Source organism: Calonectris borealis, chromosome 20, assembly GCF_964195595.1.
Source record: "Calonectris borealis chromosome 20, bCalBor7.hap1.2, whole genome shotgun sequence".
Lineage (NCBI taxonomy): Eukaryota > Metazoa > Chordata > Aves > Procellariiformes > Procellariidae > Calonectris > Calonectris borealis.
The window spans coordinates 4,806,628-4,878,273 of NC_134331.1; the positions used below are offsets into that span (position 1 = coordinate 4,806,628).

A 71,646-nucleotide genomic window follows, 5' to 3' on the forward strand; every position below is an offset into this window, starting at 1 on the left:
AACAAAGTTACAGCAATTTATATGTATCTTTTTAAGCACATTCACATGTGGAGGATCTCCTCCTATGATCTTCCTAAAAGCTGTTTCTAGCTTTTTCAATTTTAATTTCTTGAACACAGTTTAACAGAATCAGAAACAGTATTCCAGGCAAAGGCTGAACAGGATAATAGAGCTTATAACTATATTTTTACTATATACTTTGGATCATCTCTGCTTTTTTCATAATTATATAATCATGTTGATACACAACTACTTTACAACCATCTAGAACTTTCATATTCTTCTCCTCAGTCACTTACAACTGATACTCTCCCAGGACACAGGAGCATGTGGCTATGCAAGTGCATACAGTCACCTGCATTCACTGTATCACCCAGTGTTGATTCACCTCAGTCAACAATTTCTCTCTGCACAACACTTTCTCCTACGCTGACACACCCTCTTTCTTTCATCACTAAATTTAATCAGCATTCTCTTAAGGTATGTGTGTAAGATCACACTTACGAAAGCTCTGGGTTCCTCCTTCTTTCCCTGAAACATTCTGCTTCTGCAGTTTGTTCCTTTTGATTTGTCCAACTTGAATTTATTTCAGTAACAAACATTTAATTTGCCTGATTTTATAAGACAGAAACTCAGAAGCCATTGAAAGAGACAGCTGCCATGCCTACAGTAGTTAACATCTGCTTGTATTAACGATCTAGTGAGCCAAAGTTTTCCTAAACCGAGAGCTAAATTAAAACTTATGTCCATACATCCTGAAGAACAGTACTATTTCCTGTTCAATTTAATCCATTTTCAGAGGAACAGCCACTGACTGCACTTCAAATTGTGTTCCACCTTAATCCAGACCATTTTAAGTGAAGACAGGTCTTTCAGCCACTAAAACAATCCATACCTTCCCATCAAGTATTGTTTCCCATGTTGCTCTTTTCTTGCTAATGGGACACTCTTCCATTTCCTGCATGGCCACTTCGTATTCCCCATCCAGAAGTTGCAAGCGCCTATCAAGACAAAGTATGTATTATGAGTAAAGCCGCTCATTTTAATTGTTTTCCTATTAAAATGTAGAATATATTTCACAGTAACTAAGTTTCCATGAAACTAAAGGCAGATTTTCAGGCAAATTTATTTGGCAACTAAGTGTGAATCTTAGATAAACACCATCCATAACGGAAAAGCTGCCTAATGCCAAACATTAACGCAAAAGCCTCCATCCAAGCAACTCCAAGAGATGTAGGAAAGCTATAGTTAATACAAAATTAATACTATGATGGGAATCTTCCTGTGAAGAAACAAAAAACAAACTTAATGACACGCCCTCCAAATCATCTCTTATTTATTCCTGCTTTATTAATAACTACTCTGTTCTAGCAACCGAGTATGACCTCTAATCAGGCCTCCAAAACTAACGAATCCTATCTTCATATCAGAGCCATGACAGATGTAACTTTAAGAGGACTTCAACATAGTAAGTATGAAGTATGATGTTCTCAAAAAGCAAACAAAGAAAAATGCTTTACGTAGACTAGAATGGGTAATTCAAACATGTTAACCAACATGCTACATTTTCACTTTCCTCCCTATCTCACCCTGCTTCCTCCTATGTAGCAGTCTGTTCAGTGAGGCTTGAGAAATTCTGATTTCTACTTAAATAGTTTTATTTTGTTGCCACTTGCTGAACAGCACAGGAGAAGCAAAAAGAAAAAGCAGTGAATTAAAGGTATTAGGCTCGGGAAAGTGTTTCATGGACACATGTGTTTTAAAGATATCAACACAAATCAGCAAGTAATATCAATTCACAATACAAGCTCACTTTCCCAAGATTTTGTATTTTTTCTTTTGAGACATTACTTTCTGAAGCAATGGCATCAAATTCCTGACAACAGATCATAAGCTACAGAAGCATCATTCAAAATAAGTGAGTTGTTGCTAAGTAGATAAATTCCATGTGAATGTACGCAAACTGTTAAACAGTTTGAACTTGGGAATTATGTCTTGCAGAAAAAGGCTGTTTCTGTTTCTTGAGTATTCTACAGTGAGATATTGGAACAGGTGAACTACAGCCTATCTTTTTCTTTTACATGTAAACTATATTACAGCAGAAGTATCCCAGCAGAATAAAGTTATAAACACACCAAGTAAACCATCAGAGACCTTTTGTTCTATTTCTTGACAGCATGCAAACCACTAACTCCTTCATCATTTCCTCTATTTAGAACAGTAAGAGCTTCAAAAGGTAAAAAACCCCATATATAGATAGAGAAGATAATGGCCTTAAGACAATACTTTTCCTAGATTTGCATGATATGCATAATCTTTTTCCAGGCCTGGAGTCTGGGTAAAATAACTTTTTTTTCAATTTCTTCATCAGACAGAAGACTGTAACTTCAAGAGGTTGACATAAATCAATAGCTTATACTTTACAAAAATCCACAAATAATTAATCAAGTTAATAGCTTACATTTTGAAGATGGCTTTCCACATAAAGTGAAATTTTAAAGATTTTTTTTAAAAATACCAATTTTAATGCGTGATTTGGTTCTGCTGCAAATCAGGCAGTGTCACTTATACAGCAGCATGGCTGAAAATGTCCTAGCTTATGCATAATCATTACAAAACCACCTAATGGTTCATATCGTGCTTAGGATATTAAAGTTCTCCAGTGGAATTAAGTAATAGAAAAGAACAAAATATCGTCAAGACTGCCAAGAAGATATAGATTAGAGAAAGACATTTCTTAAAAAAACCCTACTCAAAATATAAGACTTCTAAAACCGTATTTGGATAAACGACCATTTTGTCAGAATCACTTGGAGCTATGTTTTAAGCAGCTTTTTCCTGAAGCTGTATATTATCTAGATACCTCCCTCCACCTGGGATCTACATTTGCCATGGATAGAACTCTTATTTTCATATACTTATTTTGGCTGTTGCTGGTATTATCATCTTCTGCAGGACAAACAACTACAATGTCCACTTACCGGTAAATGGTACGCTACTTATCTTCTGAACTATCTGGATTGCTCTGAGCTATAGCTACATGTGAGTTCACACCACTGCACCTTCTTTAAAATATATCAAGTAGTGTCAAGATAACAAATATTAAAATATTTCATCACACTTAAACAACATGACAGAGTAAGCCTATTATGATTTTAACTACTTGTTTGATTTCGCTGTAGTAATGGAGCGCTAATGTCTTCTTTAGGTGCTAGCAGGATAAGATCTGTGACTGCATCGGCAAGAGTCTGGGCATGGAGAAAATTATGCCACCAAACAGAATGTAAGCAGTAGCATATTTCAGAGACTTCTTGTTTGTTTGTTTGATTTACTTTTCAATTATGCTGTCACTGATCTTTAACAGAACCACAGAATTTACATCTGTCAAAAAATTGACAAGGAACAGACAAAACTGATGCATATTAACAGGACAATACTCGAGTTCATAAAAGGGAATAATTTACAATTGCCACTGAACAGGTCTCAGTATAAAATGTGCATTAAGAAACCTGAAGACCTTTTTTTTAAAAAAAGACAATAAGCCTAAGCTTTTATTGTAACTACAACTAAAAATGCAGCCAAAGACAGCCAACACTGAAAGTAAAGAAGAGATTTAAGTTTAATATTAAACAAATTTCTAACAAGTTACAGAAACAATATTTATTTTGGATAATAGTACCTGTTTTTATCAAATACAGTCATTTGTGCTACAAATGTCTTTTCCCCATCTTCACGATTTGACGAGTTTCTTTTTCTTCTAGCTGGAAGCTCCTCATTGACATCTGTACATAAAAAATATGGTATTCAATTATTATATAAGCACAAATTGAAAAGATCGAACACCTTCTATGCAATTGTAAAATATAACTGGCTGTTGATTATGTCAGATGTGTCATACAACAGAAAAGAACATAGTATTTAATGAACAGTTCAATGGCAATGGAAAGAGCACTTAGCTTAACAGTAATCATATTTTAGATATATTCACATATATTTATAGTTTAGTCATATTACTCTGTCAGCATAAAGGATTTGGGATTTGACCTTCCTCCTCTTGTAGCTATAAAACAGTGAGAAAGAAAGATTTTCATTCTACATGCACTCTTCAAAGCTGTAACATTTGTGATGTAACATAACATGTCTTGGTAAGATTAAGAAAATAGCTTTTAAAAATTTGTTATTAAGGTATTTTCTTTATTGGCTAGTCATTTAGTTTTGATGAAAGACCATGATAGCACCTACAGCTGAGTCAGTAGTGACCAGTGTTGCTGGAGGTTTAATGATAGTCACAGCGACCAACAGGGCGCTCTTACGTTATTCACCCCCCAACAGTGTTGCCTCACACCTTCACCATCATGTTAGTAAAAATTGGTGTTAAATTTACACAGAAATAGAAGAATAGTTTCTAGCTACCAACTGTATTTTAGCCCCAACGTGAAAGACTGAAAACAAATGAAAGCCAGTTCAGTCACTCATCTATTACTGGCCCTTCTCAGAGCATAACCTACACTGCAGATCAAGACAACTATATACGTGTCTACAAGATAAACCTTGTAAAAGCATATTTAAAGACTGAGGTTACCAATGTTTTCATTAGTTTCGCCATTGATCAGTCCATTAAACTCTCTTCTTCCTGGGCGAGTTACTCTGAATAACAATGAGTAAGACTTCACCATATGGCTGTTGCTTGGTTCAAACTCATTGCTGGAAACTGCAAGTGATGGGAAGTTGCCTGGTTTTATTTGGCTGAGGTCTGGGTTTAAAGGCACCTGCTTTTTACCTGTAGGAACCTGTCTTATCGGACAACTGACATCCTGTAGGAAAACAAGAAAGCTAAGTTTTAGGCTTTTAGAATACAAAGTAAAGACATTAAGTGTTAAAATTTGTATCATTTATGAACTGTACTTGTCCTGCCATCTTTTGAAAATAAGCCTTGTAACAGATGTAAATAAAAAAATCTGGAGTAACAAATCCAGGTTTTAAATGTAAAAACAGATATTTGAAAGTGTAAATAAAACCGGCATTTTATAACCACTTCTGGCAGCAGCCATCTTTCTCCAAGTAATTAAATTAACACTAACATGAGGCATTCAGAAGGATTGTAGAACAGTCATTAATAATAATTTAATTCTGTTTACCTAAAGAAATTAAATGTTTTGGTTATATATATATTTCAAGGGCTTCCTATCTTCTCTTTCCAATATTACAAAGTGCACTTTGTGCTATCTAGGAGATAAAGAACCACTTACCTAGGATTTATTATATTCAGTATTTCTCAAATAGATCATTGAGCACTGTGTAGTATTGGAAAAAAAAGGCAAGATGGCCTAAGTATGAAACTTGCAGCAAAACATTTCAAATAACCATCAGCACCTCCTGCTTTTACCGTATTTATCTATACTATAGCAAGTAACAAAATTGGCTAGAAACAATATTAACTCTTAAAAACATGTCAAAACAGCTTAACATTCTTAGGGAAAATATACAAAGTTCTGACTGCAAATCTTTCCCTTTTTGGTTAAAAATTACAGCATGCATTAGTGAGCCTCCCGTATTCCCATAGCTGTGAAGATAATCTACCAACTGGTGTGAAAAAAACATAGCTAAAACAGCAAGCAAATTCAAAGATGCTCTAAAAAAAAAAAAAAAAAAAGAGGTGAAAATTGTTTATGATTCATAGTAGCTAAAATCTGCAATAATTGAGATGATCAATGTAAAAAACATAGGTACAGAAAAAGCAAGGAAAGAGACAAGACTTGGCAGATGACTGGGGAATTCAAAACAATTACAACTTGTTTCTTTTTATTTCTAAACTCCTAAAGGCATAGACTATTTCATGATTTTGTGATTGCCTGGTTTACTTAAGCCTCTGGACATCACAACAGAAGTAATAGTTTCATGATATCGTACAAAAAAATCGTAAAAATAGAGGTGGCTGAAATTCACAATGAGTGAATCTGACTTATAAGCAAGCTAAATTCAATGAACAAAGCTGAATGTTTTTTAAAACTTCCAATTATTTCCCATGGAGCAGAGCAAAATCCATATATATATATATTTGCTTCTGAAGAATCTCTCACCCAGTCAATAGAAAACAACTTGCATAGATGAGTTCTTAAATTCAAAGACTAAATTAATCTCAACAGAAGCATCATTTCACCATTACCTTGTTGTATGGCAATGTTAAATAGATGTTCCAGAATCAGGTAAACATTTTGCTTTACTATATATTAATACTTTGTCAAATCATTTTTACCTTTCGTTTCTTGTGGCAAACTTTCACAAGCAGTACTTCCAGGGTTACAGAATTTTGTTCATTCTCTGAGTTTTGTGATGGCTTATCTAAACAGAAAAATATTTTAAGTTCTGAAAAAGTGAAGATCTATTCAATGGTGTAAATCCACTTGTAATTACTTTTTAACCATAGGTACCTCCAGGCACAAAGACCTCTAGTCAAATTCTAAGTTTCAAAGCTCCCAAAACTTACTAAAAATTCCCACTTGAGAACATATTCTAACTATTCTAATACTAGCAGATAAAAAGCATAGTTGATCTCCAATGTTTAAAAGAGTAAGCTTGCTACCTTTCGCATTGCCAAAACCTTTTTATAGCAGAGAAAAAGGATATAGATTTAAGGAAAGTCAGAATACGCTAATTACAGATAAGTCAAATTATTTCCTATAATTTTTTTTCTTTACAGTTTGCAAACCTCAAATTTGGTTTGCATCAAAACTTAAGATCCTGATGCTATCAGACAGGAAAACAAAACAAAATTTAAAAAACCCTTAAAGGTTATGGAAGGTTAAGTATATGCAGAACAGCTGTTAAAGGACTCTTGAAAGAACCTGAAAAAAGTCCTAGAAAAGAAGACTTGGCTTCACAGTCTCTGCACTATAAATTTCCTAGAGCCTGGAATCTTCAAGATGGCTACTACCAGCAGTATGATCAGCAATGCCAATTAAGAACTGCCTTACAAAATAAATTTCAGTGTATGGTAAGAGAACCTTTAATCATTTGAATTTATATTAATCTAGAAATGTGCCCTCATATGGAAAAAGAATAGAAAGATAAAATTTTATTATATATCTAGTTAAAAAACAGTTTGTGGAAGAAATTCTGAAAAACAATGATCAGTCAAAACTGAATGAATCCTATAAGAAGTTATTTCTGCTCTTTTAAAATCTTACAAATATCATTATAGGCTTAAGTTAAAAAGCTTCACTTTAGTCCATGTCACAAAGAATGTGACATTCAGTGAAATACTTTTTTATGCTCATCAGATATAAAGAGCAAAGCTTTAGCATAGTAAAGACAACATAACCTATGCCTCTTCACTTGCTTTCCTCCTGACACTATATCCACATTCAACAAGCTTACTGTGTTTCAGTTGAGAGTGAGTTCTGGTAACTCATCTAGAAACACTAGCAGTTTTATGAAACAAATGGATTTTTTAAATTGTAAACACAAGACATATTATAAAACTTCTTAGCAAATACAGAAACTCAGGGCAGGGGGGAACCCAAACAAAACTCCACCATGCTCTGTTTCAAGAGTTTCTAACATAATTTCTATCCAGACAAATAAGCATATTAATTGCACCAGCTTCATTAATTTAAATATCTTCTATATTTAATATTCACTATAGCATACATTACTTATGTTAGTGATATTCTTTTCTATTGTACAAATGACCATCAGGCTCTCACTGTATGTATTAGTCTCTTGAAGTGAAAGGTTTTTATAGTTAACAGTAGAGTCACGTAATCTAAACATTCAAAAACACATGGAAAGTCATCAAATTTATTAACATCTCAAAAAATCTACTATAGCCCATGTCTATGTAAGACCACACCATAATAGAAAAGCAGCAAGAAAAGCAAGGTCTGTCAGCAAAATCTATGGACCAACTCTCCTGTCCACTAGGTATTTTAAATTCCATACGTGAGGTTTACTACTATGTACTGTCCTGGAAGGATCAGATTTTGAAGTTACATATTTGAATTTAAGACACATCAGCATACCCTTTCCTTCACTTTTCTACACTTCTCTATTCTTATCAATAGCTGACCCAAAAGTCCTTCTCTCTTGCGGTTTCCCAGCTTAAATAGTGAATGCAACTGTGCTGGGTTTGGCTGGGATAATTTTCTTCATGGAAGCTAGTACAGGGCTATGTTTTGGATTTGTGCTGAAAACAGTGTTGATAACACAGGGATGTTTTAGTTACTGCTGAGCAGGGCTCACACAGAGTCAAGGCCTCTTCTGCTCCTCACCCCACCCCACCAGCGAGCAGGCTGGGGGTGCACAAGAAGCTGGGAGGGGACACAGCTGGGACAGCTGACCCCAACTCACCAAGGGGATATCCCACACCACATGACGTCATGCTCAGCACATAAAGCTGGGGGCAGAAGAAGGAAGGGAGGGACGTTCGGAGTGATGGCGTTTGTCTTCCAAAGTCACCGTTATGCGTGATGGAGCCCTGCTTTCCTGGAGATGGCTGAACACCTGCCTGCCGATGGGAAGCAGTGAACGAATTCCTTGTTTTGCTTTGCTTGTGTGCGCGGCTTTTGCTTTACCTATTAAACCGTCTTTATCTCAACCCATGAGTTTTCTCACTTTTACTCTTCCAACTCTCTCCCACACCCCACCGGGGGGGAGTGAGCGAGCGGCTGTGTGGTGCTTAGTTGCCAGCTGCGGTTAAGCCACGACAGGAACATATAACATGAAGTTCCTGAGAGCAGAAACAAAATGAATACTATCCATTGAGACCAGCATTATTTTGAAGTTCCAGAAGCAGAATATTCCTAATCTACAGATTTGAAGAACTTTCTCAGAATATTATTACAGTTTAATAAAGAAGTGATTCTGAAATCTACATATTTGCAACTTTAACTTTCAAACATCTTACTGAATAGATCTGGTTAAGCCTAAGATACTTTGAGGGAACATAACTTCCAGAAAAAGGGACAAAACCTGTTACATGAATTGTATTAGCTTTTACATCCAAAGACTAAGATGCCATTCAGAATATTTTTAACCGAAAAATTAGAAAAACCACTTTATTTTAATGGATAAACAGCTAATTTTTTTTCAGGGAAGTAAAAAGACAGTGAATTTACCCATGCCTATACAGCACAAAGCATGTCACTTCTGCTTTCGTTAAAGGAATAGAACCCTTCGTTCTGGTCTGGGAAGTCCAATATTCCGATTTTGAGAGGTAAAGCCTTATGTGCACAAAAGACACAATAGAATGACTGCAAGTCACTAAAACATGATTTCCATTGCTTTTATAATCACTGACATGGCCTTTGCCTCATTTCTAGGTTCTACTTGATAAAATTTATTCTCACACTTCTATTTTAAATTAAAAAACACTGAATCTTCTAACTATTTGAAGGCTGAGGTTTTTTTTAAAGCTACTTCAAATACCCCAAAGATACACTCCCATAAAATCACTTTATTCAGGAACTCCTCAAGGTCTATTTCAGTTTGAATGGGCGATGATTTGAAGCATTTCTCAAAATCACTGTTTTGACTAAAACCCTGGAAGGCTTATCTGCTTAACATTACAATTACACTACAACATATTTAAAGCGCTATTGAAAGTATTGTAACTAATGCGACAGTCTGAGCTTAAGTAAGTTAAAATCTGCATTCAAACAGCAGAGATTCAAAATATTCAAATATTCCCCTCACAGATCTATACTAATTTCAGAGGTGCTATACCAATTAACAGTATGATGAATGAATTAGCAAACATACCATTTTTATGGAAGAACCCAGTAAATGTAAGTTGCAAATGAGCAGACAAGCTAAACAGAAAAAAAAAGAAAGGAAACGTTAGAACAAATAAGTATTTACTTCTCACAGCAGCCACTCCACTCCATTCACTGATGTTCAGGACAGGCCTACGAAAGAGGCAGAACTATAACGAAGCAGTCCATCTTTCTAACTTGCAAACTGCCTGGATACAGCAGTTGCAATTGATGCAAAGTTGTAGACCAGTTTTCTCTTTACAGACCGATTCTCTCTATGTATTGTATGACTTGACACATAAAAAAAAAAAGCAGCGGTTTAAACACTACAGTAGAAGGGCATTGCCTGAAGACATGAGATCTTGCCTTCACAGGCAGGCAAACACATTTCCTAGACGTTCATCAGCAACAGACATGAGTTTTGGTGGAAATTTTCTAGAACATCACCCTGAACCATGCACTTGGTATCGTGGTTTTTTTTTTTTTTTTTTAAGATAAGTATTTTAAGTTTAGTAAGAAGAATCTTTACAATGGGGAAGCTACAGCCTTAGAAATAAAGATTATCAGTCATATCAAGTCCATATTATCCATAACATATGCAATCAAAATAATAGTCGCATCTATTTTGTGGCAGAGCACTGCAGCTCATAGCCTAGACTATTCTGCTGACTATAGACCCATTTTATTTCAAATTGTTAAATTCGGAATACATTTCAGCTTAAAGCAATTATTCATAAACCTAGATTAAAATGGGTCTCAAAACCACTTAGTATTTCTGAAGTACATAGTATTGAACAAAATATCACCTCTTACACTAGATACAATTTTCAGCACCTTCACTGACTTCTCAGGAAGACACAATCTGACATTCAATGCCTATTTTTAAAACACAAACACTCTTGAGAGCACTGAGATGATTAGTGAAAGTGCCCAACAGCTTGAGCATTTAAAAGACTGCTCAACTCGCATCATTCATCCGTGTCACTTTTCCAGACCAGTTCTCGACTAACGTACATTTTCTGATAGTTTTGAAAGCACAAAAAACAACACACACAAATCAATATTCCATTTTGTTTCAACATGAGCCTTATCCTTAAAAAGAGAGTATTTACCTAGCAAGTGTCCACAATATACGGAGCAAAAGATAATTAAGAAAAATAATATATAGCAAATCTATAAAACCTCTTAGAACACAAGTTTGTTTCAGACTAAATTGTATCTAGCATGGTTGCCTCTGAAGTAGTCTAATTATTTGCAAATGCTATGGAAAAACAACAGCTGGTTAAAAACCAAGCAAGCACCACAAAAAAACCCATCTCAACACGTCTTCACACATTCCAGCAACTAGTCTTAGTTAGTCTTTAAGTTGTCTAGTTTTGGTTTAAAATTTCCACAATGCTTTGCATTTCATGATTTATCAGTACATAAAATAGAAGCGTTTTGGCAAATTATCTACAGTCTTTCTAGCAAAAAAGAACAGAAAGCCAACCTGCAGGACTAAAGCAGATCTTTGACTGAATTGTATAGATTAGAACAAAATTATTCTGGAAGTCTTACGATGGATTGGTTAATTTTCATCATCTATACTTTCACAAAAAGCTTGGATGTTTAATTCATACATAAAGAATATAATAAAAAAAAGTTATGGTCATCACCTATCACACTCAAATATCACAAACACATTGTATGCTACATCACCTCTCAGTGAACAAGCTTTTTATACCATTTTATTTCAGCACTAGGAAACTCATCAAGAAACAACAGACCAGGCATATTTGCTATGCCTTCTTTTTGCCATCATTACAAAGACAGGCTAGGATGAAAATGAACTGAAACACATCAGTCCCAAGTTTCACATCTCTGCTGAACTTTGACTTTTGACAAATACAGTATGGCAAATTCAGCAAGAGTTCAGTATTTTTTTCTGAAGCAGAGTAGTAAGACCTGATAAAATATGAGTTTCATCCAACATTTAAGTGTGTTACATAATTTAAAGTAAACTCTTGTGGAAAAAAAAAAATTAACATGACAAAACCAATAGGTACACCAGTATAAAGGTAATTACTATTTCAAAATTATAATTCACACGCTAAGCCCCGTGCCAAGTGACAATTCCATATGGAATTAAGACTTGAAATTATCTATTTGTTAAAGAGGGTTAAACGACGACACACTGTTATTCAGATAGAACTATGCAAAGGTTCAACATGAGATATATGTGGGGTCAGACCACAAGAAAAATCTCAGACTAAGCAATATTTCTCACAAGAAAATTCGAAGGGAAAATTGTAAGTTTTACAGCCTTTAATGAAAACATTTTGTAACTAGTTACCTGATTATGGCTTGAGATGGGTAAGATCTTTTAAATACTGTTAAAAGTGTCTGGGTTTTTTGTTTTGTTTTGGGTTTGTTTTTTTTTTTTTACATAACTATGAATGTAAGGTTAAAAATAGCAAGTATACAACCATAAAAACCCAAATACTGTAACTTCATGGTATTTTTTAATTCTTCCAGCAGTTTAGTTATTTCCACAGATTAGTTACTGACACAACTGACAGTCTTAAAAAAAAAGTTAAGGCAAATAGCTGTTTGAGGCTTCTATACACATTTCAAGAAACAGCATGACAAATACTGAAAGCTTATCCTGATACTGCTTTTCTGCAAGTTTTTAACTGACCAGCACACACACACATTTTAAAATTTTGGAAGCAACATTTCAAACAGTAAGTACCTTGCTTCTAATAGTTACTTTTTACCACTTCCATTTTATCAATCAAAAAGACTTTTGATTTAGTGCACGCATGTGCTCATTTGTACATATGCACACAAATATATATGCAGGGCAGTACCTGTGAGATTCTTGTTCTCCCTTCATTTTCTCTACTTTTGATAACATGTCATCTACTTTGAATGTTTTCCTGTGAAGAAAAAGCAGAAAGAATAGTTTCACATAGCCACTATTCCCATAATATGAAACAAGAAAATTTATTCAGCCTAAACTTTGACTTGGTTTTCAATCTAAAACTGTCTACATATACAATTTTAGCCTTCTGTTCAGAAAGCACCCTTTTTATACCTTTTTAGGCCTAGTAGCACACCCGTGTTGTAGGGACACAACTGCAATACAGCTTCTCAAGCAGTATCAAAATAATACAAAGAATGAAAAACACACCTTTCAGAAGTAATCCTACTGCTCATAAGAAGTGTCATTTAACAGCACTATATTCAAACCTTGCAATGAACATGTCTAAACACATTTCAGCTTTGGTCAAAGAAAATCTTCCCACTTTAATGACACTTACACCTACTAGGAACTTATGTGTCAGCTCTTCAGTCATTACTATTTTAATCTTGATCATAATAATGAAAAACACTTAAAACCTTATCTGACAAAACAGTTAAAAAACTAATTATAAAAACCCCTTTCTCTCTCCACAAAGTTATATTAAATGGACACAATACAAAGCACAATGAATTCTGAAGCTACTTCTAGAGCACACTCACAGGAAATGAGAGGGAAGACAACAACCAATGACAACAATGTCATAGAGAATAATCACTTCAAATCATTCCTCTCCGTAATTCTGACATCAGTCTGTTCATGCTCATATGTTCAGCCTGTTCTGCCATACATACAATTTTACGTTCATTTCTAAATAAAGTTCACTCACGAACAGAAGCTATTCAATAGTTTCCAGAACAGTCTTTCAATTTTTCTTTAAAGGAAAATTAATGCTTGGACTTAGATGCCAACAAAATTGCACTAGACTAGAGTAACAACACAAGAGATGCTAGGGCATCCTTCCATTTATACCTTAGAAAAATGAAATAAGAAGAGCATAAGCTGTTGCCAAATACTGGATTTCTTGTGGGGGGAACAATGATGACATGCTCGGGGGAAGTGGGAAGCATCGTCCACAGAAATACCCTGACTGAAGAAACACTGATGTCACACATTGTCTACATTCAGCATGTAATGCATCTGAATGATTTAGTTACAAATCGCATGGTGACTAAATAGTAACACTGGACAAGAAACACTACAGCAGTACAGGGCTGCAGTCAGATAACAAGGAGAAAAATAATTATGATTTGTGTAGTAAACAATCACTGAGTCAAAGCTCTACTCAGCCTAAGATTCACACAGATGACAGATTCAAGAACTGACTCACCTACACTAAAATGTGGGATTATTAAAATGAACATTGCAATGCTCAGCTTTAAAGCTAAAGATGTTAAGAACAGAAGAATTTGTTGAAAGTTTGAGATTCTAAAGTTAAAAAGTCTCTGTGCGCACTTTGCCCAAGCTCATCAAAATCATCCACTGTTCTGCAGAACAGCAAGTAGCACACTTATCTTTAGAAGGCCTTCTTCAGACTAAAGAAATGCTTAAAACCGCTCTAGAGCAAAGTTATGTCATGATCGGAACATGAGCCAAAAACCAGCTAAGAGACAAACATGTTTCAGGAATGGGGGAAAGTTTAACAATCTTTCATAAAATACACTAATATCTGACACAGCTTGCATTTAGTATTTCTGAGCATTACTGATTCAGAAAGAACAATGACACAACCTTTCCTAATGTCAAACTCAGGTTAGTTAAAACAAGAAAACAGTCCTCCTAAAAATCTTTCAGAAAAAAATAAAAATAGCAACCAAAAAACCATTAAATCAAAATTGTTGCCTTTGAAGTTAACTTGTAGGAACATTAAAAAAAACCCCAGAAACTCCTTTAAACTGAATTACTATTTTTAAGTTACCATGTTCCCATGCATAACAGACAAAATTAAGTTTTTGTAATAACCATCCTTAACACCCAGGATTTTCAAGACAGCATTTACTTGTGCTACAACCATGCGCATCTTGCGGATTCCTTTCTCCACCCACTCTTTACTCCAGTCAAGCACAGTCATAATCAACAAAGTATTAAAAGTCACATCATAGCATGCCATTACTCTGCCAATAAATAAAAAAATTATTCCTTTATCCAAATACTGTATGGGAAGCAACTTTTGTTAACAGTTAGTAACTTTTCCAACGCCATCATTTGGTCTAACATAGTAACACGTGAAGACAGACCCAAAGGCGGAAAGCCCATTTCAATTCTACATCAAGTGTCACTTGACCCAAGCATATTACCTCTCCAATGATAACCAGCAACTTCAATATTCTTTTAGCCCAAGTTGACAGATGCCCATCAACTTATTCCCTATCAACATTTCTCTATACTCTAAGCATTCTAGTCTTTTAAACACTTTCTCAGTATTAAACATACGGACCAACATCAACGGATAATTTCTTGGTAAAAATGCAGTTTTACTTCCCTACCTCCAAGTGATAAATTTGTCTGGCATTTTTCTCAGACTACTGTAGAGCTAGAGATAAAACACGTGGAGCTATAATTACTATTGTGATAGGTAAGCTCTATAAAGTTTGGAGATAACTTCTTTGTATTTTACATATGGTACTGTTTAGTGAAATGGCAATCAAAACAATGATCAGCAATTTAAAAATGGCAGAATTAAGAGGTTCTAGGAGAATAAATAAATAAATAAATATACATGTATAGTCATGGTCCACTTAAGCAGGCTAACAATGATGCAGTTCCAAAAGACACGTCTTCGCAAAGAGAACTCTACTAACATTTTCACTATATTGAAGCCAGGTACATAAATTTTTCCTAATACAAGCCTCAGGAAGATCTTCTACTCTAGTTTGGATATTTTTCCTCTTTTAAAGCCCCTTTTTCACCAGAATAACAGGATCACATACCTTAACTATTTCTGTTTAATGAAGAAAGGCAATTATGGTCTTGTGCACATGTGAAAGTGTTTACCAGCACAGATCAGCAAACAACTATCCTGCTAACCTCCTCTGGAAGTTCAGCTGAGACTGTTTTGCCACAGTCTCTCTGTTTTCCCACTACATCTAAATAGTCCAAACTGCCTTTAAACTCAACTTTTGTAGTTTTAACTAGGTGGAAAGAGAAGGACCACAGTACTGGCAGAGCATGGAAAGGTTGGGGGGAGGGGGGGGGGGGCGCAGGGGAGAAAAACGCACTTCTTTGCAATTACTTTCTGGTTTCTTTCCCCTCAACTATGTTAGCTCACTTCTGTTGCATTATTGTGTTTTTATAAAGAAAACATACTGAGATGTTTTACTTAATCTTCCTAGACCTAATTACCAGAATGATTTCAATAAGTCAGTACTGTCAGAAAACTAGTGAGTGAAATGACTATTAATCTGTCTGTTATTAGAACACTACCTAACTAAAATCACAGTTCTAAAAAAAAGCGTTAAGGGAACTAGTAAAAATTAGTATGTTTCAAAGAGAAACTAAGCATTACTTGTGCAGCTGAATTTGAACTGGAATTTGGAACAGTGGACAACACAATACATGCAAAGTACCATTTCTTGTTTCCCAGCAACTACAGCAGATATCCAAAGAAACAGATTCAGGTACAAGAACATGCGCATTTCAATCAACTATAAGTTACTATAAGTTATAAGCAAGAACTTCCTGTTGCACAATTCTAGTTTTAAAAAAAAAAAGATAAAACACTCTGAACATTATTTCTTAAAATTTGGCTCTGCCTTATTTTAAAATAAGCAAACAATTCACTTTGGTAACTTTTGTAAAAAAAAGTAAGCCGCAACTTCAAGTTTAAAAAAAAAAAAAAAATCTGATCGTTACCTGTCGTAAGTACCTGAAATTGTGTGTTACAGATTCAGCTTTAAGAAAAAGTTATATTTTAGCATTAAAGCTAATGGCAAGAACATTAAACAATATCCAAGAATCCAAGAACACCAAATATAGCTTCTTTAATTTAAATAAAAACGTACAGATTCTATTGCTCAACAGATCATTCAAATATTACCTTCCTTAGATACAAATATAGTTTAAATTAGAATTGTCTGCATAATCAGATTTTACGAATATTCCTTAAGTGTTCATGATTAAGTATTTCAGTCCCACAGCAACTGTTTCCAAGCAATAAGAACTTTAGTGTTAAAATATTTTAAAATAAATATTCAGGCTACAAAAAATCCAAAGTGTAACAAATGATTTTCAGTGAGGGGGAAGTATCTGAAAGGACTTTGCAATTCAGCTAATAAATAATGTACACTGCACTTTTCACTCTGCAGTATTTATATATTTTAAAGTCTATTGACATGCAGCTGTAGCACCTCACGTGAGACAAATGACTATTTTGCAATGCCAAAACTGAAGCCCATTTCTCAGATGTATCCAGTTCAAAGCAACCTTTTTAAAGTGTTTGCTGGATTTTTTGTAAAATGATATAAACTGACCTCCTTCATTTTTCAGCTTTTAAAATAATTACAGAAATAATTACTGGATCCTTCCAAGACCAATTAACAAAACCAATAGTTTTGTGTTTGGTGGGTTTTTTTTTTTTAAAAAAAATAAGCAGTTAGGTTACAGTTTAAACTAAAATCTTTCATATGGTTATGATCAAGCACCACTGATTACAAGAGCTCAGACCTTAAAAAACAAACAAAAGTGTGTAACAAGTTCTCCCCCAAAACAGAAAACAAACATGGGAGAATTAGGTAGGATTCTGCAGATAGTTATCCACATTTGAGTACTCCCAGTATCAACTGAAGTCACAAGCATAAAGTCACACACACCCTTAAAATTGCAGAAAAGTTCTCAGAAATCAACGGCGAAGTGATTTTTTAAGTTCTTCAAAAAGAAAAGGTCACGTTTTACACATCTTTTGAGAAGAGGAGGTTGACCTCCACTATTTTTTGGACTTCTGCTACTTGGTTAACATTTTAGGATTACTTTTCAAAAAACAATTTTACCTTTTGATATTTGTTCGGGAGTTTCTGTGGGACATGTAAGTGAGAGTTCTGTGCAAAAATATTGGCTGCAAGAAAAAAAAAAAAAAGGGAAAGGTTATGCTTTAATTAAAATTTCCTACAAGTCCAAAGTAAAGGAGTGATAAAGACCGATTACTCACTGCTATTAGATTCCGGGTACGTAGAAATCTGTATATCTGTGTTGGTTCTAAGAAAAAGAAACACATGTTACCCAACATACCTTGTAACTCCAGAAAGACAGCCTTCTAATGATAAAAAAGTATCTAATTTAGCATGTTGATTTTTTTTTAAACAATTATCACAAAAGTTATCATTTAAGTGAAGCATCACGATATCCAAATAACTCCAAGTTAACAAGTCAAAGGTTACTCCACCTACTGTACAACACAAAGCAACTTCTTGTTAAGCTACCATAAATCGGTAGTCACAACTCAACTATGACTGCTCTTGCTTTGCACAAAATATGTTTCTTACAGGCTTTATAAAAGGGCAGAAAAAATATCTCAACATATTACAATCTATTGTCGAATAGGTAAGTTTTCTTCACGAACTTAATGAACATATCTGATAGGATACCAAAATAGTATACTAAATTTACATAGTCAGACAATTTGGTATCTGATTGTTTTATCCTTCTGGAAAGTACCAAGGTCACTTGTACAAGGTACCAAAACAAGAAGAGGGACTGTCAGTTGACTATGACGCATACGGATCATCCTAAGCTAGGAAATTCACTTCCAAAACCTTTTACATTCATAGGATCAGAAAAATGTTGATTCTGTTAAAGCAACTACTGTTTCAAAGTGCAAATGGAGGGAGGATAATACAACCATACACAATACTGACATGAAAGGGGAGCATCGTTTAAAATAGGTGTAATAACTAAAGTTCAAAAGAGCAAGACTTGCCTACGGAAAAGAGGACCTTCAGTTTACTTTTAACCAATTCAGATAAATCAGGATAAAAAAGGTTTTTGTCTGGATCAGGCTATAGCTAACAAGAATTCCAATCTAAACTGAAATACATCCTTTTCAAACCGAAATAAAAGCCAGCTTCATTAGGTAACGTCAGCAAGAAACTTGGAAATGACTCGATAAAACACATTAAGTGTAGAGAAAAAAGATAGAGAATGGAGAATGCCTTGTTGCCCATGCTAAGGCTGCTAACACTGCCTCCATCTCCCGCATAAAGAAAACAAACAACTATTTATTTTTTAAGAAATATAAAACTTTATTTTCATATGACTGCAAAACATCTATTTCAAATAGCTGGAAACCTTATTGTAATGTATAGAATTCTGTGATTAGAAGTGAAAAAGGACAGCATTTTATATCCTTCATCCCTTTTTAAAGATACGATTCAGCCTTATTTCTACACTTACGAATGTAAGACCCCAAAGAATCTATTATTAGAGAGACATATTATTATTAGAGAAGGAAATCTTAAAATGATCCCAGTATTTCCTTTTAGAAGCCTGATGAAAACCAGTAAAATTCTGCTTAATGCAAATTGTCATAATAAAAATCTGTATTTTTCTAATCAAGATAAAAGACAGAAAAGAAAGAAATTAAGAAACATGCACTTTGCTAGCAAATGAAAATACAGAGTAGTCACAACTTTTAAAGAAACATCCCGGGTTTTTTAGTCTCCAAAAAACCATGACATAATCGTAATCTAGAAAGGTATGAAAACATTAAATTACATTCAGAAGGACGTAATTTAATTTAAAGACAGTGCACTGCTGCTTCAACTTTAGTTTTCCCAAGCAGAAAAATTCTGAAACACACTTTTCAACCTGTAGACAGACATATGTTTCACAAGTCTGTATTACTCAGCAAAAGCTTAAAATAAATCTTTATCTTTTTCTAGCATATGACCTTGAAAAGGGACAAAAACATTCAGGAAGAACATGATTCAATACTACACGTGTTAGGATTTTTTATTCCAATGTTTACTTATTGCAGTTTTCCCATAATATTCACACTACAGAGTTAATGCGCTATGATACATTTACACTTTAACTTACGCCTGATCACTACCTGCACAACTCTATGCTTCCCTTATCTGACAGACTGAAGCATGGGCAAGAGAGTTTTCTTCCCCCATCTCGGACACTGACACCAAGCAAACCTCTTAAAACTCATTTGCCACTTGACCTACTTGCAGTACAGTATTTATTGAACATATAGCTTTGTTAACAGGGCTAAGGTTCAAAGAATCACGCATTATTAAGAATTTGAGACACCACCAAAAACTCCAACACTTTCTCAAACACTGCCACCGTCTATAGCAAGTGAACGCGAGCAGTGACAGCACCAATCCCAGAACCGGATCATGTCTTTAGTGGGGCATTAAAAATTTCCTTCAAATCCTAGCAATTGCACAGAAATCTTTTAGTACAACGTAAGTTTATTGCTACACTGTGCTTCTCAATCAGATTTCCATAAACTACTTTCTGGTGCATCCAAGGGGATTCTCCTCCTATCTGGAACTGCCACAGGGTGATGCACGGGTCGCAAAGGTCAATTTCCAATATGAAATCTCAACTAAGGGACAATTACTGCCAGACAAAGAAAAACCAAGTACAGTGAAGTCTTAATCACATCCTGCCCCTGAAAGGGGCTCGAAAGGCAGTCGCCAGAGAGGGAAGAGCCTCCTCGTTCCCGACTCCCAGTGCCTCCAAGGGCTGTTAGAGGAGGGAAGGGAACCAGCCACCCCGAAAGCCTGATGGGAACTGTTACTGAGAAACCAAGTTCATCGGCTGGGCGCAGACACACACCCCCGCCCTCCACCCAGCGGGCCCCGGCCCTGGGAGCCTCTCGCCACCCTGCCCGCACACCGGCCCCCGAACCTCGCGCTTCCGCCCGAGACCCGCCGGGCCCCCGCCTCCCCGGCGGAGCCCCCTTTCTCCCCCAGCCCCGCTCTCTTCGCCCTCCTCTCCGGTCCCAGCTCCCTCCCTCCCCCGACCATGTTTACCCCCGGAAGCCCCTGCTCTCCACAGCCCTCCCCTCCTCCTCCTCCCGCCCTTTCTGCGGCGGCCCCGGCCGGTCCCGCCGGCTCGGGCCCCCACTTCCTCCCCCAGCCCGGTACTCACTCTCGAAGGCCTGAAGAAAGAGCTCGTGGTCGGCCTGGATCTGCTCCATCTTCGGCTTCTTCACGGGGGGCAGCGCCGCCGCCGCTGCCGCCGCCGCCGAGGAGGCCGAGGAACCGCCCGAGTAACCGCTTCCTCCGCCGCCGCCGCCGCCGCCTGCGGCACCACCAGATTTGCCGCCGGGAGCCGCCGCCGCGGCGGAGCCCCCGAACCCCCCGCCGCCGCCGCCTCCGCCGCCACCTCCTCCTCCGGCGGCGCCGCCAGCGGAGCCCGAGCTGGGCCCCGCACCTCCACCGTGCTTCTGAGGAGCCATGGGCCTGGCCCCCGAGAGGGCCCCGGCAGGACGGAGACCGAGCGGGGAGGGAGGGGGCGGCTGGGGCGGGTGGGGTGAGGCGGGGGGAGGGGAAGCGCCGAGCTCCAACTCCTCTAAGTCTCCTCCGCTCCGCTCTCCTCAGCGCTACGACCAGCCGAACCCGACGACCACGACGCGCCCGCCTCCCCCACTCGCCCATTGGCTCCGAAGATGGCGCCGCACCGCCGCATTGGCCAGTGCGGGGCCCGCCCCCGCGTGACGCACGGATGGTTCTGGAAGAGTTTGGTTGGTCGGTGCGCTTCGCCGCTTGGCGCTTCTCCCCTCCCCCTCCTTTGAACTGAATTCGCGGGAAAGGGCCGCTCGCCCTGCGGCGCGGGGCATGCTGGGTAGAGCGGGCCGCCTCCGCCTGCCGCCCGGGGGCCGCCCCTCGCCGCCCCGCCGGGGCAGCTCCCCCGGCTCCTGCCCTCGCACCCCTCCTCCGCCGCTCTGCCCGCCCCCGCCGGGCTGCCCGGAGCTTCGGGCATTCCGTGCCCCTTCCCGCGGCTCGGCCCCGCGCCACGTCCCGGTGCCTCCGCGGCCGCACAGGTAGCTGGTGCCCCTCTCGCCTGAGGGAAGCCGTCCCCTGCGCGGCGGCGCCGCTGAGGGGCCGCTCCGCTGCTCGCGGGAGCTGAGGCTCGATTGTTCAAAGAGCTAAATTCGCCGAAATAGAAACTTGGGTATAAATCGGTATCGGTTTTGTGGTAAAAATGGTTATGCTGGGTCGGACACGAGGTCTGGCTGGTATCCCATAGCTTTAACCTTAATTAACCATGAGGTTTCCTCAGAGGACGGCACAAGAGATCGCCCATAGGTGCAGGGAGACTTGAAGTCTGAGGTAAAATGTTTCTTTCTGATTTTATTCCCACCTTTCTCTGCTTAATGAGGACCCACGGAGTCCTCGGGGGCAATAAAAGTTGTGCCGCCGTGGCTACCTTCAGAGTCCTGACAGCTGCCCGCGTATGGCCGAGCGCACGTTCAGGGTCGGGCCTTCAGGGCAAGCTCTCGGACCATCTCACGTAATAGAGTCCAACTGTGCAATGAGAAAATTCAGCACTGGCTTTATTTAATCAAGTCCTTATCAGTGGTGCGGCAAGCTCAATACATAAAAAGCTTCGACAGCCATCCCGTTCTATTTGCTTTCTTTTGCGAAACTTTTCAAGAGTAATTGTACAAGGTAGGGTAAAAATGGTTTATGTGTGAAATGCAGCCTTGAATTTTGATACCAGATACAACTGTGATGCTGGCACTATACCGTCTGGGTTTATTTTCTAATTCCTAGTGTTAAGGAAAATTAAATATTAAGAGGAAAACCATGTATCAAAGTCAGCTGTGCTGTAAATGTGCCTTACATTATCAACAGAGGGGGATTCTAATGTGATGTCTCAATTGTCTGTTATTAACCTTATTATGTTTTAAAAAAATGTATGTATATATAACTCACACACATTCGGATAAGTAAATCTTTATTGGCTACTATCCCCCCCCCCAATTTGTTTTTTTTTACATTTCCTTAATATTTATTCTTATTTAATATCTGAAAATGTTCATTTTATTTTTCAATTACCTCCCCTCTTTTTGCTTTTTTTGCTGCACCTTCTACCTTTCATGTTTGTTTTGGAAAGATCTTTTCTTCCCTTATGCTTTTTTTTTTAATTACTCTTCTTTCTTTCCTTCCATTTTTATCAGACATAGATGTTTTACATGCAGTCTTTTCTGTAATTTGTTTCAACCTTAATTTTCATACATTTTTAGAAATTAATCTTTGTCACCTTTTATCTACATTCTATATTTCTTCCCTCCAAACAAAAAGTGATATTTCTGAAATATTCTGTTACATGTTTTACCCTGCTTATCATAATTGTCTCTGCTTAGTATACCAGTTCCTTGATCTTCTATTTCATATTTAATTTCTCTACAGCCACTCATTTGTTGTTGCTGAATATGTCTTTAATTACTTACTGGCAGCAGCAATGTTTGATGCACTGTACATTTCTGAGGACCTTACATGTAGCTTCTTTGCTCTTAATACCAGGGGACTTCCTGGTGAGCCTTCTGATGCATTGGGTATTTGCTGGTCTTCTGAACTCATAGACTAGGTAGCAACAGTACACCAAATGAAGAGCATCTTTAGGTGATCAGAGGTTGATCTTGAGGTCAGTGATACCCTGTGCTGAGTGACAAAAGGTAACAAATACTGCAGTATGTGTGAGAGAGGCTCCTAAATGTTGTATAGCTGCAATTTTGTCCTTGGAAGTTGTTTATTGCCTCAAATCTATTCCTGGTTCCTCCCTGCTATTTACAAGCTTCTGCTGCTTCTGGTGGCTCATCCTTCTAAGTCTCAAAACCAGGAGGAGGAGCCAGAGGGCAACCTTCCAAGCAGGAGTAAGAAAGATAATTAGGCAATTAATCTCTGGCATTGGAGTCGGATCTGCTTGTGAACAGAGGAACTAAGGATGAGACTCTAGCCTTGAGTGGGACAGGACAGCGCAACACAAAAGGTGTGCATATGAGCCCTCTGGAAACATAGGACTGACTGCTGAATAGTAGAGCTTCAATAGCTTGAGCCTGTTTTCCTTAGTTGGTAGAGAGACTCTTCATTTTTTAAGTTGTTTAGATCTGCTGCCCTGGGCTGTTCATATGTGCTTAAAGAGCATAGAGTACTGTTGAGATACGTTCAACTGAAAGAGCCTCAACAACTCTGAAATGTTGTATTTGGGGCTAGAAAGAGTGTAGGGCATGAAATAGCAAGTAACTTATTTACTTAGCACAGTTAGAAGCAAGAAAATAAATATTCATTTTTAGAAAGATGGAAATCATTATGGTTTCTTCAGAAGAAATGAGCTCTGGCATGAGACTCTTGTGTCCTTGACCTGCCCTGTAGATTTTACAGATACATTTATTAAAAAATAAATAATTAAAAAAATTCTCTTGTATATATCTACCAAGTAACAGAAAGAAGTTGGCCATATTTAGCAAATGACAGGGTATCCGCAAAGCCAGTGAAAATGTGTTTTCTAATGAAGTAGTCTGAAAAAGACAAGCCGTGAAATATAGTATACCTTAGTGAAATTGATATCAACTCATAAAATTAAAAAAGTAAAAGGTGATGACAAGTAGTGTATTTTTGTGCTATAAATATAGAAAATATCCTAACATAATGCAAAAAGGGCAGTTTAATAAGTTTAATACGATAAACGGAAGAAACAGTCATTTGCGAACCAGGGTTCCTGTTGGAACAAATTCTTGGTAGTGAAAGCAGAAGTAGTTGGCAGAAGCGCTTTTATGATATGTCAGATTTTATGTCTTGAGATGGCCAATGCATTCTTGTTTTCATGTACTGTTACTGGGATTTGCATTTGATATCCAAAAGATCAGATTTGTTTCCTGCAGATTGAAAGCATATGCTACTTCTAAACCTCTTTTTCTGAACCTTTTGGCAACCTGTACATACCCAGCATTCCTGTCATCTTGAAAGGCTAAACTGTAGCAATTTTTACCTCTTCAGATATGTATGAAAAAGTGCATGCATATTTTATACCACTTTATGAATTTTTTCTTCATTTCATAGTTACATGCTTTTTTTGGTTGCCTGCAGTACCCCTGTCACCACACTGCTTAACTTTCCAGATTCCAGTCCTCCAAATTACTATATCTTAGCACAGGAATATTTACAAAGTAAATCCTTTTTTAAAGGGGAAATAACTACCTGTATACTTGGAGCTCAGACTAAATTAAAGTTCTGTCAGTATAATTACACTGTTTTCCTCACATCTTTAAGCATGTTTATATAGATTGTTAGTAACTAACTAAACACTACTACAGATCTAGCTTATCTTCTGAGAACTTAATTTTAAATATAATTTCAGAAGAAAAGAATAGTGCTTACTAGCGGAATATAAACTTTTAGTCAAGCTTGTTTAAAAATTGTTTGCAGATTCAGGCCATCATGAAAGCCAATGTCAGTATTTATTAGGGAGTGCTATTATATCACATTGGTAAGAAACTGAAGTTTGCTGTTCAGGGTGTTGCTGAGAATAACAAATCCACAGCGAGTGTTCTGGGTGGCTGCATTTCTTTATTTTGGCCTCAAGCTAATGAACACATTCAGTGGGATTCAAGGGCATCCAGCATGGAAGAGACCTTACACCCTCCACTTCTGTGGTTACATCCAAACTTTACTTCTTTCTGTTTTCATGCTTCCAGGTTCTCCTTCCCACTCTCTGTCCAGCCCTCCAAACCCAGGTTTTCTATGAGAGAAGTGAGAATGCACAAATGCTGTAGAACTGAGATAAACAAAAATACTTCATGCATAGATGGGAAGGTACGGATCCCAGAGCTCTATCACTGTACTCCAAATACAGATCCATTTCAGTGGCATCCCTTTCTTTCACTCACATGAATAAACTTCACTAGATGCTGAGTTAATTTCATGTGCAATAGTTATTAATTCATTTTTCAGTTCATATTCTTTATTTTCAGCCTGATTCGATGTTGATCAGCAGTAACAGGCCATGGAAATTATTAGATAAGCTACTCTACCTACTTGGAAAGCAGAAGTCAACTCCCACTTAGTGTTTTTTCAGTCTCTTGTAAACAGAGGCTATATAATATTGCAACTGGAGAAAGGGAGTAGCTACAGCTTTCTGGGTAACGGCGCGAGAGTGGGTAGGCGGCATACTGGGGATATTTAGGATGGCAGGATCATATTGCCGTTGGGGTGGTAGCTCTCAGTTTCAGTTTGCTTTTCTGCATGTTAATGTCTAGTGCTGCCCTGTTTTCATAAGCAGAGAACTAAGAAAAGAGAAAATAAACTTTACTGTAAGGGAACAACTGTACTGAAGCATGGAAAAGGGAAGAGCTAAGATCTGACATAGCAATCCAAGTATCCTGATGGATAGCTATGAATGCAGTACGTGTGGAAGATTGACAGAGCAGCCACTTGTGATTCTCATTCATGTATTTGGCTGGGGACTGCTTTTGTACAAAGCTGCTCAAATGTATTCCAGGAGCACAGTACTCAAGGAACTTGGCCCTCAGGGAATCTTAATGCACCCATAATGCACAGCTTTCAACGAGCAGGTTGCTTACATGTCTTGAGTTATTGTAGAGAGTGAAAAGTGAATGCACAGTATGTTTTGCACCGAGTCACCTATCTTCTGCATTCACATGGTGAACAGTAAGTGATAATTATTAGTCCTTATTGCTTAGTAGAAATGTATGCTCAGGAGTTGTTTCTTGGAGTTCTCTTAATGATGTTTTAATATATTTTTCATTACTCTTCTGCAGTGAAATTTATTTTCTGATTTTCAGTTAATGATTTATTTTTGCTTGGTGGCTTTTTAGCAGTAGTGTTTGTCTTTAGTGTTTAGATAGTGGACTAAAAATACCAGAATTGTTTCAAAAGCATTATGAAAAGCCTAGCCCAAGATATTAATTTGCTCTAGAAAGGTAGGAGATCTCTTAAGATGATTTAACAGTAAGCCCAGAAAGGTACTAACAGTAAACGCGTTCATTACAGAAAAATACGTCTCATACAATGAACTAAAAAAAAAGGTTTATAATGTAAAAACAGTAAGTTCAGGGTAACATCCACTTAGTTTTAAAGACAAAGTCTAAAACAAGATCTTTATTCATATAAGATTGGATCAAAATCAAAAGGAAGTGTCTGCTGAAAGGAAACAAGGTAGTGTTATTCACTTTTGTTAAAACCTGAATAAATTCCACATATCACCGAAGGCTCTATAGGTAGGAAAAGGACTCATGGAGTCTCTGTGCAGAAGAAGGACTATCGTTGCTCAACACAGCTCTCAGAACAGACCTTATCTGGCTTACTCGTTGGTCTTTGCCCTTCATTTAGAATGTCTTCACCGAATCTGTAATTGTTCAAAAAGTTGAAGGTGCTTGAGGTGAGCTGTATAAAAATTCTTGTCCCTTTTGTCCTCAGAGAAACTATGGATCTTTGTCATGAGCCCCCTTTTTAAACTTGAGCTTCAGAAAATTGTAGGCTTTTAATATTTTAATCCAGAGTTGTTTGCCTTTTCTACAGATAATCTGTAGACCTCCTGTATATGATAAATAAAAAAAACCCCACCTACTCTACAATATGTTTAATGTATTCCAAACAAAATACACAGAAAAAACCGTGCCAAATCTTGACGTTTAAATGCTTAATACACAGAAATGGAATAAGAATCATGCTAGTTCATACTGTAATTTCAGATATCCAGCATGTGTAGTACGTACTGTAAAAGTATCAAAAAATAATTCTAAGTGAACTTTCAGGAATTGTGTTCTCTTAATTGAGTCTAGGAAACTGTGAAAGATATGGCAACTGAAAAACTTTTGATGTAAACTTAATGATTAAACTCAGAAATGCAGAGATCAAAGAGAAACTGCTGGGAAGATGTGACAATTAAGTCAGTTACAGATGTAAATACAAGTTTCTCACCAAAAGGTGAGTGCAAGAATGAAAGCTTCAATCAATCAAAAAGAAAAATGTAGGAGGATCAGCGAATATGTAAACAGATAGTAAAATGAAACCTCAAATTAATTAGTTAACAAATTCATTTCAGCTTTAAGTAAGGGATGAGTTTTAACAGGGATCAATTCTTTCTTTTGTGGCTAAACCGAGTACAGGTTAATAAGATGAGAATTTTTAATTTTATCATCAGCAATTACTTAAATTATAAGATCAGGGCAGAAACTGTTTTGCTAATGTTTTCTATTTAGCACAGGTATACAAAATTCACACATGGGAGAGCTCATCTAAAAGTTTCATACCAAAGTTATGTTATCTGTGGTTTTATATGCTAGAGGTTGCTTCAGAAGGCTTTTACAAGAGTTTATCTTGTTTTTGGAATGCTGCTTGGGATATATGATTCTATACCCTGTAATCTGAATTATCCATACTCCAAAAGTAGTTTTACTGGTTGTTGCCATGACTGTGGTCAAAGTACTTTTACCATGCTAAACACATCTCCACAGAAGGAGGAACTATGAGAAACATAGCAGGAGGCAAATTGTGGCCAATCCTAATCCCACTTTTTGGAAAGAGAAATAAATCTCTATGTGGCATAATTTATGCTCTTTGGCATGCCAGTTTGATTGATGCTGGTACTGACATCTTTGCATTTAAAAGATGCGAGGCTTTGCTCTGAGGAAGTTCTGTCTTTACCTGCCTTGTTCCTTATGATATAGCTATGTCACCCAAGGCCATGCCACAATTTCACCTACTCTTTGAACCTAGATGGGTTAGTGAGGTAAATTAAGATTAGCACGACTCTGCTCCACAGAGCTTTGGCAACAATCCTAAGTACAAATGTATGTGCAAGGAATAATATTAAATTAAAGGTAATTAAGCAGTACATTTCATGGTGTTGATAATTTGGGAGTATGTAGGAGATGACTGATACAGTTTTAAGTTGTTGAAATGTTACTGGCTATTCCACTGGATTATGAATTGGCAACTAGAATATGATGACTGACTAGTTACAACTGCCCTGCTGCATTTAGACAGACTGTCAACTACTTACCAGCCAAATGACAAAATCGAATTAAAAGGCATACTTATAGCCACTACTGTACAAGCCCCTGGAGACCCTATATAAACAGATGGATCTTGTACTGAGTACCAGATGTGAATTGGCAAGGAAACAATTCCAGAAGCATCACTCCCCTTCACTGAAAATTCCCTGTGTGTAGATGTTCAGATCTTGGGGCAACCGAGAAGAAAGAGAGTGCCTCAAAATGAGTAGGAGCAAAAATCTCATTCATAAAAATTCAAATTCAGAGCCAGTGCAGAGAAGAAAGTAAAGTTCTTGCCTTTTTTAAGAGACTGTATGTAAGAGTAAACTGTCGGATAGTAGTTCTCTTAAGGCATTGAATGAAAATGTTTATTTTTTTTTTTACCAGTAGTAGTTGAAGAAGAGATAAGTGAGTGAATGAAATTCTAGGAGGTATTCAGATCTAATGCTGCAGGGTAAGGGCCAACAAGCTGCAAGAGTAAAGCAATGCATTGACAAAGACAAGCATTTGTCTATCAGAATGGAAAAAATAACATTTGTGTAGGACAGGAACATGAACATGTATTCATGTAGGTACGGAGCAGTCCAAGTGACCGATTGCATAGTCTTAAATAGAAATTTTTGGAAGCTCAGAGTGGAACTGCGGTGATGAAACCTCTGTTTATGCAGATTAACTGCTGGTTTTGGCAGAGCCGAAACCAAATTGTCATGTCAATTGTTTTAATTACGGAACTAGGGAAGTTAATACAGTCCGAAGTTTGGGTTAGTCTATTTTTGAGAGTAAATTCCAAGCTGCTTTATTAACAGATGTGTTCATATATTTTTAAACCAAAGCCTCACATGCTCAGTAAATGCTTTAAGGGCTTTGTTAAAAATGTGTCCCTAAGGATGAACCACTGGTTCAGCTGAAGTCAGTGGAAGTTTCCCAATTATTTTCACGAGGTCAGGACATCACTCTCATTGTTTAAAAGGCATCTTCACATAGTATAAGTTAACTGTAAAATACTGTACATCTGGTGGCATCTTCTAAAAAGCCGTAATTGTTTATGTACTCAGGTAGCAAAATAGCAGAAATAAATAAGATCTATCTAAATCAATTTATAATTTAAATATTTGCATTATGCACATTAACCATCATGCATTTTAATATAGACAAGATTTAAAGCAAAACCACTGTTACTATTCCTAATTCACAATATATCCATTGCTTGCAGACTATAATCTGTAAATATTAAGCTGTGACAGCTTGCCAGAACTTCTCCTGCAAGGACCTACTGATGGAGTTTTTCTAAAGAGATTTCATAAAAGAAGCAGCAGCAGCAAACTGAGTGACCCTACAGGTGCAAGCTGCAGCAGTTGTCTCTCCAGTCTTCCCAATAAGATTTGTTGAAACTCTCTGTGTCGCAACGTCTTTATTGGTAATGGATCCCTCCCTTAATTTGCACTGATGCATTTGGAATGTCAGCTTCCAAAACAAGGCATATGGGAGGCATTTAAAGTAGATTTTTTGAAAGGAAAATGAACAAAGAGCATGTCAGGTTCCATTTTGATTTGCATGACAAATCCAGCATGCAGTGTTCTGGTGGGTCGGGCTGGGCTTGCCTGCCACTCACTGCATTTGTCACTTTGGTTTGAACACTTTTGACAGTCCGTTATGTTAATTGTTCTAAGGATTGTTTTGCTGGGGGAAGAAAAGGGAAGGCATTTTTATTTTTATACTTTTTTCATGTACAGGAATGGAGGGATATCTGAGGGAACAGAAGATGTTTTCAATTGGTTTGTGATCTATTTTATTTGTAAATAATCCTCCGAGGTCATCAACAAATTCAGTATTTTAAATCTTATTGTTACTCACTCTGTGCGTGTGTTTTTGAGTGGGAAATACCAGGTCCCTAAACTAGAAACTTGGGGAATCTATTGTTTTGGTGCACACCATTCTTTCTTCCTTTGAGTCCCACAGAGATGGGTCCTGCAGAGTGGTTTGTGCTATGCCTATGTGCTTCTATCGGATGATATTGTGGTGTTTTGACAAGTGCTAACAAGGGATTTAATGCCCTAAGAGGCATTGTTTGGACACACATTGTTATTGGTATGTGGATAGCATGTGAATAACTCTTATGTGTCAAAGACCTGCAGGTAGATATGTGCATATGTGGCACAATTCAAGGTGGAGGTTGCTGCTGCCCCTTAGAGTACACACATTTCTCTACCATCTACGTTAAAACAGTCATGGATTGTTTGATGGTGTGTTTTGAGTTTCAAAGTCCCTAACTGACTGCAGGTTCCTAACTGAACACTGTAGGTTGATCACAAAACAATATTTTCAGACTGGTAGAATGATCAACCATAAAGTTTCAGGAGAAGACTCTGTTGTTAATGGTTGTGCCTGTTTTTCACAGTTACTGCTGTTTTTCAGCCAAAGGAGAGCTTAGTGCTTAAAGAATGAGAGAGCAAGAAGATAGAAATAGAATTTCCCAGAGGTTTCCAGGTAATGACTGACATCTACCTTTTAAGCTTTGAACTCCTACACTGCCTGTGGTGTTCTCATTTACATGTTGTGATCTACGTGCACCATGACAGATAAGCTCAAAGTACAGAATGCCTTTATAGTATAAAATCATGCAATCAGATGCAGAAATATAAAAATAAATGAAGTTCAACAATCAACTGTAGTAATTCCAATCACATTCTTGCTTAGCAATTCAGTATGCTAATGCTACTTTTCACGACCAGTGTAGTCCTCCTTAAGTACTATTTTAGTAAAGGCTGTGGACTTAGACGAGAATCAGTTTGAGCTGGTGCATCTCAAAAAAGTCAAACCCAATATAATTAATAAGTGTTACTGACGATTGTGAATAATATTCTTACATCACCACTTTGGGAAGGATTACCTGTTGTGCTGCTTTACTGAAAGCTGAGCTCAGTGGGAGGTGAACTCACTGAAATTTAGCTCCTGAGAGCTTGAAGGCTTTGCCTCCCGAGTGGGGATAGCTTGTGCTGGGATGGCTCTGCCGATCCCCCCTCCGCCCCTCCAGCTGTCCCTGCTGTGGGAAGTTCCTCCTTCCACAGCAGGGATGGCTTAACTGCTCTGAGGGAGCTGCTGGATTTTGCCAATTCTGCTGTGAATATTGTGAGTATATAAAGGTGAATTGATGGCACTGTAATGCGCAAAACCATAGCCTGTGGCAGTTCAGGGTAGGACATAGACAGCGTAGGTCAGGAGCTGCTGTTGTCCTTGCGAGGTAGGTAAGCGGACCCTTTGCATGAGCCAGCTGCGATTCAGAGCTGCCTCGGCCACCAAGCTCTGAACTCAGTAGTCTGTAGTTCTTGGTTTTGTGACTGGATGGTGCCTCTCCATTTCCTGGTAGCTTTCCTGTTTGATCGCTTCGTGGAAAATAGTGTCACTACTTCCTGTCAGAGTGAAAAGTTGCTAAACCTCTCCCACTAAGAATTTTTTTGGTTTTTTTTAATTGGCGCCCAATATTGAGAAAAAACACCACAAATCCAAGTCATAGGAGGTGAAAAAAATGACCACTGTTCTTGATAGTTCTTGTAAAGTGTTTTGTCTTATGTGAGTTTTTAACAGAGGTCAATTGCTCAGGTTCTCGCTCTGTACTCGGCAACGCTTTTTAAGCTGTTCTACTATAATAAAAGGGAAAGGTCACCCACAGCTTTTTTTGGCTATTATATATGAAAAATGCTGTGCCAGAAGTCCTCTTGCCCTTAGTCCACTGCCTCTTCCCCCTGTGCTTTTTCAGAGAAGCAGCTCCTGCCATTTCCTCCAGGAGGGAGACAGGGCAGAGCAGGTTTGAAGGTGTGGTTCCATCTCTCACCGGCTCAGTGGTGGCCGTGACAACTCAAAGCATTAGCAGAAGATACTGCTGTGGAGAATACTCTCTCAAAAAAACTATCTCCCACCTCCATTTTTTTTGATTTCCTGGGACATCCATCATTTAAGAAACAGAAATTTACTGTCACCTGGTTTTATTGTCAATTTTCTCAGAAGAAAGGTGCGTGTGAGAGGGGAAAAACCATGTATCCCACGAGGAATCCCACCAGAAAGCAATGTGCTTGCAGTGGTTCCGGGCTGATGTCCCCTCGCCCACGCCTGGGTGATGCCACGCGTCGTCGGGTGGAGGTGCCGCCACGTAAGAGCACCCAGCATTTCTGCGGTTCTTGAAGGGTTAAAGCTCGTCTCTCCTCCTAACCACCCCAAAGCCACTACGTTTGGAACCGGTTTCCAGCCTGAGCAGTCACCGGGGCACTCGGACTTCGTGTCTTCCCGTCCCGGGCTCGCCTCGCGGGGTTTTTGCCGCTCACCGCCGGGGCCCCGCCAGCCGCGCCGGGGGGCGAAGGGCCGGCGGGGCCGCCAGGGGGCGGCAGAGCGGCGCGGCCCCGGAAGGCGGCGGGCGGTGCGGCCGGAACTGGCGGCAGGCCGGGCCGGGCGCACGCGTGAGGCCCCTCGGCTGCAGCCGCCATGGCGGAGCGCATCGAGCAGCGGCTGGAGGACCGCGTCCCGGAGCTGGAGCAGCTGGAGCGGGTCGGGCTGTTCACGCGCAGGGAGATCAGGTGAGGCGGGCGGGGGCCGCGGCGGCGGGGCGGGGTGCCCGGCGAGGGGCAGCGAGCGCACGCGGCGCGGGCGGGCTTGCTCCGCTCGCTGATTTCCCCTTCCCGCAGGGCCGTCCTGAGGAAGGCCTCGGCTCTGGAGTACAAAATACAGCGGAGAGCACTTCGGAAGGAGGATTTTATTAATTACATTCAGGTAGGCTTCACTGATCAGCAGAGCGTGCTAACTGACGTTGTAGATCCAGCTCCCTTAGAAGTTAAGTGGTTTTGTAGCTACCCAGGTAGGAAGCGGGCTGCTTCTTGAGGCCTCTCCTCAAGAGTGGAGGCCCGTAGTGTTCACTCGTAAGTGGTTTCTTGGCATAGGCTCTTCATTAAGGCACAGCAGAGCATGAAGTGTAGCCGGGAGTTGGTGCTTGAGTTTGGGATGAGAGAGTCTTCTTTCTTGCTGTGACTTTTTCCTATAGTTTCTTCGCTCTCTAGGGAGGCAGGGACCCCAGTTCCCTGATGTGCTGTGCACATTGTAATTAAGTGTAATTAATTTTTTTGTGGTGTTAGAAGTTTGGCTTGTGCATTATGATTCTACGAATATGTGGGGTGCTAACAGCTCGAGTCTGAACTATCATGTGCAATACAAATACTCAAGCTTACTTTCAGTCAGCCTTAGAAATAGTAGTAGTGATCTGGCTGAAAAATTGTTTCTTATGTTTTCCTGGATTTAATTTTTATTGTCCACATGATTAGCTATAAAAAACTTGATCTGTATTTTTTTTTCCTTACTGTTATGTGTCTCCTCATTTGCCTTTTTTTTTTTTTTTTTTTACCCCATTCTAGTATGAAATTAATCTGCTGGAACTGATCAAGAAAAGAAGAGCAGTAAGTTTATCAATTATTAAGAATGCAAAATACTTTATGCCAAATTTTGTATTGCACTAAAATTACTACCTTTTTTTTTTCCTCCTAGCGCATTGGATATTCATTTAAGAAGGATGAAATTGAGAACTCTATTCTGCATAGAGTCCATAGCCTCTTCAACCGTGCTACAGGAAAATGGAAAGTAAGTTTGTTTATTTGTACTGATAAGTTGAAAAATGCACTTTTGATATGTAAAAATGATCTAGATATCATTGCCAACGAATATTTGCAATAATACAGAAGAACGTAATAGAAAAACTAAGTGGACGTTTGGTCTTACAATTAGCAGAAGCCTAGAAATAGATCGTTCATGTCAGATAGACGTTTTTTGTACACAAAAAATAATACGTCCTTTCTGAGTCCTTAGTCCTCAACTATCTTGACACAAGTATTGCCATGTGAGTTTGGTCTTCCTGCTTGCAAGGACTAGAAACAGAATGAAAAGCACTTCCAGCTGCTTTAGGAAAAGATTGTCTGGATACATTTAGTGGTAAAACCTAAAAGAGGTGCCTAAGGAACCATTACAGTGAGCTCTCTGTTGAGTTCAGTGTAACACAGATTTGATTGGCGAGGCTGTGAGGGTGTGTCTTGAGATGGGAGGGTTGGTTTTCTTTGGATGTTTTGCAGGAATCTGAAGATCTGGGGGGAAAAAAAAAGGGAATTTGAGATTCAGAATTCCTTCTTCCTGCATGCCAAGTCATCGTACCAAGGACATATTGTTTGCTTGTCGATGTGCAAGTGATTTTGTGCTTGCCTTATTGTAAGGTTGATTCTCTCCCCCTTGCATTTCCAACAGGAAGATGTCCAGCTTTGGCTTTCACATGTTGCATTTTGCAAGCAGTGGGTGAGTTTTCAAAACACTAGTCTTACCTGATTTGAGATACTGGATTGGTGTTTAATCAGGCATCTGGAACTTGAATTACAAGACAGGGGTACAAACTTTAATGCCACATGCTGTAATACTGAAATAATTTTGATAGTATTATTGGAGCTGCCTGGGATTTTCATTGATGTATCTAAGTGTAAAATTTGACTCAGAATGAATTAGTATGAAATTTGATGCTTGCAGGTGGCAAAGGTGAGGCTGGTTGCATTGAATCTGGAGTATCATTTGGTTTGGGAGAATCATAATATTGGTTATACCTTCTCTGGAATGAAGGGATCACCTGTCTGTGAAATGTGATTTTTGTTCCAAATGTTTCTTATAGTGGCTGTGCTGAAAAGTATAATTCTGGCAGTTCTGTACTTTGTAAACTTACCTGTGCAAGTCTTCACGTTATTATTAGCATTCAGTCACTCTCCTTCCTGTACTGAAGCAGGTGACCTTGTCATAGTAACGCAAGTGGCCAGAGAAAAATGCGGTCTTTACCTGAAAAGTGGTCAGTGAGACTATGGGTTTCTGACTTAGGCAACATTTGTGTTGGGCACCAAAAAGGACTGTCATGGTTTAACCTGGCAGGCAGCCAAACACCATGCAGCCGCTTGCTCACTCCCCCCTCTCCCCCCAGTGGGATGGGGAGAGAATTGGAAGGGTAAGAGTGAGAAAACTCATGGGTTGAGATAAAGGCAGTTTAATAGAACAGAAAAGGAAGGGAAATAAAAATGATAATAATAATAATGAGGGTGATGATAGAATATACAAAATGAGTGATGCACAATGGAATTGCTCACCAGCTGTGCTGACCAATAACCAATTAGTGATTGCTACTTCCTGGACCGCACCTACCATTCATATACTGAGCATGATGTGACATGGTATGGAATACCCCGTTGGCCAGCTGGGCCAGCGATCCTGGCTATGCTCCCTCCCATGTGCTGAGCATGGGAAGCTGGAAAGTCCTTGACTAGAGGGTACCTAGCAACAAGTAAAACCATCAGTGTGTTATCAACGTTCTTCTCATACTAAATCCAAAACACAGCACTGGGAAGAAATTTAACTCTATCCCAGCTGAAACCAGGACAGTCTGCTAGTGTAGTCAGGTAACATTTGAAAACTCGTCAGTATTAAACAAATATGAGAAACTTTCTACTGAAGATAAAGTAGCAGAGAAGTGTCTTTTCCAGTACAATTGCATTACAACTTGTAACCTTTCATAATGAAACTTTGGTGCTGGTGGTTCAGTTTGGTACTAGAGTGGGTGAAACAAAACTTCTTCTTTTACAGAATGCAAAACATCAGCTTAGTAAGGTGTTTTCTTCCATGTTGGCCATTCATCCCAATAAACCAGGTAAATAAAACAATGGTGAGTGCTGCATAAATGACTGAGTATAGATTGTATAGTGTTGGTTTAAGCTCTTAGATGTCAGTTCAAGCTATTGTGGTAAAAGTTCCTACTCTCTTTTGTTTGCCTTGCTGCTACTTCAGAGAAAAGTGCTCTGACTGGGATTGGGCTGCGCAATCAAAAGGTGGTGTGAAGTAGGAGTCCCCATGGTCTGAATGACCATTTCCCGGGTAGACTGGGGACTAGATAAATGTTTCAGAGATAGGAGATGTTGAATACTGATGGCTGCTTTTTGGCTTTTGAAGACATCATTGTACGTCATTGGATTTGTAGCTATACCAGATTAAACTTTCTGAATCTGCTTAGCTTTTAGTCCTTTAACTAGGTTTTACAAGGGAGATAATCAGTCTTACTCCATTGCTGAGTTCATGGATTATGTGGGTAGGGTGGGTAGATCGAACAAAACCAACGTGTATGTCCTGGAGAGTAGCTTCAAGATGGGTTCTCTTGACCATCCACTTGCTTTGCCTTAAAATGAATTTATTTGTATCATCTGTTGCAGCACTGTGGATTATGGCAGCAAAATGGGAAATGGAGACGCAACTCTCATCAGAAAGTGCTAGGCACTTGTTCCTTCGTGCTTTGCGCTTCCATCCAGAGTGCCCAAAACTTTATCAAGAAGTGAGTTCCTGATTTTCTTTTACGACCAGTTATTTGATCAATCAGAGCAAATCAGTCCAGCATATTTCTTAGATCAGTCTGATAAAAATGGAAAAAACTTGTTTCCCCATCAGTGGGGAAATGTCAAAAAGATTTTAAAAAAAAAAAAGGTACTTTGTACTGGTAGAATTTATCAGTTGTTTAGCAAGTCCTGTATTTGTGTATGCAGAGTGAGGATTTTACACTGTTTATAGATAAACGTGTCAGAATTCCCTTTTAAAGTACTGTAAGCTTTGCTAGGACGTAGTTCTCTGGATTAGATCTGGCATCCCTAGCCTTTGCTAGGGAACAGGGATTTCTTTGAGGGCAAGTTATGGTTTAAAGAATGACTAGAGAGGGGTAATTTCTACATCTGGGAAATTTCTGAGTAAATGTGTAGGGCAGGTAGCTATATGCACAAACCTTTAAAAACCAAGGCTCTTGGACATACGTGGGATGTTGGCAAAGTCCTGATTTGTAGCTCCTCAGGCAGAGCTTGTTTTACCACATTTGTGGACTTAGATGTTTTATGATTAATCCCCGCCCCCACAATAATTTCATTTTATTCTCTCGCAGTATTTCAGAATGGAGCTGATGCATGCTGAAAAACAGAGGAAGGAAAAGAAAGAATTTGAACAAGCAAAGATGGACTTGGTACGTAAGCTAAACTTACTTAAGAGATGTTGTCTGCTTGCCTATCACACATTTGAATGCATAGTTGCAAGAGATCTGTATTAATGGTTTGTTTGAGAACAGCTTAGAGAAGGCTTTTGTTTGTGTCCTGTGCCTGCGTTAAACTTTTCAAGTGTTGGCTGATGCTTAGCTCAAATATTTAATACACTGATTTTTCTTTACATTTGTAAAATCTTTTGTTACATCCCCCAGTTTGAAAGTTAATAGTAATTTCTGGAAAGGAATAGTTACACTTACTATCTCTTATTTCTTTATAGTTGACTTGTGCGAATTAGATGAAGATAGATGAAGAAAAACACTAATATCTTCTTCTGATTTTTTTTTCCATGTGTGCAAAAATAGTAGCTGAGAAAGGAAAACAAGTTTTTCAATGATGTTATGCTTCATATTGCAGGGGGAATTCAATTATTCTGAAGAGATTCTCAGTGGGGAAATGGCTCGCATAATCTACAGGGATGCTGCTCAGAAAATTAAAGGTGATTTAACATTTCTTGTACTTATTCAATAGGAAAATTGTCACCTTTAATTCAGCTCTCCAGTAGGTAATACAGATAGACTTAGCTCCAGTGGACACACCAAGATATTTTCAACTGTACCATTTCTTCAGTAGAACCTAGATAATGCCAAAGTATAAATTAATAGTGTGTATAGTTCTGATTTCATAACTGTTCTGCAGGCTGACACCTCTTCCAGTACAACAGCTTTTGGGCTGAAGTGGCATAGGTGCTGGGCTTACAGTCTCAAAACTTGTTTGTTTGTTTAAAAAAACAAAGGGAGGACAGTTCAGAATCACACACCTTTTTTGCTTTGTTGTTTACTGAACATTAGATCACAACTGATCAGCTAGCACTAGCGACAGAGAAGTAAGAATTCAGGCTAATGATAAAGCAGGTTAGATGATTTTAAATTAACCAGGCTTGGTAAAATTCACCCATTTTATTGAGAGAATTGGGTAGAATAACTGCAAAGTAGTAGCTGATATCTTTGAGAAACCGTGATAGATGGGGATATTTTGGAAGACAATGGGCAAAATATAATAACAGCATTGAAAAATAGAGGGGTAAAAAGGACATTAGAGGAAATGACAGAAAGAGTTGGCTTAATTTAAATTCCTGGAGAAATACTGGAATAAATAGGTATACAAATGATTTGTAAGCACCTAAAAATAAGGAGGTGAGTAATGGCTGCTAGGGATTCGCAGTGATGTCAAGTCATGTCACTTAGCGTTCTCACAGATAGAGTGAGAGAGATGCAAGATGGATGGGTATAATTCATGGCATACATTGTGTGCAGCTTTGGAGAGGTCTGTCCCAAGTGTGGAGCCTTCTGGGTTTTCATGGCAGAGTCAAATGAAGGCGTAGAGGAGGTGCTGACTAAATTTGCAAGTGGAACCAAGCTGGAAGAATCTGTAAGCATGTCAGGACAGGACTAGTTTTTCACTTTGCAGTCTGGAATTTCCTGCCTCTCATGGCCTTTTTTTGTAACTGAATAACATGAAGTGGAGAATATAGTCGGACAATCAACATCCTAACATACGGCTTATCATATGGGTGGAACACTGAGATTTATAGAAAAGAAAAGGGCAACTATCTAGGCACTTAAATGTTATCTGTGTCTTGACAAAAGCTTGCAAAGATACAGAAATGCAAAGTATGCAATGGATGTAATACTCCACTTGATAGTTTTTTTTCTCCTCTTGAAATGTAGGTGTAGAGTTCCATCTGGCTGTGCTTTCTATTGCAAAGCTCTTTGATTTTACCCAAGACTTGCAAAAAGAAATTCTTGAAAGGTGAGGTGTGGCTTTGTGTTGTGGGGTTCTTTTTTATTTATTTTGTTTTGTTTTTTAAGAAACATGTTCTCATAACCTCTAATTTCTAGAGGGCTGACAGGTTAACAACTAAAGGCTGTTCCCCTAGGGAAATAGAATGTTAAGGCCTATGGGAAATCCTTTAAGAAAAACAAAACATGAGGCAAGCATGCTCTTTAGAAAAGGATACTTGTATCTAACTTCAGAAAAGGCTTTGAGAAACTGCTAAGAAAAATTTAGATAAAATACAGTTGTCTCTGAATAATTACTACACTTAGTTTCCGTAAATTTACTGCAGGAACTGTGGATTTTCCTAGTGTACTTTGTGGTTCTTCTGCATCTTTAGTTTCTCCAGTCGTTCCTCTCTTGAAAGAAAGATGTCTCTTGAAAGCTTCCTGTCTAGTTCATGCTCTTACTGGAGAATATCCATATTAAATAAAAAACCAAAATAGGCTAATATTTTGTCTTTCTCTTGTGGAAAGGTAAAGTATTTTTTCTCTCACATTTGGTTACTTAGAAATGAAGTACATTTCTATACCAATATACCAACCCTTCTAAACATACCTGCAAAAGAAGAATGGTGGTTGAGGGGTATTACAGACATGGCGTGTGTTTAGTCTGCAGACCAAGTATGCTGATGATCCCCTTACATGGGACTTCATGGCCCGTCGTGAGCTGCAGCTGGGGTCCCTGCAGTCCACAGAACACACCACAAAACAGATGAAAGTATCTGAAATGACCCAGAGAGAGGAACGGTGCTGTGCAGTCTTCGAAGAGGCTGTGAGAGCAGTCCCAACAGGTAAAATGTTCTGCCTGCATTTTAACATTTTTTCCTGGTACTTTAGCATACTGTATACTGTGAAAGTTTCGAAGTAGGTGTTGGCAGGCTCCACCATACCTAAGAGGAGGCAAGCAGTTTTTAGATGCTACATCTTTGGGATCTATTTCATGTGTTATTTGGGTCATTTTCCAATGCATTTATGCTCTCGAAGAGCTGCTTAACTGAAAGTACTTTTTGTTGCTTGTTTGCTTGTATTAATGTGACTTAACCAATGAGGAGAATAGAAGCCCACAGATCAATAGAGGTTTGGAAGTTGTAAATAGAGAAAATTTCCTACATAAAGGAAACCTGTAAAACTCAAGTACATTGCTGGTTAGCTGTGAGTAAGCAATGTTTTTGAGTTGCCAGTGGAGTGGATATCCAACCTCAACATGTGGCATTGTCCTTACTCTCAAAGGAGGCTATCAAGGGACTATCTGTGGAGCGGACTCAAACTTCCTCCTTATATAGCCTTTGAAGTCAGGCAGACAAAGAAGGATTTTCTCTACTGCCTGTGAGTGTCCTCACTCTTGCAGGCCCATTGAAAACTACAGGCACTGAACATTAATTGTGACAGTGTGCGGTGAAGCCTTAGCTGAACTAAGAGCTTGGTGCTCTTTAGAAAGAGTTGCTGTCTGCAGCTTGTACTGGGAAGCCATTTTTAAATGTTAATGTTATAAATGTAAGGCCTCTTTTATAATACAACATTTTAAAACAAAGTTGGCAGTAACACTTAATGCTCGGATATTCTATATTCCTTAAAGACAAATATTTGTGCTTACTCTTGTGATTCTATAAAGTGTGATATTATGCCTTTGATTCTACAGAGGACATGTGGAAATGCTACATCACTTTTTGCTTAGAGAGATATAACAGGAAAACCAACAGTGAAGAATTAAAGCAAAAGGTAAAAGCTCATTAGGAAATCATAGTAACAAATCATCCCTAGTTTTACTGACTTCTGTAATCTGTCAGGCAAGGAGCAAATATATTTTGACATTTTATCAGAAATACTTACCTGCGGCCATCATTAAAAATCCTGCATCTGAGGGGATCACTTTTACTGTCAGTCTCACATGTGGCCTGCCTGAACGTGAATAACTTGGGCATAAACCAGCCTTGTCAGTAAAGTACAGTGACCTCTTTGGATGGAAGTTAAGAATGCAAACTTGTTAATGTTCGCTGACAGTCCTGCTAACCTGTGCTTGTTCAAAGAAGAGGATGAATTAGAACGACTCTTGCAAATAAGTCTGAGTAAAGTTTGGTGCTGGCACGTGGGCACCTTAATTATGCATCTATGCTTGAATGTGACTCAGTGAATTAACTAATCATCCTGTGCAGTTTGGTTCCCTTTTAATACAGTAAAAGAACATTGCTGTGTTGTTCTTTTGCTCTCTAAGGAAGAAGTGTAATTCGAGTGCTCAAATGTCCCCTTTATCTTGGAATGTATGCAGGTGCCTAAAGCATTAGATATGTAATGTTTATTGAATTGCAGTGACGTGTTGATACACTAATCCACTGGGCTGCTTGTAACGCTGGTATGTGCAGGAATAATGCTTATTTTCTTTACTTTTTCTTCTCTGTTGGTTCTAGAGGCTGGAGAGGACACTGAGTGTGTTCAACAAAGCCCATGAGTCTAGTTTGCTGCCAGAAGCTCTCTATAAGCAGTGGGTAAGAGTTCACACAGAAAAATAGATTGTGAGACTGTCCTGCATTGCTTGCGTGCCTATCTTTATCATTTTGAGTAGATAGAAAGGTGGGCAATATTTTGATCAAGGCATTGCTTTTTTAACAAGGTATTACAAATCTCTTGTGGTGATTAGCTGTATCTGCTGTCTTTAGCTTCAACTATTACTGGAGTCCAACCTCTTTGAGAAGGCTACAGAGGTGGCAGAAGCTGCAACTAAGCACTTCAGCCTGTCAGTGGAAACGTGGCAGATGAGGCTGCAGGTGCTGATCCAACTGAAGAGTGATGATGTGACTCGGTGTTTTGAAGAAGCCGTTAAGCACGTGAAATCTAAGGTCTGTGCTGTTTTTATGGACTTGCATGCATTAGTCTTAGACAGGAAACCTCTGATACTTATTTGAGTTTTTTTTTTTTCCTTTTACAAGGCATTCAAAGTCCCTAGCCATTTTTAAGGTCAAAAATAAGAACTTGACATTTCACAGCACATTTCATTCAGGAGCATTAGGGAATTGCAAATGCACTTCATGTTCACAGTTTTAAAGTCTGAACACTCACAGGTGACATTTTGCGTACTCTTCTAGCAGTAAGCCAGTATTCTTTGTGTCTTGAAAAATTTGTTTCCTTTTCACTGTCCTGATGTATTGTTTGCGTGTGTGGTATTTCAAGACTTGAATTAGCTACGTGCTCTCTTACTGCTCCATTTCAAACCCTGGGCACAAGGAGTGAGGAAAGGAAAGGAGGAGGTGATTGTTTCTTTCCTCCTTGCTGTTCCCGGAAGTTACCGTTGTACTGCAGTGTTTGGTGATGCAGAAGGACTTGTCTGTCATCCCTGGCAACATGTCTTGCAGCTGTCCAGCTAAGTAGTATTTGTCCTGTAAATGAGGAAGGAAATACTAAGTGATTTCAGTGTGCAGTCCAAAGTTGTCTTTCTAAGAGCTATATCTAACGGTCATTTTTTACGGCAGCTGTAATATAGAACCTGGTGGATGTGCTGCTGTCTGTTTCTGTAAGTCAGAATCACTGTATTTCAATCACTTGATTTATCTGCTTACCTTGTAGGGCACTTTGCCATTATGGACCCTCTGGGTGGAATGGAGTGAAGGCACAAACAGCAAGGAAGACACAGAGGCTCTCTATCAGGTACTTAGCTAATGGAAATCTACTTTTTGTGACAGTGTGTAAATAAACAGGAACAATGTGTGTGGATGGAACGTGTAACAAATGCTTTATACTGCAGTTCCTTCATGGATGTGTTGATATCAAAAGAATTTCAAGTAAAACTGTTTATGTTACCAAAAATCAGTTGGACATAGGCTCATAAGCACAAATGTTGTGCCCATGCTTCTAAGACATCTAGATGTTTGTAAGCACAACCAATGATGGACTCTTACTTTTCTTTTACTTTGTGGTCTAGAATTTTTGCTCTATTTTCAGATGTCTATCTGAACATGGAAAAGAGAATTTTCCAATCTGTGTGAAAACATCAACCTTGTTACAGAAAACTCAAGAACAAAACTGGGACTTCAGTCTCACTGTAAATTCCCTAAATAGCTTAGGGCAAAACATTTCCTCTTTGCTGGCATGTTGGTTCCCCCCCTCCCCCGCATTTACAACATAAAACACGTATTTCAGGTGGAAGCTTGAATTCGGTTGTTTGTAGAGCATTGTGAAACCCTCTGCATGAACGATGTTAGGGAAATGCCAATTGCCAGCTGTATGGAATATTGGATGAGACATGTATTTTAGGTTACAATTAGTATTTTAATTCGAAAAATATTGGATGTGTTACCTAATGCTGTCTTTCAGACATCATTTGGGATGCTTTTGTCCTGTACTTTGTCTCACTTACAAGATCTGCTTTATGTCAGATGCCTAATTAGGGAGAAGGTGCTATTTTGTTTCTTCTTCCTTGCTGCCTTTTAATTGTAGCTTATGTGGTTGGTTGGTTTTTTGGTTTTGTTTTGTTTTTTTCTTTTTAAACTTGCAGAGATCCTTACATGCCACAACTCCTTCTGAATCTGTGACTATGAAAGAAAAGTATCTTGACTGGACTTACAGAAATGGTGGTTATAAGAAAGTTAAAAGAGTCTTTACCAGGTGACAAATAAAACCTTCAAACGCGGTTGTTGTAGGGCATATGTTAAAAAGCTTGAAGTCTAAAGTTACTTATGTTTTTACTTCAGCCTGTGTGAAAATCGTCCATTTTCACTTGACTTCTTCAGGAAGATGATCCAAATAGAAAAGGAGCAAGTAAGTTGTTGAATATCCAGTTAGTGCCTTGTGTTTGTAAAATACACTTCTAACTTCAGATTTAAATAGGAAGCAGAGGGCTTATGAGTATTGTCATTAGTTTGTGATCCGTTCATATTTGTCTTCTAAAGCTGATTCATAGCATGTAATACAAAATTAAGTTCCATGGTAACTAATCTTCGGCAGTGTGTGTGTGCGCGTGTAATTACCATGACTTTTTCTTTGTAAGAATCTAATGAAGCTGCAGATTCACTTCTGTACAAAATAAATGGCCTTTTAATACCTTCCTTTGTTAGGAATCCTGCAAAATGCTTCATCTGAGAGAATACTATGAACGTGCCTTGAGAGAGTTTGGTTCAACAGATTCTGGTAAGGGGATTTTATTTATTTATTTAGTACTGCCTCTTTTATTTCTATCCATTTCAAAAGGTAGCTGTTTCTTCTGCCCTTGTGATTGCTGTCATGCAGAGTGGAGCTTATATCTTCTGTGCCATTAAGTGCATGACACTCTGCAGCGACCCTTCCCTTTCAGTCCAGGGTCATCGTTCACAGTGGGATGGCTTCAGCAGAACTACTAGCAAAGAAGGTTTTGACACTGGCTGGCATATCGCCTTTAATTTGGATTTGAGACCAGTATGGAGCTATGTTTTTATAATCAAGATTTCTGCAATATTCCTTTTAAGAAAATAAACAGCTCAATTGCTGCCGCATTACTTCTTAAGACATCACTGTTCCAACTGGGAATAGAACTCAGGCTTTTGGTCCTCAAGGGGCCGGGCGTTGTAACTTCACAAAGTAAACCTCACTGCGTTAACATCATGGATGCTTGCAAAAACAGTTTCTAGGTTAGGTTTGGTATGTTTGTTAAGTAATATCCCATCAAAATCTAAACAGAACTTCTGTTTTTCTTTTAAAGATCTCTGGCTCGAATATATCAAAGAGGAGCTAAGTCATCCCCACGGCAAACCAGAAAACTGTGGGAGCATTCACTGGCGAGCTATGAAGATGTTGCAGGGAGACCTGGTGGAAGACTTTGTTTCCAAATACACTTTATTGCAAACTGGACATTTATGAAAAACTATAACTAGTTACAACATGACAGTGTGGATTTTTTTTTTAAACTTCTGTGTACAAAGGTAAATATGTGCCTGGATCATATTAAAGCATACTTCTTTACATTCTTGCCTATGTGGAAAAAAAAAATCATCTGCCCCATTGCAGTTCTTTCTAGTGTTGCTTCTGCCAGTGGCAAGCTCAAGTACACAGATAGAGGAGAAAGCAAAGGCGTCTCTGAGGGTGTTCTTCGTTGAGACTTCTGAGAGCAAACTCTTCCTCCTGCCTAAACATTCAGATGGAATACTTGTAATGCATCAGCTTTTACACTCTGGAAAGCTAATACTACAGACATAAATGCAAAAAAAAAAAAAAAACCTGGAAATTACACCTGTGAGAGATCTTCCTATCTTACTAAGTTGAATAATGGAAACTGGAACACTGGAGAAACAATCTGTAAAATGATGGTAATTTATTGCTTCCTAGCCTTGAAGTCATCTGTAATCCTCTTCTCAAAAACAACCTCTGCAACCACCTTGCATTGGTGTTTGCATTCCAAGCTGTAATTCTGAGAGTGACTATAAAATGTAGAGGTGAGCTGAGATCTGTTACAAATGTCCTTGATGTGACAGTAGAAACTTCTGATCAACGCTTCAACTTCTGTCTGCAATGCCTGAAAAATGTGTAACAGTTTTTTGAGACAGTGCTATCCTTGGCTCTTTGCAGAGCCACGTTTTCCCATGTCAAACCCATTAAACGAGCATAAATGCTTTCCTCGGACCGATAGAGGATACCTAGGGAAAGTATAGGAACATGCAGCTATAGTTCCTTTATCCAATTTCCCAGTGACTGAATGGTGACATAATGACAATGCAGAGAAATATTTTTTTAAGACTTTTCACACAAGTAGAAACTGCAGCTCTTCTCAAGCAATGAAATCCAGCAACTTTTGACTTGCTGGAAACAAGGTTTGGAGCAACAGCCTGTTAAGATTGCTCCTTCTGTGACATCCTGCTTTGTCTTTTCCAACCTTTCAGCCAGGCCATCTTCTATCTCCCCACTAGTTGTCAGCTGCCTTGTCTCTGGTGTTGTGCTTCACCCCAGTAATCACTCCTCTTATACCCTGTCTGCCCTTCATTGTTACCCCTCCCCTGAATTGCTTGTCTTGCTGCTTCAGTTGCACCACAGAAAGCTTTTAAGAGCAAAGTTTGGGGTTTAGGGATTTTTTGTTTGTTTGTTTGTTTTTGTGTTGGTTTGGATTTTTTTGGGTCCAGCAAAGCTGGTAACTCCACCATTTCTGAAAGTGGGGCCTTTTTCTTTACCTGTTCTGGTTCCTTACAGAACTTTGCTGCGCTCTTCGCTACCTGCAGCTGATACCCATTTAAGTGATAGGCATTTCCTAAAAACACGTTCAGCTGACACCGGTTCAGGAAGCACCTACCAGATCTGTTCGGTACAGGTGCTTCCCACCTCCTGATGCTTTCTCTGAGCGAGCTTCTAACATGAGGCCTAAAGGATACTGTTATCTTTTGGCAAGATCAAAAAGCCACAGAGCCTGGAGAAGCATTGATATTTTATTTACAACTTTACGAGTGTAAAGGTGTTTTCCTAAGCCCTTATGTCTGTGTTTCTCTGCCTTTTTTCTCCAGTTGTTTTAATTGCTTGTTTCTGCCCTCGAGTCAGACTGCTTTCCTCTCTCACTGGACACAATTTCCAGTAGCAATAAAAGAAGTTATGCGCTGTGCGTTCAAAAAGTACAGATAGCGGTGGTCCCTGCCCGTAGGTCGGGCGAGTAAGGCTCAGAGGGATGGGGGAGGTCGCAGCGCTGCCCGATCCGAGGCTGCGCCGGGAGAAGCCGCCGCTCGCCCTGCGGCTGGAGGCTCCCGCGGCGCCTCGGTTCCCGCCTCTCTCACGACCAGTGTCGCAGCGAGCTCCTCGGTCAGCGGGTGCCGAGGCACAGCCATTACGTTCACCGGGTTCAGCAGCAGCCGCCCTTCCCCGCAGACCGCCCGCCTGACGGTGCCCCTGGCCGCGGGCTGCCTCGGGCGCAGGCGCTGCTGCCGGCGCCGGCCAGCCCCGGCGCTGAGGGGACGAGCGGCTCCGGCAGGGCGGGAAGGTGGGCGGGGACGGACGGACGGACGAACGTCCGTTCACGGCGGCGCCTCGCCCGGCCCTGCGGCTGCGCGCCCGGACCCTCCCTCAACGCCGGCCGGCATGGCGCGGCTGGTGGTACCGCCGCCTCGGCAGGTGTGGTGGGCTCCTGCGGGGCGGGGAGCGGGGGTCGGGCAGGCTCGCTTCACCCGCACGGCCCGGGCGGGCAGCGGAGGCGGCGGGGCCCGCCGGTGCGGGCTTGCCCGAAGTATGCGGCGCTCTGCCCTTTTCGCCGGCCGCGACCCCTGTCAGGCCCCTCCCGGCAGCGGGCCCGGCCTCAGGCGTGCCGGGCTCGGCTCTGCGAGCACCTGGGAGCCCGGCTTCTGGCACCCGCCGCCCTGGGCAGGGGCTGTCCTTCAGCGAATTCATCTTTGTAGTGAAGTGGTGGGGATAACTCACCTTTCCTTTCCTCTCCCTCTGGGGACCGTCAAACCAGTTGAGGTGTTACCTTCTGCTCTCCAGCTGCACAGCCGCCATCTTTCTCCAGCTCCTCAGGGCTGCTGGAGGGTCTGGCCCTCTCCTGTCTCCTTGGCACGTCGGCTCCCACAAGGTGGTTGGTTCATAGTCTTTGGTGCTTGCCCTCATTCCACTCCTTGCGTCTTCATTATCTGTGCAGCTTTCACAGTCTGCTGCTGTTCCCAAATGGGCGCATTTTGGGTCAGTTTGGGGACCTGTTCCCAAAATGGTGGCAGCAGGATTATGGCCATGAGTGAGGAGACTGGCTGTTCTCTCTTGGCTGCTGCCTGGGGTGACTGATGGCAGCAGCAGGATGAGCCATCCCTCAGCAGATTTGTGTTCTGAAGGGAAAGCCTGTCTGGTTTAAAACCTCTGATTCATCAAGGGAACAAACAAACAGGTCAGGCTCAAGGGCTCAGAAACAAAGGCGGTAGAAGTTGCATGAGCCTCATTGGAGAAATCAGTGAAAGGTGCTACTGGATTCTTTAAAACTGTCTCATAGGTGATGGCTGCTGCCATTGAGTCCGCAAGCTTGGAGGAGGAGCAACTTCCTAATAAGAGAGAAACTATGACCTGGAAGCCCAGAAAAGGTAAGCCTGAAATATTAGGACAAAACAAAGCGGACAGTGGGTAATGAAACGTATACTCTGCTTGAGGAAATATACCTAAAACTTTTTGGTGATGGATGTGAAATGCCTCTTCAGTTTCTGCACTAAATTATTTCCATGTAGATATTTGTGTATGCCTAGGTGCAAGAGTAATTAATCAATACTACAAAAAATCCTTTTTTTTTTTCTTTTTTTAAATCAGAGCTGTAGTTTTTCAACATACCTATTTTTTTAAAATACCATCAGGTGAATGTGGTGAAGCAAGACTGCTGGGTCCTTTGCCCTAGTTTAAAGAGTTATTTTCCAACAAGAGACTGACTTGGGCTAGTGTTGTGATGCAAGCCTATGTCCAATGTTCCCAAGCATCTGAAACCTGAAGCAGCACTGTAGTGATATTACATATGTAAAAAACTGCATATATTGTAATTAGATTAGTAGTCAAAAGTGCATTCATATATCTGTCTGAATTATTGCATGCTAAGTACTTAAATGTTCCTATTTAATTCCTAAGTATCTCTGTTGGCTCTTTCTATTGGTTTTAGAATGTTTGCTGAAGAATATTCCAAATGTTATTGATAGCGAGTCTGAAGAAAGTGAATTCTCTGATATCTCTCACACTGAAAATGATGTCAGTGTCTCTCCTGTTGACTGTGTTCCTATACGTCCTGACCCAGAAGACTTGGGTGGTGAAGTCTCCCGTATGCCTGAGGCTGTAACTTCTCCAGAGCTGCAAACTGCTGCTGTGTATGAGGTGGAGGACTGGGATAAAGAATTGGAGGACTCTGAATGTAATCCTTATGGTGAGTACAAGTTTACTTGTGCTTCATTTGAGTTTTGGATAGTATGTGATTGGAGGTACGTGCTTTGCAGGAGAATATGCTTAAATAACTCCACGTTCTATTTTGGGAAGCAATTTTTTTGTTGTTGTTGTTGACCTCATGGATTTGTAATGCATAATTTGTTGTCAAATAGAGGATTTAAAGGCAGTGTTGTGAAGTTCACACGAAACTCTTGCTTAAGCAATTGAATTCTTAGGGAGTGGAATGGTAAGGAGAAGAATTGTATGTGTGTATCGAGTTCCTCTGGAGAAGCTAGGTCTCGGTAGCATTTCTTTGTTATTCTGAAGCAGATGAGAAAGGTACATGGAGTTTTTTGTGTAAAAGGAGTTCTTTCTTTCCTCCAAGAAAATTCATCCAGACTGTACACCGTAACGTCTCTCTAGAGCATGGAGTTCTTTGGAGGGGAGCAGTACCAGTGCTCAGTCTCTGAGTATGGTTTGTTGTTGCTTTTGCTGTAGGTTGGTTTTTTTTTTTTGTGGTAGGTTTTTTTGTTTGGTTGGTTTTTTGAAGCTTGATCCTTTTAAGTGGTTGTACATGTGATCAGTCCCATGCACAAAGGTGGCAATGGATAGAAGCAGTTTCATCCGCATCTTTAGAGTCATATTAATCCTCCAGTTTGTAAACCGTTTTACAGTCACTCGTGTTGAACTGAGATTGTCAATCTTCCATTTGCTAGGCTGTATGTTAGGATAGAACAAGTGGATGGAGTTTCGCCAGCAGTGGTGACCTGCTGTGCCTTTGTTGACGCAGAATAGTACCATTTCCATTTTCTTCTCATTAACGTGTATCTTTTGTAATTAATACAAACAGTCCTTTCTTTGCTTAGGAAATATCAATTCTCTGTTTATTTTAATTCCATAAATGGCTGTTGTGTTCAAGTTCCATTGTTTGATAACAGAAGGAAGTGGGAAAGTTTTTGAAGCCTTCAAAAAAAAAAATCATTCTTATTTTAAAATGGAAATACAGTAGTGGTTTTTCACACTGGGGAATTTGAGAAAAAGACTGTTTCCTTTTCGGATGTTTCCCTCTCTTCCATCCTAAGCTTTCCTTTTAATCTCTCATCCATCTCATCCATCATCACATCCTTTTAATCTCCTCCATCAAATTTATGGAATGTCTTGAATTTTTTTTTTTTACTGGAACTGTCACAGGTTCTCTTCTTTTCCTTTATTTAACTAACTCATCTCTACATGTAGCTTATGCTCGTCAAATCCTCACCAACTAAGCAAGCTGTGATTATGGGATTCAGGTGCTTGTGAAGGATACTGAATACAAATGCCTGAGTTGTTAACTGCTACAAATAAAAACCGTGCTTGGTTGGTCATTTTATGCCTTTTTAAAAACTTTTAAAAAATGCTTGCTTTGATGGCTTGTTTGGCAGTGCTACTAGAAGGCTGACACGTGGATATACTGTGTTGGGTCCTCTGCTGCCCCGTACTCTGAGCTTTTAATTTGTTCAGTCCTTTCACTGTCTGCTGGCCAGAAATCTTTTGCTTCTGTTAAAGGACTTTGCCCTATTTTTGTGCTAGTTTGGTTAAATAACAGGCTTATTAGGCTTAATTCTAGCCTAGTGGAAATGTTGTTCAGAGCTCGCTTTTACAGTACCCCACCCTTCCATTCTGTCCAGTGACCCAGTTCTTAAAGGGTTTGGAGGGCTTCTAATTGGGATGTGGTTATGGAGACAGCAGGAAGGGGGAGGAGAAATAACAGCAATGGTTTCATGAGCCTTTTATGCCCGGAGAAAATGTAGAACTGCATGCATTGTAAGAGCTGGTGTTGGATGTTCCGAATCCAGGCGTATCATTGAGCTTTTTGGAAAACTGTTTTGTCTCTGTGGCAAGAACCTTCCTTAAAATGAAGACGTTGCCAAATTCAGCTTCCCGTTTGCTTTGTTTGTAGGTCTAATTCATGACTGCTGGCAGATCAAATTGAAATGCTTAACTGGAAGATTCTGTAGACCTGCAAAATAATCTGCTACACTATACCACTAGTTTTCTAAGTATCTCCCATGGTTTAAATCTTTTCTTTGATCTTCTTTAGATGCTGGCGATCTCCACTGTGGAAGCTTTCAGGAAAATAATCTTTTGGCCTCATACTCATGGCGAGAGGATTCGTTTTACAACCCAGGCTGTCACCATGCAGCTTGCCTTGCTTTTACGCCACCAGTTAGAATGACTGAGACTGGTCAGTTTGATGATGCTGATGATTGAGGTTGACCCTGGTCAGAACTAAGTTTGGCTTCTGAGTTGGATTATGTTCTTCACTGTTTGAGTCATGTCAAGTCCTTTGGCTTGCTTGCAGAATTCTGTGTAAGGCCAGAAATGCTACACCATCTCCGAAGTTTTGCTTAGACTGCTTCTGAGCTGTTTATAAATTGACTATGCTTGACCTCTGGAAAAGAGTGCAGGTGCTAGCTGTAAGGAGTCAATGCATTTCTGGACTTCTTGTTTGTATTACATCGATCTATGTTGTTGCTAATGAATTGCTTGAGAGGAAGTATTTAATTTCTAAACTTCAGCTTGTTTGCCAGTTTTGACATGCTGATCCCTGTGTGTCTATGTAATATGTAGTTTTCTTTCCTTTTCATTTGATGCTGTCAAATTGGTTCAGATAGCTTTAAAAACTCTTCCTCCTTCCAGCTTCTCTGTTGTATTTCAGTGTTGCAGTTTGTGATTCCATATCTAATACTGGTGTTTAACAAAATTAACCATGACAAATACAGAATGAGTTGTTTTGTTTTTATTTTTATGTACCTCAGTATAAAGGAATTACAAATACGTGATACACATTTTGCAAATACACGTGTGAACATACAGTAGGGCCTGCTGCGTCCAATAGGAATGCTGGGTGCTTAAGACTGCCTGCCAGCAAAGGTTTCTCCACATCAGACCTTCTTGTATATGGGCATATTATCCTTCAGTGTCACAGTTGCCTTTATAACATTCTCATATGACATCAGATGTGTAATGACAAAGAAAATATCTATGCTTATATAGTGTCTTGCAGCATATCATCTCTGTGTCCTGCAAACAGTAGTGGATTAAGGTTCCTGATACTGCTGATGTGTTTGTTTTGTTGTTGTTTGTGTTGTGGCAAATGAGGAGATAGGAACACAAAATACCTCCATAAAGTCTCTAAGGGACTCTTTCCCTGCACGGCAAGAAAGCCCTAGCTGTGCTATCTAAGGCATTGGGGGTGGTTTTTTTTGTTCTGTGGACTGCTGTGTATCAGAGAGAGTGCAGCTCTTCGAGTCCTGCATTAGTTAGAACACGCACTTGACTCTGTGGAATGGAAGTGAGAATTGACTATAGCCAGCTTCTCAGGTTTGGATATATAGTGGCTTCTTTCTCTGAGAAAACAGGCATGAAACTCTGAGCGTAACTATAACTGAGTCATCAACTGGAGTAAAATCGTTGATTTGCATTTATAAATGCAATATTAATAAATATAAATTGAGTACAGATTACTGTTTAAATAACAATACACCAGTAAATTGTAAAAGTTCTGAAAAAAGCGCTGATTATTTTGTGAGCCTATTTATCACTTCCTAGGCTTCAGCTATAGATGGCAATGCTCAACGCTACCCTGCAGAGGGCAGCAAAAAATTGTCTACCCTGCTCAGCGTGTTTTCGTCTGGCACTAAATTTCATCAGCAAGCGTCAGATCCCTGGGCTGGATTTCTAACGTTGATAGCAATTTAGATCTGTGTTCTGCATAGCCTTGTTGTTCCCCAGTGAGACTGATTCATGGCCCTGATTAGTTTCTCATTTTTTTTATTTCACTCTGAAGTTACACTTACTGGACTGAAAAATTTCTCCCGTGGCTGAGAAAAGAACATCGCTTGGCTTCAGGCTTAATATATTTTTTTTTTTTTTTACTATGCTTGCGGGAGATGTCCCATCGTATTTAATAAAGATGAAACTAACAGAATTCTGTGGAAGCAAACCCACCTTCTTCAGAATTGTTTTAAAAGGATAAGCAAAAAGTCTTTATAACATTGATTAGGTTGATTTTCTTCCTGTATAGTTCCAAAATTCCACCAGTCCCAAAGTCTTCAAGCCATTTTCTATGCACTCCTATAAATCAGGTTTGTTTTTTCAGCCTGTACCTTTAATTGCAATCAGCCTTGTCTATCTGGGCTGTCATGTTATTTGAGGAGAAATTGTCTTGAATGGCTGCCTTGCTGAGCTGTTTGTATTTTAAGTGATTGTAAACTTAAAAGATTTGTTTTCAGTTTCCCTTTTAGGTTAAAACTGACACCACCCCCACCAGCTTTGGAAAATATGGCATGAGGATTTTACATTAGAGATGCACTGCACTCTCTAGGGATATGTAGGCAAATGTAACTTCATCTTGGCCCTGCTTGTTAGGGAAGGGTCTTAATGTAAAGCTTGATCTGAATACTCTCAAACTTCTGTGGGATTAGAAAACCAGATGCAGACTTCTCAGAAAGCATCTCCCTGGAAGGATTTGAAACCAAGCTCACGGATTCCAATGTTTCTGCACTACGGAGTGTTTCACATTCCATTGTGAATCTTGCACTGAGCCTGTTTTGTGTTGACACAAGCGTGCCATTCTAGGCAAGAATACGTTGCAATTAAAAACAACATAAGGTAACACATGAGCCAACAATTCAAGCCAAGAGTGTCAACCCTTCAGCTTGCTCAAATTATTGGAGGGAAAAGAGTCCCATCGCAGGACCAAGATCGTAAATATTTTACGCATACAAGAAACACATTGGCAGTACATAAATCAGTTGGAAAACTTACCAGAAGCGTCAAAAGATTTCTCAGTTAAATGCGCATACATCTCTAACAAGATTTCCCCCTTCTATACCTACAGTATGAGATACCATTCAAAGGGTGGCTCTTCCACAGGTTAATATGCTTGCTGGGTTTATATCGTGGGGGAGGCTTAGTAGTGTGGCACAATATGGTGACTCAGAAGGAGACCTGGGTACAACTCTGAAGCTGCCCTTGCTTTTTTTCTCATTTCCCCTTTTTACAGGTAGAGATAATGATACCAGCCTGTTCGTAAAGTACTTCAAATTCCCTGAGCAAGAAGTTTTGTGTAAATAGTGATGTGTTTTTTAAAAAAAAAAAAAAAAAAAAAACAGTTTTGCATTTTCTTTAAATAGGCCAGCAAAGAAGCTAGAATTTGTTTTGGGTGCATCTGTTGTTTCCTTTGAGACCTACAGGGAATGATTTGCAAGAGGAAATAATTGAAGGAAATGTGTTCATATTTCCTGTTGGTAAGGTACAGCATTTAATTCATACATCAGATTGAGATAGTGGTTTCTTGCTCTTATATAACCACAAAATCCAGCCCATTTTAGTGTCTTTTAAAGACACTACTACTTGACTTGCTGTTTTGTCCAATCTTTTAACTAGTGTGCTTTGGCTCTTAAGCTGAGAAAATGCCTCCACTCTTGAGGGGACTATGCGAATAATTTCACAGACTAAAGGAAAAATGCTGATGGCAGCAGCTCATCCTGACCATCTGGTGCTTCCAAGGACACCAGTGTAAATCCCATTGTAACAAAGGTCATTTTGTGAAGCTAGTGGGTAAGCCTCTGCAGGCACGGGGAAGGAACTTGTGATACTTATCCTCTGTGGTTCTATATTGAAAACGTAGGCATCGGAGGCTCAAGTATTAGCGAATAAAATTGTGGTGGAGTTGTTATCCTGGAGTACCAGCTGCTCATACCATAGCTTCCTAGCTTGGCAGAAGAAACCGTAACCTACTAAAAAAAGCTGCAAAGCACACAACCCTAATAATTGGTTTTAGGGGTGCCAACAGCTTCCTTTAAGCATTTGGAATAGATACTCAGCTGATAGAAACTGTTGCAGCTCATTACCCAAGCAGAAGCTCTGTCCCTGTATATCCCCCTATGCAATGCCTGTATTATCTCTGAGCTAAAGCTCACGTTCAGTGTTTCATTATTGCTGTGGATTTTAGTTCTTAATATAATGGGCTTTCTTTACATTCATTGTAACTCTATGGACCTTCACAGAGCAAAAACTATGAATGTGGCTCAATGTCTATATTTGTTTCTTTGCAAGTTGTTTTGGTTTTTCTTTTTCCACATTCCACATTTTCCACATAGGATAGCTAATTTCAGGACATGTAGCCAAAATCAGCCTAGGAAAGTTAACTTCTTATAATTCAGCAAGTCTTGATTCTCTGGCCTGAATTATTTTAATCAAACCTTTTCCGATCTGCCTGCAACTTCTACATTTAGACCTGGAAAATCTTTTCATTGTATGATGCAGGAATTTAAGACTGAGTTGTATACATAAGTTGTTTGTATTTTTTTGTTGTTTTATTGTTTTATTTCCCTCAAAGGAAAATACCAGTTAATTCTGCTCAGTCCTTTTTGAGTTTTTAGTCCTTAGTAAAATTTACATTGAGCAACACATTTTCTTGATACTTACAGTACCAGAGGACGCCCCACTCTCATTGTGCTGCTTTGCCATTTTAATCAGTGTAGGTATTGCAGACTCTTGTTCCGACATTAAACAAGTTATTTAGTATTTCTATTTCTACCTCAGGAACTACTCCAGAACTTTCACGTTCTCACTGAGGAGTTCCTTCAGTTACTTAACACATACTAGAAAATATTTTGTCTTTTTTTAATTATTTGATCACAGATAAAGTAATCTAATTTAATCTGTAATCTTTGTTGGTTTGCAAGTAAATGTGCAACATTATAATATAGAACTGGCTGGCTACAGTTGGCTGGGAATTGTGTAACTCCGTCTCCCGCTGTACGTGCTGCATGCTCAAATGCTTCTGGGGAAGTAAATAGGTGTGACAGTGTGATTAAACAGGACGTATACTCCACAGCAGAGAGTACAGCCTCCTTTTATGTAACTGGAGTTCCAGATAGTAAGGAAAAGTATTTTAGGTGAGCAGGTCTTTACAGTGTGTGTGACAGTAGTGTGACAGAATTGGAATAGCAAGGCCAGAGGAACAGCTGATACTTCCAAAAGAAGCATGGGCAACAAATCAAAATAATATATTAGGAGTTGTCTTAGTAACTTTTAGGGGGAGTGGTGATAGACGGGAACCTTGTTCAGCGCTAGACCTGAATTAATTTCTAGCATGGCTAGGCAGCCACTGAAAGCCAGTGCCGTTTGAAGCCAATTCGTATTGAGGTATTTGGCACGAGTGAATACTGAGCTGGTGGTGTCTCGGGTGGATTCTCTGCAAGGAATTGGGGACTGAACTGAGTGGTTCCAAAAGCACCCTTTTTGTCAGGAGAGAAGCATGTTCCGTGTTTTGTCTGGATTTGATACACACTTCAGTGGACAATATTAGAAAACTTAGGAACTGCATCTGCTCCAACATAGCATCTTTTGTGAAAATAAAATATCTGTAGGGGAGGATAACAAGGAACATCTAGATTTTATGCTGTGCAGGCCTGTTCGATTCTTCTGCTTGGTTCCAGTTGCTGTATTTACTGCATTTTGCCAAAATATACTGGGTCTGATATAAAAAACCATCTGATATTGCATTGCAATTCAGAACCTCTCGTAAAACTCCCCTAGGGAAAAGGGGAAGGGTGTAGGGAGAAATTAATATAGCTGCTATTTTAAACTTTTAATGGCTGCGTGTCATAGATAGGGATCACTTTGGTCATGTAGCCTAACCCTCCGTCCTCCAGTATAGAGCCAAGGAATTCTTGTGGCAGAAGAAATGCTTCTTCCATATTGATTTAACACATCTTGTAAGCTTTTACTTCACAGACAAATTAAAGCTATACATACAGGTTTAATAATTACGTATAAACACATGAGATGATGTACAAAATAGTACCCGGAGTGTTGATCTGCTGGAACAAGCCCTTGTCCCTATGTGCAAGCCTGAGGAAGTCCACGTGGGGCAACAGGTCTGCTACAGGAATCTCGGTTGCTGCGTTCTCCTTGGTAGAGGAGAAGAACACGTAAAGGAAGTTTGCAAATTTTGTTTCAACTGCAGTTCACTCGTTACGTCACAAGCTGAAGTGGGATAAGTGTTAATCTGAAATGAATGCACAAAGGTGGAGTCTGTAAATAGCCACAGTGCTAATTCAGAAGCCATCATCATTTTCTTGTCTGCTGTCACTACTGGATTTGCTAGAATACTAGATCCCCTTGTTCTCAGTGTTATGATTTTCAGTAATCTTCAGTTCTGTATTCTTCAAACAGGCCATTATTTTCCTGGTCTGAAACACCTTTTACCTCTGTTTTATTTAGTTCTAGCTCTTCTGCATCATTGATACTTGATTTATTTCACTGGGCCTCTAACTCTGCAGCTTGTAGTTTGCCAGAAGTCTGATCTTTTCAGTGGGATTGGTCAGACATTATAGATAAAGCCACTTAGATAAATGTTTTTCAGGCAGAGACTGCCTGTCTACTAGATAAGAACTACATTTAGTTCTATTATCTGCACTTGAGTTAGTAGGTGGATTAGATTTAATTTGGTCTTTTGGGGAGAAGTGGGCAAACTGTTCTTCAGACAGATCTGGGATTTGGTTTAAGGACAGGCTTTCTTATGTGGTCTATAAAGTGCATTGTGGCCCTATAGGAATACTTTGTGTGTCTGGCTCCTGCCTGCAATTTTGAACACTACCTTTAATGATCGTGCTTCTAATTATGTACAGAGGTGAATTCTCAGACGAAAGAACGGGGAGTTTCATCATCTGTCCCATTAACTGCAGCAGGTTTCTGTTATGCAAAGGAGTGACTGCCTAAAACTGGCACCTAACACTGACAGCAAGGGCAATGCCTTCTCGAGTACGCTGGCTGCACAAGGCACCTTCCATCCCTCCACAATGCGTAACGGATTAAAGGATGTGTCGACTTCTTAAATCTTTGTCACTTACAGATTACGTTACTGTCATTTACTTTTAATTAGGTTCCATCTGAAAAGGGGGTAGATGGGACATTTTACCAGCATGTAGGAGCATGGCTGCTCGGTGTCACAGGACTGGGGAAATCGGTAACACCCAGCCTTTGTGATCCTGACTGCCTGTAAACAAAAGGGCTAAGTTCAGAGTCCTGCTAAGGGACTTAACTGTTCCATAATTGAAACTCCAGGTACTTGGGAAACAACCTCTTTTGCTACATATCCTTTCAAGTTTGGCTTAGTTATTCCTGTTGAGCTTGCCTTGGTATGGGATATTGCTAAGGTTTTAATGCTAGCTTCCACCACAGTTCAGTCCTCAAGGCTTGGTAATAATCCTATTGCCAATTTACTACTAAATAGTAAATATCCTTTTACTGGTTTCAGGGTTTCTCTCTATGGTTTGTGTTTCACTTTCTGCCTGAATTTTCCATTTTGGAAGGATTCTTTTCCTTTTTTGTCTTTTTTGTACCTAGTGGTTGCTTCTGCCTGGGGTTAAATTTAGGTTTTGTTTCTACCAGTAGTACTAAGCAATGGATGCTAGCTAAAGAAAAGAAGAAATATGTTCTCTGACTGTTATGGCAGTGCCCACCTTGTATCAACAGTGAGTGTGGGAGGAAGCTGAAAAGAGGCAAATATGTGAGAACACAGAGAGAGAGAACGTGGTAACTGTGCTTGTTTTTACAATTGGAGCATGCTTCAAGTTTGACTTGATTACTTCCTCTTCGATTAATTGAAGCCTCACCTGATTGAGCTGAGAGCTTTCCCTTCTCTAGTTTAGAGTGCCTTGTATCCTTTTTTGCTGTACTTGCTATGTTACCTTAGACATGACACTGATGTGAGAGGGATATTTATTTTTAGCACTTCTTCCCATGATTAATCCATGCAGGTTCTGTTTGACTGTTCAATGCTATTTTAATGATGTAGGCAACAGCTGTTTTCTCCATGTCTTATCAAATGTCCTCCATGTTCTAATAATAACAAAGAAGTTTCTTTATTCTTGGCTATTCCAAATTTCCACCCAAGGGATCTCATTGCATCTCTTCACGGGGACTGCAATCTAGGAATAGGTACTTGTGGCTAGTTAGATAGATTCTTTGCTTTAAATAAATAAGTATGATTGAGGATTTAGAATTCATTTTATCTTGATTTTATCATTACATCTAGGATGACATTTAGGGCTAATTTTTTTTAACAGCTCAGTAGTTTTAACTATCTTCTTGTTGCTTTGGTAAAATGACAAGTATACCAATGTGTTTTGCTGTCAGATGCTGTAGGGATGATTTAATTAGGCTAACTTCTGTTTTCATTAACACTTCTATTGACTGTGTTTTAATGCTACTGTTTACAGATTCTTATTTTGTGATTTTTTTCTAAGTATTTTCTCTCATCCTTTTTGTTGCCTGTTTACTGTCACAAAACTGATACTGTAGCAGTTGTCTAATTTTACAGGAGGTCTCTCTCTGATTGATATTATCTGGCAAAATATGGTATCTGCACCACTGTTAAATGGTATCCTTTTTTTTTTTCTATTGAGTAAGACTGCATGTGATTTAACTTGTCCTTCAAGTGGTCCATAGAGGCCGTACTGAATGAGAGGACATGACGTATGTGTGTACCAGACCTCTCATCTCCATGGTCCCACCCAGAAGCAGGGTAGTATGTACTAGTACTGTACTAGAAAACTAGTACTCTAGGACAAAATCCTATGAATCATGACTCTGTTGGCATATCCTGATAGACCAGAACTGTGATAATGTGACATATCCCAAATTTCTTCTGACTTCATATTTTCACTGCTGATATTTTTGACTGTGGATTTTTAAATCATTACACACTTAAGATCTGACAGAGATGTGTTTTTCAGTGGAGAGTCTGTCATGTTTAATTGTCGTAATTATCTTGAGAAAGTTCTGAATTTGTGAAATAGTTGCTTGTTTTCAAGCTTTTTACAGTCTGCAGTATATAACAGAGGAATACTGTATATTCTTAGGCATGGAAACTTATTCTACTACTGAAGTGCTTCATCAAATTCACTAGTAATAAATAGCATGTTTTTTCTTGCTTAGCAGTCTCTCTTCAGCAGTGAATTTCAGAAAGCCTTTTGCGGGTGGATTTCGTTCTGATATAACATTCTACCGTAGCTCAGGGCCAGCTTTATTCATTAATCTTCTATCCATACAGCTACATACTTTTAAAATAACTTGGATATTGTACAGGATTTGGAAGACAAAGTGTTTCAGCTACTCTTAACTTATGAGTTAGTCACCACAGAACATTGCCTGTTTTGTCATCTAAAAAAAGGAACATTTGCAAACACTTGGTTTAAAAAAAAAAGTAGTTGTCAAGGTCGGTAACAGCAGAAGTAGAAACCACTCAGCAAATTGTCTTTGTCATGTCTTTGATATGAAAATTATATTTGGAAGGTAGCTATGTTGTAAAATGTTTCAGAGGCCACTGCTAGTAAACATGAATAGCTTCATGTATTGAAAAGCCTAGGTCTGCTGGAAAAGAATGGCTTGAATGCCAGTCTGTGATTTGCCATATTAAATACCTATTAAAATTTGTAATGAAAATTACAATGTTGCTATAGTTACCAAAGCTTCCTTAGTTCCAGGACTGCAGTGCATTTCACTTCAAAGAATCCCTTTTTTCTCATTCTTTCAGTATAATCAAATAGAACTTTCAAAAGTGCTTTTAATTTGCATGAATTAGTTGGTGAAACGTGTTGCCACGAGGAATCGGAAAAGCTGGAAATATAGCTGTTCCTAAAACATGTGCTTTTATTTCACAACATCTTTGAATTAAATTTCATTAAATCATATTCTTCAGTTCTGTACTGTAGGGCAGAGGTGACCATCCCTTGGCTGGAAAGACAAGTACGGCTTACAGCGACCCGCTGAATGTGGGTAAAGCTCCAGCAGATACTACCATGGGTCTCTCGTGTGTGTTATGAAGAGGATGCGTAGTCACACGTTTGTCTGTGTTTATATGAATGGCTTATGCCCACTTGTTCTTGAAACTGGTCTTCCACTTCTGAACATTTCTGCTGTAAAGTATGCTTTGACTAGTAAATGAAAAGGTTAAGGAGGAATTAATTTTATGGTCAAGATACGCCATTATTGTTCCATTAGGGCTCATTTCCTCTGAAGCTGCAGGTGCTGCCACCATTGTCATCGTGGCCGATTGCTGCAGAATGTTCGTGAATCCATCAGAAAATAGAACCTGTTGCTTGTAATGTGAAGGGATACACTAAGTCCTGTGATGAGATCCTGTTAGACAATTCCTGTGCAGCTTTCCTCGCTGAGCTCAATAAATGGTAATATTAGCAAGGTTATAAAAACAATACAGAGTGAAGCAGAGGAAAAAAGACCAAAGGATTTTGCTCCATCATCCTGGCATCTGGCCTGCACCAACAGCACATCTGCCCAGCAAAGGTCAAATATCAAGTGCTTCTGACACTGCTTACTTTTGTCAGGGATTGTTCCCTTTGTATTGAGCACAAAAGAGTGTGTGTTTAGGCGTTTCCCATCATGTCCTCTAGGGTTATTATGCAAAGATGACTCTCTTCTTGTGGCCATACATTTTCTGCATATTATCAAACCTTTTTTATCCAATGTGGAGCTTCTGCTTATGGTTTAAAACTATTTTTAACATTTACATTTGTGCCTGTGTAAATAACGAATGGAGGGAAAGTATTTGCTGAATTAAGTTAGTTTGCTTTGAGCTGCAAAGCTTTGTCCTTCAGGAAAACAATCTGACAGGATACGTGAAAGCATTCGGTTGTTAGCTGTGAGTGTGCGCATCTGGCCAAGCCATGGCATTCCTGGTGACACGATTCCCTATTCCCTTCCTCGCCGTCCTGTCTGATGTGGGCTAGGCTGGTCCAGCTGGAGGGGTGTGCAATGATGCCTTTCAGCCTCCTGCATCCACAGAGGAGGAGGGTGTGGGTCTCTGATGTAGCACTTGTGGCCAGATTCATCATTGATTTGTGCGGGCTCTAGGAGTGCCTGAAGGCTTCCTTAAGTGAAGATGAAAAACAAGTGATGAAGTAATATTGACTGTGACTTTTGTTGCAGCTTGGATATAAAATCTCCTACCACTTATATGAAACTACTTGTTTATTTCAGGTGAAATATATAAGTGGTTATTATACCAACCTTCCTGAGGTTTATGAGGAGTTGAATGGAAGATGTTTCTTTTAAGCCTTTGATATGCTTAGGTCCATCTGCTCTTGAGTTGGAGTAAGAACAATCAATATAATTTTGTACACTGAGAAGAAAGGGATTAAAATCTGTAATTGCCACTGTATCCATATCCTCTTTTTCATATTAAATAAACAGGGAACTGGTTATTTAAGTCCTACAAATAGTTTTGAAAATAGCTGAAAGCCCTCACAGATCTGCAACATGCAGTCAAGATAGTTCTTTGTGAAAACAAAACGATTCGTGTATGCACCTTTAGAAGTACATACGTGGGTACATCCACGGTGTATTTCTGAAAGAGCTTGCTCACCAATACCAGTGTGTTTCAAAGTTCAATTTTCTGGCACTTTTGAATCTGCTGCCTGAACACATTGAGGGTTGGAAACATCATGTGGTTTGAATAATAAAAACACCAAATTGCCTGGGGTGCATCTGTGCCCCCTTGCTGCGCAGGTTGGCTGTTTTTCTGCCATCAGCCTGACAATTTCAATCAAGTTTTTAATGGACTCCTGGGGCTTCCCCAGTTTCTGTTCAAGCAGAGTCTGGCACCAGTCTTCTCAAGTCCGTAGCAATGAAAAGCTTTATTTTAGCTTCTGATTGTACAGAAATTTAGTGACAGGTAGGAAAGAAATAAACTGGTTGGATGAGTGCTAAAATAGGAGGAAAGGGCTATCTTTAGAAAAAATTCATAACTTGCATTTTGTTTTGTCAAATTAGGAAGAGCAAAGTATAGAGCAACCATAGATCAGACGTCTCTGTAATCTCTTACAGATTTTGACAGATTGACAGTTTTAATTAAGAGTGTTTTGTTTAATTCCTTTTGCCTTTACACCTGAGAGTGTTCACAGGCCTATGCAGGTTTAGACTGCAATCCTGTGGGGTTTTTTTTTGAAATATAATTGTTGGTCATTAAAAAAAATTGAAGTAAATATTATGAAGGCTTTTGATTTTCATTTCTGTTCAGGAAGTTTCCAAGTCCCCTCTTATGCTTACATAAGTTATGTTCAACAGTTTCTTGTATTTCAAAACCTTATTATTGTACATAAAAACATAACAGTTGCCACTTTGCAATAATTATGGGCTAATGATCTCTTCTGTTCTCAGTAAAAGAAGCCATTGTGATTGTCTCTCAATGTTAGGTTTGTAACAGCAGTTGTTTTAACAATTGGTAAGGGTTGAAATACTGTGATCTATATGGAATAGGTGTTGGCTTTTTACGAGAAAGGTATTCAGTATCTTTCTCTGTATCCTTCAAGGAGTTACAAGTATTATTCCTCCATACAGTAGGTGGAGACAAAGACCTAATGAATTTTGTAATGTCTCCTCAGACTGATTTTATTAGCTATGCTAGGTCTCTCCTGATTTTTGGTATTATTAAATTCCTTATAAAAATAACAAATATAAAACAATTTTGTTCCAAAGGCTGTTAATTTATGTTTACATTAAGTGCCGTAATTCTTTTGTTGGCTCCTATCGATAAATTGGTTCTTTCAAATATAAGGTCTGATTTGGAGATTGAGGAGGTATCTGTGAAACCTTTCTGTGCACGTTCAGATCTGTCTTAGGCCCAAAAATTCAGGGGTCAAAGCATGCCCAGGATTGACTTCAAGTTTGAACATATCCAGAAATTCCCAGCGGTGTAGGAGTTGGATCTCTGTGCAGACTGGAAGATTGAGGTGTGGTCTGCCTCTGTTTATAAAGTGAATTTGTATGTGTACATATGTTTATATAAATCCTGTGCATGTTTACAGGTAGATGTTTGTGTGCTTACAGCATGTTTGTGGCATCACAAATGCTTACAGCATTGTTTTAGGCATCCTGCCTCCGCCTAATTTAACTGAAATCTTACAATGTCATTCGGAGTAGTGAGAACAAATGGGGTGTAATCTGTAAAATGGGAGAGATGGTTTTATTAGCTTTTGGAAGGAAAACGGAGCTTGCGAGTTTCTCAGATACATTGGTTGACTGTTTCAAGTAAGAAATAATCTGTAGATATATTTTTGTTTTAATCTTCTCCTGAATATCATTTATACTGGGCTGCTAGATGATGCTTTGATAGAAGAAGTCTCTGCCATATGCGTCATACCACGTGTACTGAAGTTGATTGAAATAGTCATGCCAGAGATGGATTTCCAGATGTATAACAGTGGAGGATATGTTTCTCCTGTTCTGTTGGATGCAAAGCAGGTGGGCTTAGGAGAGAAGGCTTTGTCACATCTGTCCATCATGCTCAGCTAAGGTTACAATTTGACATTAACCTCTGTGATTTCAGCAGATCACGAAAGGATTCACTCGTTCATTCATCTCAGACTGGTCTGTTGAAAGTTTCTGTGCTTCTTAAGAAATGCAGAGTTTAGCTAGTGAGGTATGTTTGTAACAGCATAGATGCAAGAGTGCAAAGTGGAGTTTAACCCAGCAAGGAGGAAGTGGAGAGGAGCCCGCATGTCAGGGAACATCAGATGACCTGAACTCAGAACCCATATAAGCAAACCTTTTAAGAAGGGATTTCTTGCCTTGTTTGCAGTTCCATGGGCCACTTCAAAGCTTGGGAAGGATTGCTGTCAGGCGCCCTCTGTTCCTTGTCCGCCTGTGAAGGGAGAACATTTTCCTTCTTAAAAGGGTTGCTTAGGATTAAGTTTAAACCAGGAGAATGAATTGTTCTCTGTTCAGTTCCTCATTATGCCACGTAGCTTTGTGTGTATGGGACATATCTTTTAATTTCTCTGGACTCCCTTCACTGGAATCCTGACAAAAATCTCCATCTCATGCAGAAGAGTTGTGTGTGACCTGATTTTTACTCGTGGGCAGTATATGCTATAAAAGATCAAAATGTACGTAATTACTAAATACAGTTCAAATGAAGAGGCAACGAGCGGAGTAGTTTTCCAAAATTAAGACAACACAGGCTTTGGGAGTAACTGATAAAGATTTGCAAAGTCAAAGCCTACAACAGTCTGTTCTGGTGAGGTGGGTGTTTTGCAGGGCATCTATTTGAATAAATCAAAATATCCTCCAGTAAACATTAGTGGGAAGCTGAGAATGACATACAAGTGGGTGTATGGATCTTGCCACTAGTGATGCACAGAGCCTGTCTTTCCAGCGTCGTTCAAGTAGAGGCAAAGGGGAATATTGGATCAGAAAGTCTGAACACTCAACATTGCTTTAACTCTCAAGGACAGAAGCAGCATTCAGGTCTTCAAATGCAACGTGGTATTTTCCAATTTTGACCTACTGAGCTAATCACAAGTATTGAACAGAAATCCTGACTTGGAGAATAACTGATGATAGTGAGTGAACATGCATTCAAACGACAGTGTTACTGCTTGGTACAAGGATTGCTTTTATTGGTCTCATTTAAATTTATGGTTCATCAGGGTTTCTTGTATGCTTCTTCACTTTAAGAGCGTAATTTAATTTAAAATGTCAAGGTCTGTGTAATAAACTGAGTTAGATCATTAACAGACATAAACTATTATATTCTTGAGGCTTGTGGCACTATTCACTGTAAATCCAGCACAATGCATCTGCAATTAGGAATGCTGCCAGGGCTGAGAGCTCTGGAGGAACCATGCTTTTGAAGTATCCATCTGAACTTTGCTAGATTGAGGAAATAGGATTTTGAAGAGCCCAGAGCCAAATGGGGATGGTCAAACTGATGGTCCATGCAGGCTGTATCTACCTGCATCCACTCTTTGACCACCAGATGCTAATTGAAAGATGTGCTCTCTAAATGAGCTTGTGTAAAAGCGCCCAGAGTCTGTGCTTTTCTAGGCTGTGGCAGTACAGAGGATGTTATATGAAGCAGGGATGTTTGTAGCTTTTGGATTGAACACGTGAGACCACAGCTTCCTCCCCTCCTCTGTGTACTCCATCTGCTTGCTGAGGCTTTCCTTCTGTTTTTCCTTGGCTCTCAAGGAGAGTATATGGGGTCTATATCATATCTTTGCCTGGAACTGTGATCTGGCACTTCGAAGAGAACTTGTGAATGCTTGCACTGTGTTATACACCAGGGAAGTTGGGGGAGAGGAGGGTTTGGTAAGATGTGAATTTGATCATAGGCTAAGTGGAGTTGGCAGAATCCCTGTGGGCTCAGGTGCTCACAGTCTCTCCGAGCGACTGCCAGGGCAGTCGGAGCATTGCCTGGGGAACAAAATCTCTTGAACAGGTGAATTTGTAAAGGGGTATCCAACTGTGTTTTGGACAAAACTGACTGTAATCCAGTGGTTTGTTTAATTTACGTGAGAGAATAAGCTGCTTTTTGCTTATTCTTTCATTCTGCCTGTTGTCTTTGTGCAAATTCAGTGCTTGGCCAGTTTGCTGCTGTAAATCAGCATGCAAAGGTGTAAATCCTGGAGTTTTGAATGCCTATGTGCTGGAAAACAGACGTTCACAAGTTATTTAGCTGACCATACAGCTTTCAGTATGTATGGCTTTCCAGTTCAAGATGATGACCTGGAAAGAGACAGTCTCACAAATTATTGATAGCTGGGACCATTCACTTTCTTCTGTCTTGTGTGCTGGTCATTGCACATGGAGGAACACTAGCACGTCACTGCTCGTAAGGGTCTTAACTAAACCCAGTGAAGAAATCTTTAGCAATACCCTGTTTAAAATATATGAAGTAAAATAAATCAATTTCTGCCTCCACTTCCAAACACAATAATACAAGATAAGAACTTCTTAAGTTCTGTGTTGTGTTGTGGTTTTGTTTTTTTTTTTTTTGGTCTGTTCCTTACAGATGAAGGTAGCTTTTATAATAAGTTTTCTGGAATGAAGAAAATAATGGAAACTATGCTCTTTGCATGTACTTATTCATGCTTCTAAAATTAATTGCTTGAGTCATAACAGAAATTGCAACTAAAAAGTCAAAAAACAATAGATGTAATGAAATAATATTTGTAGAATTTAAATGGCCTTTTCTATGTGTTGTTAAATATTTATACGAAAATGTAGAAATGGATCAATATAAATGCCATCCAATTTATTGGTTTTCTGTATATGAATTTCCCTTATGTTCCTTTATAAATGCATGTACATAATTTATACATTGTATTATTCATATTCTATATCAATAGCAAGCATAATTGATGAGGAAGAAAAAACCTGGCAAGTTAATATATTTGGTTATCTTCTCACTTGTTTAAAAATGCCCTTGGAAGTGGAAGGATAATGAATGGTGTTCTGTCATTTAGTTTCATTTTTAAGGATGGCATGTGGATAATATCTGGTAGGCTTGACAAATGAAGCTGCCATAGCCGCAAACTTTAAGTGCTAATGGTTAGGGCAGAGAGGTACGAACGGTTGCTAAACACAGAGCTCAGACACTGGGACGGACAGAGCTTTTCATTCCAGTGTATAGTTAAATGTTTTTGTTGGCTTTGCTGTTTCAGTTGGCTTACATTTAAAGGATGCAGACTACTCTGTGAAAGGAAGAATCAAGTGTCAAAAGTGGCTGGAGGGAGACTTCTTTGAAAGTTACTGACTTTGTGAGCCAGTAAGTAAGTGGGCAAATGTAGTGTTAACTTAGAAGGAAGTAAATTTCATTCGTACGTGTTATTTTGTTCACAAAGGGCCAAATCCTGAAAGATACTAAGGATTAAGTGTTTTTTGATAAAATGTTCTTTTGTAGATTCAACTTCAAGTTGCCTTGGGTTTTCTTCTCCAGATATGCATAAGGTCTGGCTTTGTCTCTGACAACTCTAGTTTTGCTCAAATTATTTATCAAACTGCTTTGTAATGTCTGACTCAAATGCACGTAACATTTGCCTAAAAAATGTGTTTTGGTAATGAAAGACCTTGCTTGAGGTCTCTGCTATTAAATCTTTGCTGAGGGGCAGGGAGAGGCTGTGAGTTTTTTGGCGAAGTTAATAAAATGTGTGGATTAGTGAAGTGCTGATTAGTGAGGTTCTATTGTAGACAGAAACATTCCTGCCTTAGCTGAAACCCAGATGGAAAGCTGCCCGCCTCAGATTGCGGAAAATGGTTTATGTTGCTGGTTTGCTGTAGTATGTTGCTGAGGTTGCAGCAAAGTGAATCTTACTAATGTCTTGAAGTGTAATTAACTCTGTTGTTCGATGTAAATATTTGAATACTGCTCATTCAGTCTCTACAGGGGCCTGTTTAAAACAATTTTTGCCAAAGAGCTTGAAGGCCAGTAGGAATGTGTGTGCATTAATAAACTTCTCTTTGTCCTGGACTTGATCCAGAGCTTATAGAGGGCAAATGGGAAGATCTCATCCTATCTGATGTATTTACAGTAGAGCTCACAGCACTTGATCAAGGCTTCATTGTGCTGTCATTGTGCCTAGGGTTTAGTTTAGATATGAAACAGAGTGCAGGACGTGGACACAACAGGCAAAAGGATCCAGGGTACTGGAAGGGCTGAGGGAGAAAAAACAGAGTTGATCAGAAAAGTAGTGGACTATGTTATCCTCTATGTTACATAAAAATGATGGCTTTTTTAAGTTGTAGAGCTTCCATTTTTGTTCCCAAGCATCAGTTTAAACGCTCAGAAGTAATGTTGGTCAAAACAAAACTCTCAGGGAAATAAAGTTATATTTTGTTGCAATCATCGTCTTTTTGGGGGTGAAAAAAGGTGCTTTCTGCCAAAAGTTTTGTCTGTTTTTTAAAAAGAAAATCCTCATTTCTGAGATCTGAAATATTTCTTTCAGAAATGGAGTGTGCTTCCTGTAGGAAATGTCAAATTGCTTCCAAGGCATTTCATCTTTTATTCTCTGGGACTGGGCTCCCTAGTATGCCTATTTTCATACTGTCTCCCATTTCCAAAGACTCTGGTCCTGCCTACTTAAGAAAGTAAAACTGTGGCAGAGTAAGAATGCAGCCATTCAGTAGCAGATTGTCAGCTTTCATGGGCCCAGGCTACAACTCCCGTTAGATACACTGACAGCGTTTCCAAATGAAAATCTCTCTTCTGCCAAAGGGGATTTTTTTGTTCATTGGCATTTTGAATTTTCACCAGAAATGCCTTTCTCTCTATCTCTGATGAACTCTGCTTCTGAGCAGCTCTCCTCAGTTTCTGCAGCAGCGAAGACAAGCAGGATTCTGTAGTAATTGCACAACGGGGGAAGCAACACAGCCCAGACAGTGCCAGGAACTGAGAATCAGATTTTCATTCTATTTCTGGCTTGCTCTAGTGATGTTTTTGGTAATTCAGTTTAGCCTATGTTAATTTTTACCCCACTATGAGATATGCTATAATAATGACACTTATCTCCTATGGATGTTATCCATTTTATTATTTTCTGTGAAAGTACCTTGAGATCCTTGGATCTTAAACCACTGGTTATTCCCGTTAATGATATTATCCAGCTTGGTCTTCAGATCACTGGCAAAGCTGCAGACAAAGGTAAGCAGCATATTGGAGATGTTTGTTTGTAGCCTTGAAACTGCTTATGTATTAATTTTTTGTTTTCTAAAGATGTGTGCTCTGTATCTGCAATGAAAATAAATACCGATATCAGAGAGGAGCATTGAGCTGATGGTAAGCCAGTAGCACAGCATTTGCCATAGCTTCTGGTCCTGAATTGCTAGCTTTCTCTGAAGTAGAGATCCATAGAAAACAGTCACCTTCAGCCTGGCTGCTGCAGTCTCTGTGAATGATGTTTGTTGTGGAGATGTGATCTTTTCCTTTCTTCTTTGCACCAACAGAAGTCAAAGGAGCAAGGGCAGGACAAGCTGGGGGAGCTGGCAGTAGCTGCAGGAAAGCAGCAGTGCAGCTTCACTCCCTCTTTAGAAATTTACAACTCAGATGTTAGTCAGCGCTGCATCTTCCTGGGATCTTGCTCCGTGGCTCTGACTGGTCTGCAGAGACTGACTGATGGTGCTTTCCTTGTGGCTAGCATAGGTGAGGCGAAGATTTAACCCCTGCAAACCTCTGCGTGGGTGACATCCAGACAGTATCTACATGGAAATGCCCCATTCAAAACACATTTAAAAAAAAAGGCCAGAAATGGAAAAAGTGGGCAGCGGCGAGTTGTTTGGGGTTTGTTTTTGTTATTTTGGGTTTTTTTTAACCTCACATAAATAAAAGTTCACTCTGAAGAATTACAGTCTAAAAAGACAAGGTGAACAAGAGGTGGAAAACAATAGGTCTTACTCTGCTTTACAGATTGGCAACTAAGGCACAGAGACGGGAATAACTTTCTCGGTGACACACGGAGTGGGAATAACTGAGTTAAATTCCAAGTCATTCATCCCAGCACAGTAGTGTCTGTCTTCTCTAACCTTGACTAAAACAAACCTTACCTTTAAACCCTTTTGTCTTCCCTAATAGAGGGTTAAGCGGGGAGAGAGGAGAAGTGTGTTAGAATTTGTATTAGCTGTAGTTTACTCTGTAGAGATAGACTCCTGAGGTGTTCTGTTCTGCATCAGATCATCATAGAGAAATTGCTAACTTGGCTGGAGGAAATAAATAGTTACACGTGTTCGAGCAGTTACTGTATCATGCGCGTGGGGGGCTTTGTGAAAGCAGAGTCTGAGTGAGTACACCAATCCTTGTGGAAAATCCCAGGATTAGGCTGATCTTAACAATGTGCCACTGCCCCTTCTGACTGAAGATGCAAGGATACATCTCTTCAGTTTGCATATACAGTGTCTGTGGGTTTAAACCTTTGGGCAACTTGTCAAGTAATTGCTGTTGACATAAGCCATTGCTGTGCATCAGCAGCAAAGAGAACAGGAGAGATCATTTCACTTTTAGTACTTCATGTCATGTCAAGAAAAGTAGAAATTGCTGATCCCATAAGGGAAGGAGATGGCAGAAGGAAGCTCGTTTTAATGAGTGGTGTTTTTTTGGAATTGTGCACTAGCAAACATGTCTTTCATCTCATTCCAAGGTGTCACTGGATGCCAGGTACACAACGTGCTCTTGAGTTGCATAACCATACACCCCAGCTCATTAATGATTTATTTTTTGAAGCTATGCTCCTTCACTCATAACACCTCTGGTTTGAGATAACTTGCTGCCAGAACTTTGAGGACAGATTTATTGAAGACTCACAAACTGAGGCCTTAAACACACAGCTGGGGTGGTGCATGTGAGTCTTGGATTGTCTGGTCAGCCTTGCAGTGTCTCTAGGAGACTTACCAGTCAAAGCACTAAATCTTCTTGGTTGCTCTCTACCGCTACTTTGGTGACAGCGAGTCATCTTTGCTTCCAGTTGAATGAAAAGAGTTTCGCTAAGCTGGCTTGGTTTAAGTCTGGTTTAGA

At 39.4% G+C, this 71,646-nt stretch overlaps 3 protein-coding genes across 3 annotated transcripts in view; 2 read left to right on the top strand and 1 right to left on the bottom strand.

The window, feature by feature from the left end:
- The window catches only part of SUZ12 (SUZ12 polycomb repressive complex 2 subunit), a 34,396-nt gene extending 13,181 nt beyond the window's left edge, over positions 1-21,215 (bottom strand). Inside the window, 10 exon segments of the mRNA XM_075169572.1 lie at positions 896-1,001; positions 3,680-3,782; positions 4,583-4,814; positions 6,257-6,342; positions 9,760-9,809; positions 12,602-12,670; positions 17,580-17,644; positions 17,738-17,784; positions 20,692-21,137; positions 21,139-21,215. Of these exon segments, the coding sequence (XP_075025673.1) occupies positions 896-1,001; positions 3,680-3,782; positions 4,583-4,814; positions 6,257-6,342; positions 9,760-9,809; positions 12,602-12,670; positions 17,580-17,644; positions 17,738-17,784; positions 20,692-21,137; positions 21,139-21,200 (1,266 nt within the window). The 5' untranslated portion in view covers positions 21,201-21,215.
- Positions 21,216-32,960: 11,745 nt separating this feature from the next.
- On the top strand, positions 32,961-45,397 carry UTP6 (UTP6 small subunit processome component). The gene is made up of 19 exons (XM_075169583.1): positions 32,961-33,132; positions 33,241-33,325; positions 33,961-34,002; positions 34,091-34,183; positions 34,838-34,885; positions 36,206-36,269; positions 36,826-36,944; positions 37,539-37,616; positions 38,050-38,131; positions 39,363-39,444; positions 40,080-40,261; positions 41,110-41,189; positions 41,876-41,953; positions 42,125-42,304; positions 43,029-43,109; positions 43,957-44,066; positions 44,153-44,219; positions 44,516-44,588; positions 45,136-45,397. Exons 1-19 carry the CDS (start codon positions 33,041-33,043, stop codon positions 45,291-45,293), a joined length of 1,794 nt encoding a protein of 597 aa, XP_075025684.1. The 5' UTR covers positions 32,961-33,040; the 3' UTR covers positions 45,294-45,397.
- Positions 45,398-46,544: 1,147 nt separating this feature from the next.
- Positions 46,545-52,386, top strand: COPRS (coordinator of PRMT5 and differentiation stimulator). Its single transcript, XM_075169585.1, has 4 exons — positions 46,545-47,519; positions 48,382-48,469; positions 49,030-49,287; positions 51,367-52,386. The coding sequence occupies exons 1-4, from the start codon at positions 47,487-47,489 to the stop codon at positions 51,534-51,536; spliced, it is 549 nt and encodes a 182-aa protein (XP_075025686.1). The 5' UTR covers positions 46,545-47,486; the 3' UTR covers positions 51,537-52,386.
- Positions 52,387-71,646: the final 19,260 nt, after the last annotated feature.

Excerpts from the sequence above, each read along its gene's own strand:
- UTP6 (XM_075169583.1), top strand. The coding sequence starts at position 33,041 with ATGGCGGAGCGCATCGAGCAGCGGCTGGAGGACCGCGTCCCGGAGCTG. Across the intron at positions 36,945-37,538 it reads GCCCAAAACTTTATCAAGAA|TATTTCAGAATGGAGCTGAT; the intron begins GTGAGTTCCTGA and ends ATTCTCTCGCAG. Across the intron at positions 41,190-41,875 it reads GTGAAGAATTAAAGCAAAAG|AGGCTGGAGAGGACACTGAG; the intron begins GTAAAAGCTCAT and ends TGTTGGTTCTAG.
- COPRS (XM_075169585.1), top strand. The coding sequence starts at position 47,487 with ATGGCGCGGCTGGTGGTACCGCCGCCTCGGCAG. Across the intron at positions 47,520-48,381 it reads TGGTACCGCCGCCTCGGCAG|GTGATGGCTGCTGCCATTGA; the intron begins GTGTGGTGGGCT and ends ACTGTCTCATAG. Across the intron at positions 49,288-51,366 it reads CTCTGAATGTAATCCTTATG|ATGCTGGCGATCTCCACTGT; the intron begins GTGAGTACAAGT and ends GATCTTCTTTAG.